The sequence below is a fragment of the Peromyscus eremicus genome, chromosome 12, assembly GCF_949786415.1.
Source record: "Peromyscus eremicus chromosome 12, PerEre_H2_v1, whole genome shotgun sequence".
NCBI lineage: Eukaryota > Metazoa > Chordata > Mammalia > Rodentia > Cricetidae > Peromyscus > Peromyscus eremicus.
The window spans coordinates 10,686,415-10,758,503 of record NC_081428.1 but is presented as its reverse complement, the minus strand read 5'-3'; the positions used below and the strand labels follow the sequence as shown (position 1 = coordinate 10,758,503).

Below are 72,089 nucleotides of genomic sequence, written 5' to 3'. Positions count from 1 at the left end.
GCGAATCCTGAAAACCTCTGTCTTAGAGACTCCCCAATTTTTACATTAGGAAGCTAATCTGCTTATTATATTTTTAAAAGAGGAGACCTGACCATTTAAATCGCATGAAAAACAATCTTCCCAATTCTACAAGGTCAGGGACCCAGATCAATTAGAAAGGCCTCATTAGTTTGCAGCAGACTGGGTGTTGATGGGCAGGAGCCACTGACAGATAACTAAGCAGTTGCTGCAGGGGGTTGTGAGGTCAGCCTGAAGAAGCTGCTGTGCTGGAAAAGCAGCCTCCATAAATACTGTCCTTTCCTCTTCTGCCTCTTGGTAAAGGCAAGCAGAGGAACCAAGGCAGCTACCCAGATAATTAAAAACAAACAAACAAACAAACAAACAAACAAAATCGATGTGTAGCAGGTAACGTGGAGAACTTCCTCTAAATTTTCCAGGCAACCATTTTTATTCTTGGCCTGCCGGTGTCAGCGGGAATCTGATCTGGCTCACAGTAGTGACTTCAACAAGTCAAATGCTCTCAGCTGGTGTGGAAGGCTTCATAGGAATTCCCCAACTTCATCAATCTAGATTTTGAAACCGCTCTGTCAGATCTCACAGCCACGTTGTTCCCACTGGTTCATGGCAAAACCCCAAAACTACTACTGCTGTGAAATTGTTAAGCTGTTTGTGAAACTTCAGAAATCACGGGGTCTAGCAGCTCGTATTTACGATGCTGGTGTGAGATGAGGACTGTACCCTTACAGAGTGGGCAGAGGAGGCCAGTTGTGGCTGAGGACAAGGAAGAACATTGCTCTGCGTCCGTTTCTGTAGAGGATACTCACTCCATTCTATATAATGCATTCCTTCAAGGCAGGTCTGACCCCCTCCTCCACCACTTTGCAAATGAGAACAGGGAGTCCCTGAAAAGCACACCACTGAAAATGTGGCTGTGAAAACTTAGTGTAAGCTGATGGGCTAGAGGAAGAGATTCAGTAATCCAGGAAGACATTGCAAGGATGCTTCCATGTGGAGGGTCTGACGTGACACAGGGATGGGCTGAACCAGCAGATGATGGACTAGAGAGACTCAATAATCGAGGAAGGCAGCAGAAGGATGCTTCCATGTGGAGGGGATGGCACAGCACAGGGGTGGGCTGAGACAGCATCAGCTGTGCAGTGCCCGGGCAGGAAGGACAAACCAGAAGCCACTAGGTGATACATGAACTGTCTTGCCCTCAGGACAGTCCCACAGGCCTCAAATCTAGTTGCCGATCTGATAGATAGATCAGCACTGGAGACAAATCCCTTTGTCATTCTATAAGCCTTGGAGGTCACTGGCTGTTCTGGTTGCCATCTTGAGAGATAACTTGTGAAAAGCTGACCTAGCAGGGGTGATGGGAAGGGAGGCTGAGAAGAAAGAGCAACCAGAGGGCAGCAGATCTCATCTTAGCAGGCTGCAGCCTGAGTGTGAACAGAAAGCCCACGGATAAGCTGAAGTTTGCAGGTGGCAGGAGGCTTGGCTCGGGCAAGGAAGTACACGGTTGGGCACAGGCTTCATCAACTGGGAAGGACCCGGGAGTGTGACATCTCTGAGCCTGAGTTCATTGGGAGGATCAGTCTCTGAAACTACCAACCTGCCTTTCACCTCTATAGAACCTGAGAACTCAAGTTCCGGTGGTGGTGGACTCGGCATCTATAGCTTCATCCCTCCTGCAGGGTGACCGACACTCAGCAAGTCTTGGGAATAAACAGACAGGTTCTCCCTGTACCAATCTCAGTTACTTGGCTCCTTCTCACGCTATCAATCCATGTGGAGGAGGCCTCTTCTCCCTGCCAGCTGAAACATGAGTTATCCCAAAGGAGTGTGACCAGGGAAGTCCGCCTAGCCCGCAGACTGCAAAGCCAAGTGTGGATAGCAAGAGGGAGCTGATATGCAAAGAAGGAAAATACCAAAGTGAAGACAGTTGTGGTGGACGTCAGCTATTTCTCAATACAGACTCAACAATAGCAAAATGACCTCTGAAACAAGACTTGGAAATGTGCCTGGGGGCATTTATAGAGAGGTAGCTACAGCTATCCATACCTCCAGTTTCAGGAGATCCATTTCCTGCTTCTGATCTCCTGACCTCCGTCAGTACCAGGCAGACGTGTGGTGCACAGACATACGTGAAGGTTAACGCACTCATCAGCACAAACTTACAAAAATCTCAAAGTAATTTAAAAATAACTAGACTATATAAAGAACTGCAAAAAATTAAACAACAAAACCATCAATAAATGGGCCGATGAATTTAATAAACAGTTCTCAAAAGAGGTACACATGGCCAATAAATACATGAGATATGGTCAACATTTTCAGTCTATGAGAAGATGAAGATTAACACTGCTTTGTGGTGTCATCTCACCTCAGACAGAAAGGCTGTCCTTGAGCAAACAAAGGACCATAAATGCCGGTGAATGTGGGTGAGAGGGACAGCGAGAGGAAATGTAAACCGGTGAAGCCACTGTGGAAATCAGTGTGGAGGTTTCTAAAAGAATTAACAATAGAACTACCCTGTGACTCAGCTAGATGTCTCTTGGGAATATACCTGAAAGTTCCTAAGTCAACATAGTATAGAAATATTTACATACCTGTCCTTATTGCTTCATTATTCACAGTAGGTAGGCGATGGGCCCCACATAGATGTCTGTAAACAGATGAATGGGTGAAGAAAATGTGGTGCTTGTACTAATGGTATTTTATTATGCGATAAAAAAATGAAATCATGACATTGACAGGAAAGTTGTTGCAACTGGAAATCATGTTAAGTGAAAGAAGCATGACTCAGACACATGCATCACACTATTGGTCTTTCCTGTGCGTCTCAGATTTGAAGTATGTATGTGTGTCCCTGAGTCTGGGTTATGAAGCTAGACAGAGGGTTATGAGGAGGAAGTAGGAGATCGAAAGGAGTTGGGGGAAGAGAAGGTAGGGGAATAGATGTGACATGAAAACAAGAATGGGAAATATTTGGGGGGAGGGAGGTAACGACTGGAGAAGAGGGGAGGCAAGTTCACCAGGGAGGGCAGTGAGGGAAGACGAACGGGAAGAACCATGATGACACAAGCGAGTGAAATGCCACAATGAAGGCCATTCCTTCGCATGCTAACCTAAAGATTAATGAGAAACGCATAAAGACAACACAGCTCGTTTCATTCATTTAGAAGGAAGACCTGATGTGTTGGTTTCCAGCGTGACCTTGAACTCCCCAGACACTCAGAACTCACAAACATTAATTCAAGTAATTCTTTTTCTCTGGTGTCTGATATTGAGGTGTGCTAGATGGTTTGATGCATGACCATTTTTCAGAGCCACCAACTTTGGCTAAACTGTACGGTGTCATTGGTATTGAATGCCTTGTGCATGGTGCCCCCTGGTGGGATATAAAAGAATACCATTACTGTCCTACAGTTGTTACATTTACAAGATTTATGTCTTCCTCAAGACTACTTCATTCATATTAAACTAGCAGACCTGGCTACCAGGCTTGCATACCAATGAGAACATACTTTCTGAGAGGTCTTCCTTCAGCAATACTTCAGTTGACCCAAGATCTTAACTTCACGAGTCAAGCGAAAGTGGTGGGAGATAGTTAACAAATGCCCATGCCATCATGGGGTGTCTCTTCTAAGTTTTGTTAGATGATATTATTATTTTGGGAGGCTGTGGAACCTCTAGGATGTGATGGCCTGGCTGACAGAGGTGGGTTTCTGGTGGTTGGCCACTGAAGGGTGGATCCTACCACATTTCTTGATTATTAGTCTACTGTGGTGAGACTAGCCCCTGCCACACACCCCATCTGTGTGGTCTAAGCTTTTCCAGTGTGCTTTCTTTGCCATGATGGACTGGAACTTCTAATCCATGAACCCAAAGAAACCGTTTCCTCTTGGCCTTGTTTTCGGGAAATGTTTTGGTCACAGTGGCATATGGGTAATTATAAAGACACCACTCCTCATGTAACCGTACAATGAGTAGAGTTAGGAAGGTGTGCATGGGAGGTAGAGAAGATAAGCCATGCAGTATGAACTTTGGAGGTAATAACTCTTCTGTCATGTAGGTTGTCAGGGATATATGATTCCCAGCTATGGAAAAGAAGGAACTGTGGACACGGGGGTCATATTTCATAGAGAGAAGCCATGTTGTTAGTTCATATGAGACCCACGCTCCCCTCCCTCTTATGGGTCATCTCCTTTTCATAAGAATTGTTTATCTGGCTGTTTGTAGACAGCTAGGGTCCAGAAATCAATTTATATGGGTCATGGACCAGCACTGAGAAAACAGAATATGAACTATCCATGTGGATTACACACCATAAGTAAATATTGCTTTTTGAAACCTTAATAGATTGTACTTGTCCATGCCCACAGAGTCATGGCATGCCATATTTCTTACTATGGGTCTTGGTAGCAAGCATTTCGAAACCTAGATCCCGTGTCTTCATTATGATGGGGTTTTTCATGCTTGCTCTTGCTTGGCCTCTTGCTAGATGATTTTGCAAGCTGCCTCTCCTTCCTTTAGTTGGTTTGGGCTGCTATTATAAAGTAACCTAAACCAAGTATCTTATAAGCCACAGAAACTATTTCTCATAGCTCTAGAGGCTGGGAAGCCAAGGTCAGGGGACAGTATGGTAGCAGAGTCAGCTTCTGGACCAAACCAAAGGTGAACCAAAAAGCCCTCTTTTGGGTTGCAGACAGACATTTCTTTATTGTGTCTTCCTTCACATGGAAAAATGGGACAGAGTTCTCTCCTACCATAAGCCATCTACTCCAAGGACCCAATTATATCTCTAAGGATTCATCTCCAACCACAATTGCTGTGGGCATTAAGACTTCAAAATATGAGTTTTGGAGAGACATGGTTACTCTGTAACACTTAGCTGCCTGTCCAGTGGGTGCTGTAGAGTCACAGAGGTGAGGATGGGGGTGAGGTGGCAGGTTGGACGTGGGAAAGCTTCTCTCTCTCTTATTTTGTAATTTATCCATTTTCAAGTTGATACAAATTATATTGGCATATCTGAAAGCTACAAAAGAATGGATTTAGACAGATCTCCCTTGTCCGACTTCTTCTGAGCCTGAAGGGAAAACTGTCCTGGAATGTCACTCTTTACAAGACCTCCCTCCTAGGTGCTTTGGCTTTATGATTGTGCTTCCAGACCTGGGGACCACATCCTTTGTTGAAGAAAGTCTCTCCCAAATTTAGCGTGACAAATGTTTATTCATGGGGGAGGTTTTGTAGAAATTTTACTTTCTATCCATAGAATTCAATAATTGAAATAATTCAAAAATGTACCACTGCATACTGAAAAAAATAAGCAAGCGCTAGTTAAGTTTGAGCTGGTGGCTCTGAGTCTGAGGCAGGAGGATTACAAGACCTGCCTGGATTACAGAGTATCTGGGCAACTTAGACCATGCCTCAAAATAAAATGTGAAAAGAGTGCTGAGGATGTAGCTCAGAGGCACACCACTTGCCTAGGATGTGTGATGACCTAGATTGAATTCCCAGCAATGGAAAAGAAATCCGGTGGCTCCTCCTTGGAGTTCATTGTGAGCTCTTCATATGCCATTTGGGGTCAGAGTGTGGCTTATTCCCATTTCTATCCAGTTCCCTAACATGGGAGATCTACTCTGTCAACTCTTTGAAAAACAGTTACCATCAGTAACATACCTAGAGGTGACCTTCTTCTTTCAGGTACAAGATAGCTCAAGCTTGCTGCGGTGTGTACTGTGCACCTGAGCCCAAGCTGTATTCCCAACTGCACGAACACCAGGAGGGTTGGCTTCCCCTCAGCTGTCCTTCCTGCCATCTAAGGTTTTATTCCCCCTGCTTGGAGCCATAAGGAGTGGGAAGATGAACACATGCCTGGTTCACAAGCAGATGGTTTTGTTACTGCACATAGGCTCAGTGGTCTCCCCACATGATGTGATCCCATTGTTCAAAAGGCAAGGCAGTGGTGGAGAGAACTTTAGTACAGCAGACTAGTTGGTGGGGACATAGTGGGGACTCCATTCTCAATGAACCTTCTTGCTATAACAGTGATGTAGGGAACAAGGGATAGCAGACTGGTAAGTGCCTTCTCATGGGGCGGGGGAGGCTTATGGCAAGACGATGTAAATGGATATTAATCAACTATCCTTATGGTGTTTTCCAATTCTGCAGACCTCAGGACCAAGATTTCATTGGCTACTTTTCTCACGGAGGAGTTTTCTCACATGCAGCTGCTGACATATCACACAATGGACAGGCTGACAGTGACTGTCCGAGTCACTGAATGTAATGCCATCACTTTAATAGTGTTAGGGAGCAGGACACAAGAGCGGGGCTCCACCCAGATGCCTCCTCCTCTTTCCTTACACCCTGAGGTCTGTGAAGTCCCTGTTCTCACTTGCTTTCCACCCCACTGATGATGCAGGCACACAGGCGGTCTCTCCTAATCTCCAAGATAGCTTAGTAGACTGAACCCCGGCAGCTCTGTTTCCTCCAACAACTCTCATACAGTATTACTGCGTATCGACAGGAGAGTTATATTCTCTATCTTCATCTATACCTGGAAGATTTAGGTCAGAAGGCTCAGAAATGTCTGTAGACACACTGAGCACACTCTCAGGATGGACAGCCCCAGTGGATGAGAGAGAGTGGCTCTATCTGGCCTAAAGCCCAGCTATAAGACTGCTGCTCCCCAGCAGACACGTCTTCAAGTTTAACAGGGGAAACTAAAGATGCACGGGATAGAGAGGAGCTGTCCTGCAGTGAAGGCAGCAAAAGGAGACATTTCGTTTGTAATGCTTCTCCATGAAGCGTCAAGGACAGTATCCCTGCTCTGAAATGGTCCCAAGGCCTCCCTCTTCATGGCCTTTTAGCTGGGCTGTGGGGGAGCTCAGACACTGAATGAATAGCCCGTTTTCCTGAATTTACTAGAAATTAAGTTGATTCTCTTCTTTATCCCCCTGACCATCCTTTGAGCACCAAACATCACGGGCTGTCTCTGTCTTTCCTAATCCCTCTGGAGAGTCTCCAACTCCCATGCTGAGGCAGTTCCTTCTGCTGTGGTTTGAATGTCCATGTCCCTTCCAGAATTCACCTTGAAGCTTAACCCCCAATGTAAGGGTGTTGGAAACTGAGGTTTCTGGGGGGTTATTAGGATGTGTGGGTGTGGCCCTTATGAAAGACAAAAGGGGGGATGTTCAGCTTTTCATCCTGTTCTCTCCTCCCTTCCAGTGTGTGAGGACTAGGCGGGAGGCTCTGTTTTAGAAACAGGATGGTGGCCCTCACCAGGTAGCTTATCTGCCTGTAGCATGAATCTTAAAGAGTCTTATTAATAAAAACAAACCCAAGGCCAGTTATTGGGGTGAACGCTGGAAGATCAGAGAAGCAGAACAAGCCACAGCCACCTCACCTCACCAATTCCTCAGCTGATCCTGTTCGTCAGCCTGGATGCCTCTCAGCTGAACTGTGTTGCTCAAAAGCCTAAAGGCTTAACCAGGCTCTAGTTCCTCATCCTCATGCCTTATATACATTCCTGCTTTCTGCCATCACTTCCTGGGATTAAAGGCTCACTTTGTGGGATTAAAGGCATGAGTCACCATGCCTGGCTGTTTCCAGTGTGACTTTAAACTCATAGAGATCCGCATAGGATTAAAGGTGTGTGCACCACCATTTTCTGGCCTCTATATCTAGTAGCTGTTCTGTTCTCTGACCCCAGATAAGTTTATTAGGGTAACACAATATTTTGGGGGATGCAATATCACTACATCTGCCAGCACTTTGGACTTGGACTTCTCAGCCTTCAGAATGGTGACAAATAGATGTCTGTGGTTTGTACAATTCAGGTGGCATTTTGTTAGAGCAGAAGGCATGCATTGAGAGACTTTCCTTCCTGAGGTCTGCCTGGGTGCCTGACGTGGACTAAGACTTGGAACCACAGCTCCCTGATGATCTGTTTGTCAGGGAAAGCAGATCCTTGTCCCACCAGGAGCACTTTCACCTCTCTAAGGTTCTCATGCGCTCAGATATAAAGCTTGACCCAACTTAGCCAGTGACCATGCTGGAAGTAAATATCAGCATGTCTACAAAACTACATTTCAATCCCTCATTTTTGGCAGCCACGAATTGTGGGCTTCCCAACTCTCCCGATCTAGAGTGAGGTGACGTCAAGAGAGCATGTTTAACAAGTCTGTGCCTTGGGCATCGTGATAAAATTGGTGACTCTCTGGCCAATGTGGCTGGACTGTTGCTTACTGACTGAATGGCTGAGTGGCCGGGGCCATGAATATACCGGCTCCTGGATCAGATTCCTTGGAAAACGTTTTCATTTGGTGCTCACAGTGGTTTTGCATCTGTGCCAGGATACCTTCACAGTAAGAACACTCTCTTGTCCCCAGCCCCGTTATCTTCTTTTCCTAGAGCTGGTGGACCTTGTTTGCTTGTTCCCCTTGCTAGTGAAGACCATCTGTATGCTTAGTGGTTTACAGCCCCCTACTTCCCCTCACCTTTTTTTTTTTTTTTTTTTTTAAATCAAGTTTGTGTCTGTCCAGGGACTATCAGTCTTAGTTTGTTTCAGCTTGTCTCCACTTCTACAGGTCCTCACACAAGGGGGATGATGTGAAATGTCCTCTGGGTTTGGGACCTATCCCCACAGAGGTAAGTATCTTCCTCTGAGTTTAAAAATTCGGGAATTTATTCCTTCTTCCAACTCTGGGCCACCAGAGAAAGTGGGGTGCCCAGTTGGTACCCAGTGGGGTGCCTCCAGCTTCCCCTGGACATGGCCTCCAATGAGAGTGTGCACAGGACTCATGTGCCCACCACAGCCCACCCCATGCCTGTGCTTGCCCTTGCGTCAGGCGGAACTCAAGTGAGGATGACTGGCTCCTTTACAGCTGCGAGGCTACACGTGCCACAAAAATATTTTAGTTCTATGAAGATCATCCAAATAATAAAGGCCTTCAACAAAATGGTGGAAATAGAGGGGAAGAAGAAGAGTCCCTTGTGTGCAGTAAGGGATAAGAGGGTGTGGGCAAGATGGCTCAGCAGGAAAAGCACCTGCCTGATGACCTGAGTTCTCTCCCCAGGATCCACATGACTAGAAGGAGAAAACAGACTCCAGTAAGTTGTTCTCTGGCTGCCACATGTGTGCAGTGACACACAGATAAACGGACAGACAGACAGACAGTCACACACACACACACACACACACACACACACACACACACGGACAAAAATGGTCAAGAGGGGTTGTTCTTGATTCTCTTCTGTTAATAATTTTTCCAGTTTTCTTTATGTTACCACAGACAGTAATAAAACAACCTACTTTCAAATGTTAAACTTTGCTACTTTTAAACTGAAAACTCTTTTTTGAAGCTTAAGGCAGTTATTTCTGCAAAAAGATGGCTCGTGGGTTTATTAATTAAATAGAATGTAGGGAGTGTTTGAAATATTATCATCTGGGTGATTTTCCTCTACATTTATAAATACTCTGCAGTCTCACCATAATTAAGATAATATGAAAAGAGTTTGAAATATGGTGATCGCTTAAAACCTGAAAATAACTCTTTTTAGTGAGAATCATTATCTCACTAGTTTTATAACCTAATAAAAATAAAAGTAAGAGAAAAACCCTAGGGACTTTAATTTTGTGAAATTATATGTATTCTGGGGAAATGACAGCACTTTCAAATTCCTACTTAAGAAGCCTCTTTCTGGACATCTTTTCCCCTGAGATGTTATAAAGACATGAACCCTTCCATGCCCTTCTCAGCAGGTTTGAGAAGATGCAAAGCGCTATACAAGGAGCACATGGTTTGGATTCAAAACAAGTGATGACCTACTTCACATTGGAACTGAGATGCGTGGTAGAAACCCATAGTCTTTGAATGCATTTTTTCATTTTATCTCTCTAAAGACTCTTCCTCTTCTCTCCAGATGGAAAGAAAGAACGTTGTAGAAGCTGTCAGCCTTCCTAACTCTTCAGGAGTCATTTTAGAGTCTTCTACAGTGTCAATTCTGTTCATGCATATTACCTTGCAGTGTGATGCCAGTGTTATACATCCTTGGGAGAACTCCCCAAATACTCTCTTTCTGAGTGTCATATATATATATATATATATATATATATATATATATATATATATAGTTTGAAGAAACAGATACTGGACTTGTTTAATGAACACGTTCATTTGTCAGTGAGTATTGGCAAATTGGGGATTTCAGAATTAAACTCACTCTGAAGGATTAGTGTGGTTCGCAATCACTGGACACATATTTCTGACCCCTTCACTTTTACCTTGTCAATGATTAATTCATATCGATGATGTCTTTTGATTTTTTAATGGCTCTGTTTTCACCCTGGGCTAAATGAGAATATCCTATTGTGTTCCGTCCCAGGTTCTCAGGAGTTAAACAGAATCACAGTATTTCCTCAAGTCTCATTTAGTTCCCCTGAATGTATGAATTTTCTCTTTTGTTTTTCATCAGAATTGTTTGGCTGAACCACAGGGTGCTAATCCCTGGCCTGAGGTTCTGGCTTTGTAGGTATGAAGTGGAGCGTACAAAATATTCTCAGGGGATGTGAATGCTACTGGACTCGAGAACACTTCCTTAGACCTGCTGGTGTTGGAGCATATGCAAGTTTGTAAGAATCTCTCTCTCTCTCTCTCTCTCTCTCTCTCTCTCTCTCTCTCTCTCTCTCTCTCTCTCTCTCTGTGTGTGTGTGTGTATGTGTGTGTATGTGTGTTGGATTTGGCCAAGATAGTATTTCCAGTGCAGACCGTTGTGAGAAAGCCATGGAAGTTCTGTTAAGGTCCCAGGTCCTAACAGTGTAAAGGAGAGAGAAAGAAAGAATCAGAAGAACTGGTGTATTTTGACAGCCATATGCCTCTCCTATTTGGATGTATCTGAAATGAAATTTCTGGAAGGCTTCAGCCTCCTATAGAGGCTTCTCAGCTGCCTCATGGTGTCCTGGTATCTACATGGCATGCTTTCAGATTGGGCACTAAATCTTACAGCCTGGTGGGATACAGTAAGTCAATATTTGTGCATTCAACAGCACACAGCCAATTGCTCCTTAGGTTTCATGGGTCTTCTGTCGTAAGGAACTCAAGTGAATCCACTGGAATTGCTTGCTATGAAGTAACTGGCTGTGAATTTTAATCCTATCACAGTCACTCACCTGCTGAAAGGTTGAATTTTGGTAGATATTTGAATGGATTCTAGAAGTGTGTTCTTTTCTCTGCCAAATGATAGAAACAAGAAGCCCTCACAGGTGGCTGGGTGGCTCCATTTATTATAAATCTTGGAACAGAGAATGTCAGTGCAGACGAGTAACAACACAGTGACATTTGGAGCATTGTGTGTAATGTAATATGAAGTTGAAGGTTGACTTAAGCTTCTGAAAGGGCTGTGTGTGCCCCGGGTCTCAAGTCTTAGGTTTTAATGCCACACTGTCTTTTTCACTTGGTTTAATTTTTTCCACATTAATCATGTTTTCAAATATATCTGAAATAACAGAGAATAGGATGACACTTGATGATGCTATGAACCTCCTTCTAAAATCATCAATACTCCCAATTGTGTTCAATCGGTCCACATGTACCACTACGCTAATGTCTCATCTGTGAATACTTCATATGAAACTACAGATAACAGGTTTCAAAAGAACATAATCACAATATTATTATCATATCTGATAACCTTCTTATTTTAAATATGTCAGTCTCCTATGTTTAAATTCCTTGATCTTATTCAAAATAGCATATTTATTCAAGTTAGGACAGCCAAAAGTTCCTAATTAAATTTGACTTACATATCTTTTAGTTTTAAAAGTAATTATTTTTATAATTTTAAAGATTATAAAATTTTTAAATCTTGAGGTTGAATCTTGATGGTGACCCATATTTGAGTCTTACTACTTAACAATATCTCTCCCTCTTTCTTCCCAAGCCATTTGTCTTGGTTACTTTTTCATTGCTGTGACAGAGAACATGGCCAAACCAAGGCAACTTATAAAATAAAGCATTTCATTTGGGGGCTCACAGTTCCAGAGGGTTATAGTCAATGACCATTATGGTGGGGAGCATGGCAGCAGGCAGGTAGACATGGTGGCTAAGAGCTTACATCTGATCTGCAACCCTGTGACACACCTCCTCCAACAAGGCCATGCCCTGTAATCCTTCCCCAAACAGTTCCATCAATTATTGACCAAACATTCAAACATATGAATGTATGGAAGACATTCTCATCCAAACCATCATACCATTTATTTGTTTAACAGGTTGTTTTTTGTTTTTCCTTTTTGATTTCTCACATCTTGAGCTTCATTTTATCCTGTTGTGTTATTTGACTTGTTTGTATTTATAGTTTTATTTGTACTTGTGTTTGTGTATATGTGCACATGCATGTGTGTGACAGGGTCTTGCTATACATTCCAGCTTGGTCTTGAACTCACCATCCTCTTGCCTCAGCCTCTTCAGTTCTGGGATTATGGGAGTACACTATGCTCCCCACCATAATGGTCATTGATTATAACCCTCTGGAACTGTGAGCCCCCAAATGAAATGCTTTATTTTATAAGTTGCTTTGGTTTGGCCATGTTCTCTGTCACAGAAATGAAAAAGTAACCAAGACAAATGGCTTGGGAAGAAAGAGGGAGAGATATTGTTAAGTAGTAAGACTCAAATAACCATGTCCACTCAGCCTATGCTTTCTTCTTATAAACTGGTAATAAGTCTAGAAGCTTTATTAAATTTTGGTTTATTTTTTGTAAGGGTCAAAAATATTTCATGACCATTATTGGGTATTCACTATTGTATCACATCATCAGCCATGATTCCTGTGTGTTCCACTCCAACTTTGGTTGTTGGGTCTAATATGATTAGCATTTTCTATCCATTTTAAGATTTGCATCTACAATCACCACTGACTATTGCCTAGGTTCATTCTTTCGTAGGGAGTTGCAAGATGGTTGAGCGGACCGAGAAGATGCCATAACACACTGCTCAGTCTTCTCTCAGAGATCAGGCCTCAATTTCAGTTTCCTGAAACTGAACATCCAGTTTCTGAGAGAGTCACAAATGAAGGACAATCAATCTTCAACACCCCTGTCAGCTGGGCGGGGAGAACTGCACGTACTCAGGCCTAAGCCAGCCTGAGATAATAACTAAATAAGGAAAAAGCCTCGGACTTGTCCAGGCCTGCCCCTGAGTGGAAAACTGTAGCCCTGACCAGCCCCTGACTAGCCCTGTCCAATTAGAACTTACTAATATGATTGCCATTTACTTAAGCCAATCGTATTCTAAAGTGACCTAACTGCCTTAGGACCTCCCCTTGCCTCTGCTTAAAAGGAGGCTGCAGGCTCCTCTCAGGGTCATTGCTATTTTGCCTTTGTGTGGTGTGGTTGGCCCCAGTATACTAGAATCTTTCTTGAGATAATAAACGCTCTTGTTGATTGCATACATGGATGGTGGTCTTTTGTGGGACTTCTCCAGGACCCTAACAATGATATTTTTTTTAAATTCATCTCTCCTTCTGAATTGATTGGAATTCTTGCGTAGGGAAATACTTTCTTCACATCTATTTGTTTAACCTGAAGCATGGCTCATAAAGGAGAGAAGATAAATGCAGGATTCTAAACTATACTTCCCAAATTTCAGAATGAGTCCAGAAATATCTAATTATGACCAGCATGATTTTAAGCTGTCAAAATATGATTTGAATATAAAGCTTTCATATTTATTATCTATTTTGCTTGTTAATTTTAAGTATTTTTATATTTTAATACCTTTAAATATTTAATATATTTTAATCAGTGGGTTTCAACAAAGCAGCCCATTAAATTGAGTGTTCACTTCTTCCAACTGAATCTTAACATGATTATCTTAAGTATATGGCTACTGTAACTTTATGCTAGAAACTGTTCAAAGATAATCATACTTAGAAACTAAATATACCTATCACAGGAAATGTATGATGTAAATGTAACACATAATGATGAAAATGGAAATCCTTTGTGCTTTTTGCCCTCAACTAATCTTGTTACATTTTCTTTCATTTCTTACTTGCAGGTACATTATTAAATGCTTCCTACCATGTTATTTTTGCTGTCCCTCATACATGCTTTCTGGTGCCCTTCTCCCTCATCTTCCCCATACATGTCTGGTGGAACTTGAATCTGTTTCTTCTGTACCTACATGTAGATTTTTTACCTACATGGATGCCTATTACCAGAGACTCATGGGATTATTTCCTTCATTTGGTGCCCTAAAGCACTAGGTGGATACCCACTGTGACAAAGAAACTCTTCAAAGAATGCATTTAATGGAAGCATGAAGCCACGCAAGTTGTGCACAGTGAGGAGGTGCCATGTGGGGCTTCATCATGACCATTGACTCTTTCTCTTGGCCAGCTTTCCACTGGACCATTTGGGTAGCCACTTCCATTATCTCCACCCATCTCAACACACTGGCGAACATAGTCCCTTTCTCAGTTCTCTGTCTCCCTTAAGGTCCTGAATGCAGCTTGATTACCTTGCATTCCAGCTTTCTCAAAGGTTGCTAGTGGTATCATTTCTACATCTTTAAGAAGACTTTTTTTCCTAACCCATTTCTGCCTGGGTTCTCCCCAATCTCTCTCAGGATCGGCGGCAGTTCACAGAGCCACAGAAGTGTCTGTACCTGTGTCTTCATCTCCCTGCTTCCACAGCATTTGGTAGGTCTGGACTGTATGTCTTCAAGCTCTTGTCTACCACCAGGCTATTGCTTCTTAGCTCCCTGCATTGTTTCCTTTTCTGCCGAGTTCCCACTCTTCCCCACGAGTGTTAGCATCTCTTCATGCCCAGCATCTTCTTCTCTTTCCCTTTACTCTCTTTTTTCTCAGATGATTCCATTAATTCACAGCTTTTACAGTATCATTGTGACTCAAGACTCCAACACTGACCTCCAACCCAGGCAAGTTTGTTGAACACCCATTGCCAATAGACAGTTCAACCCCAACAAATCAGTCACCATCTCATGTGGCTTTTCCTAATAAATAGCACAATTTCTTCCAGTTGTTCAACCCAGAAACCTAAGTCACTCTTGATTTTTTCCTTTTCTCATAAAACCTTTCTCTCTGGCATCCAACAACTGCGTTATACTCTATTCCCTGAAGTATCTCGACCCCATCACCTTTCTGTGGCTCTGCTGCTAGCTAATCTTGATCATGGCCCTTCTCTCACCTGGGCTATGACAGCACCCCATGGATGTCTCCCAGTTCTCTGCTTGTTGGTCTAGGACCCATTTTCTACGCAGCACTTATAAGCGATCATCTTCTCTACATCATTAAGGGTATCCATCACACTTGCAAACCTTCAGTGGCTTTTCATTATACTTAAAACAAATCTGAATTCACAAAGGCTGGCTGTGCCTCTGCATCTTTCTCTGACCTGAGGCTACAATAATCTCTCATTATACTGGAGCCATTTTTGAAGACGCATTCAAGCCTTGTTCACCTCAAGATGTTTGTGTAAGCTGTTCCCTGGACTCAGGATGCTTCTTTCTGGCACTGTTGTGTATGAATTCCCATTTGAAATCAGCTTCAGTATTGCTCTGGCACTGTGTTTTCTGACCAATGTAACTAAAGCAGGCCTCTGCCAGTTATTTTTTGTTTCATCTTCCTGAGACTATGCTCACAGCCATTCCAGACTTTGTAGTTATTTTATGTGTTTGTTCATTTCTGTTTTCCCCTGTGAATGCATTCTTCATGACAGCAGAGAATATCTTTTTGACCGTTGAGCCCAGTGCCCAGTTCTGCTACTCAGTAGTTATTGTATGAGTGAAAGAATTCTACATTATTGTTTTTGGTGGGTTATATATACATTTTGTGAGAAGCCGTTCTTAAATTTTTACTGTTTACAGAGTCAAGCAAGACTCTGGAGAGTTCACTATGGAACAAAACAACATGGTCTTGTTTTCAAGGCTCTTACATCTATCAGAAGGTACCAACGTGCATGCAGAAAAATATAATTTGAGCTATGCTTTTGTGCAATATGATTCGAAATAACAAACTAGGCTTAATCTTACTGAAGAAGTGTAAAGCACGTTTGGATAAAGAAAGGGGCAGTTTTGGAAGTTGGTAGTTATTTCTATAAGCCTCCTTTTGTCTAGCAGGCTGGCTCCAGTTTCTTATCATTTTTGTACATCCTTGTACGTGTTTTATGGATATGATGTACATGTGCCCTGGAGAGGGTTCTTGGAAGGGGCCTGGCTGGGTCAATGGGAAAGCGAAAATTTGAATTTTATTGCTAGTTGCTCTTCTTCCATTATGGAGTGCTTCAAAGTATCTTTGCAATTTCTTAGTACCATGATATCTGAAGATTTTATAATTTAATGTTAGAAAAAGTATCCCATTGTTTTAATTTTACTTTCATTCATTATTACTTAAATAAAATTTTTCTTGAATCTGTGCTTGCCAGCTAGTAGTTCTTTAAGATGAACCCTTTAAGTGCTCAACTCATCTTTATATGGAAGTATCATATCTTTCTTTTTGACTTATAACCTTTCTTTATATATTATGGAAATTAGATTACTCTTATATATATGATCAAAGTATAATTTCCAAGATTATCTTTGTATTTAATCTTTGTTATCCTCATGGTTTTGATATTGAAATTGTAAATTTAATCCCTTAAGCATCAAATAAATTAAAATTTTCTTTCGTATACTCATTATACCAAAATTATAAAAAAGTCCATACTTACTTGTGGAATTTGTTTTCATTTTTCTCATGGTTAAAATTGACTTCAGTGTAAAAAAAAATGAAGTGGAATGAAGTTAATAGATTTTTATAGTTTGCTTAGTCACAGGTTGCCAAATTAAAAGCCCAGTGCCAGGTGTGGGATTCCTCTTCCTGACTTGTTGGTCAGGGATTCCCATAGATGCCCCCTAAACAATTCAGGCTATGGCCCTTGCTCCTGGTTAGACACCAGCACTTGATGGTAAAAGCCTCTTGTTGAAGACATCACGCACATTGGTCACTGGACATGAAGGAATCAAGCTGGTACTGTCCTGGAAGCTTCCTCCCTGCTGGCTAGCTCTCAGTACCAGAAGGTGCTACACAGCCTGCTGGGGGAGAAAAGTCATTTGTAGTCTTACCCAGCTGTGAATCTTGTGAGCTGCAGTAAAGACTGGTTTGGCAAAGCTGTGCCCATGGGCAAAATCTTGGCATGGGTGTTATGGGCGTCACCAGCTGGTTTCTGATTGGGTTTAAGACACTATTGAGGCATCTTGGTCGTGCTCAAATACTGTGCTTTAAACCCCTTTCTCCTTGATTTGATCCACCAAGATGATCCAAACCTAAAAAGGGCATCCTGGTGTTTGCAGGGGCAAAGGCCAAAGGGCTTCCCTGATGATCATCATCCATTTTGCATCCTCTCTAGTGTAGGGCGTGTTTGGCCAGTGATGAAATTACAAATAAGGGGTGAAGGTGGAAGACACAGGCGTAACTTCTGGAAAACGCTTTCAGAAGAACAGGGTTCATATTCCTTTCCCCTTGCTTTGAGGTAGAGTAAAAACACGATGCTTTGAGTGGTAACACCCATGGTAGACAGGGTCACCACTCCAGGAGAGCAAAGCGGAAGTACCTCATGATCTGGCCCCGGTGACTTGATGGAATGACCAAGCTCACCCGGAATGTCTGCTCTTGAACTTTTAGAGAAACGAACAAAGCCGAGAGTATTAAAGCCACTGCTAGTCTCGTTGACCTCTGACCCAGCAGGAGGTTGTACTTGGTGTTGTCCCCCCTGCCCCCTTTTCACTGTCGTACTTGTGGTTCTGAGCTGTTCTGTGTGCTTGCGTTTCCTCAGCCACTGGGCCTTCCGCACCCTCCTGCTGTCCCTAAAGTCACTGCACTGAATATGTGAAGGTGCCTTCATTAACACATGCTCTTTAGCTATCAAGGACACCTGATCATTTGTTTTCATTCCCTGAAACACATTATGTTCAGAGCACCTTCACATTTGCTTCCTATTATACTGGACTCTGCTTTATTGTTGTGAAACTACTAAAACGTCTACTTTTTTTTCTTTTCTACGCTTTTTATTACCTGGGTCTCACAGAGATCTGCCTGCCTCTGCCTCTGGAGTGCTGGGATTAAAGGTGTGGACCACCAACACCCTGGCTGTGTCTGGATTTTTAATGATACTTGACCATTCAGACTAAATTCACCTGTGGTATGGTTGAGGTTAATCACCTTTGTTTGATTTATTTTCTAAAACAACTTTCTTGGGGTTGTGATCTAGCTTCTTCTGTTGTAATGACAGTTATCTTTAGGGTAGCTGTTTTCCAGAAGGTATTAATGAGATGTATGACTTTTAGTACTACTTTGTTTTCCTGTTGTTTGCGTAACAATTCTTAGGTTTCAATATTTTCTTTTTAAAAGTCTATGCTATTGACGTGGGGGTATTTGACCTCCTTGACGATGTCTCTTCGTAGGCACCAGACTTTATCTCAAATGAGTATCTCTAAGATGCCCCTTTGTCCTAAGTTGTAAAGATACAAAATGTTCTGTTCACCTTACTATTTATATGTTTATACTTATTTTATGGATCATGGGGGAGTGAGTCCTTTCGCTTACATACTTATGGGTTTATAAACTCTCAAACATTTGAAATAGTTTATTTTGATTATTGTTTTGCTTCTCACACTGTGGACTAGGCTAGCCTTCTCCTCCCTCAGTCACACAAATGCTGGTATTTACAGGCACCAGCTGTCACTCCAGCCTAACATTTTTGGGCAGTTTTCCCAACCCTGCCTCAAGATTGTACTGCTCATCTCCTCATTTTGCCTTTCGCCCACTTTAAGAGCTGCTATGACTTCCCCTTCATAAGATGTATTGGGTTTGTCATGGTGACATCTGCTTCCTACAGCTTTTCTTTCCTGCTATTAATCTTTAGGTCTCTCCTGCAGCCTTCCCTGTGCCCATCATCTGTCTTTATACAGCAGCCGTTTTACTTTAAACTTTGAGTTTGAAATTCAATTCAATTTCTAATTTCAATCTTTTCTTTAGTTCAGTTCAACCCATCTACCTTGTAGTTTTGTAGGAGTCTAGTATTCCTGTGATAATTTGAAAGCTACCCATTTCCTGGTAACTTTCTTTTAACAGGTAGTTTTTAAAGGTGAGCTCTATCTCTGAGGCTACAGTTGGTATCCTCTTTTCCCTTTTTCTGATGTGTTGCAAAATTCCAAGTTCTTGTTCTTTTTCTTTAGTCATCAAGGAGAAAACCACTTAGATTTGATGTCTGCTGTAGACAAGAGGAGTGGGTACCTTATGTCTTTTGTGATATGTTGCTGAAGGCAGGTCTTTGTAGGTGCTACCTATTCAGTGTGCCTGCAACACTCACTGCTGTTATGCTGGTGTGCTGAGGACACATCATTCTCCCAGTCCTTCTGCTTGACTTGGTGGTCTTCTGAGAGTGGGATGCTAAAAACTGTCACCTATAGAATATTCAGCCGCTAAAGTTGTTTTTTTTTCTTTTTTTGTCTCTGTGTTTGTTTAAAAATAAGTTTGTTTATTTATTTATTTTATATACCGACCACAGTTTCCCCTCCCTCTTCTCCTTCCAGTCCCTCCAATTATCCCCCTCCATTCCAACTCCCCAATCCACTCCTCTCTGTCTCTCTTTAAGAAAGGGCAGGTCTCCCACAAATATCAACAAAACACCAATGACAGCTCATGCTGGAGAGGGTGTGGAGCAAGGGGAACACTCCTCCATTGCTGGTGGGAGTGCAGACTTGTACAGCCACTTTGGAAGTCAGTGTGGCGGTTTCTCAGAAAACTGGAAATCAACCTACCATAAGACCCAGCTATATCATTCTTGGGCATGTACCCAAAGGATGTTCAATTATATCACAAGGACATTTGGTCCACTATGTTCATAGCAGCTTTATTTGTAATAGCCAGAACCTGGAAATAACCTAAATGTCCCTCAACTGAGAAATGGATAATGAAAATGTGGTACATTTTCACAATGGAGTATTACTCAACTATTAAAAACAAGGACACCAGGAAGTTTGAGGCAAATGGATGGAACTAGAAAAAATTATCCTGAGTGAGGTAACCCAGACCGAGAAAGACAACATGCTATGTACTCACTCATAAATGGATATTAGCTGTAAAATAAAGGATGACTATGCTAGAGTCCACAGACCCAGAGAGACAAGGTAACAAGGAAGGTTCATGGAGTGGGGGGGACTCCCAGATATCCCTGGGAAGGAGATACAGAAGAGATTTCATGAGTGGACTGAGGATGGGTGGGGATGGGAACATGAGTGATCAGGTTGTTGGGGGCAGAGTGGGGGAGAGTACTGAAAGAGACTACTGGAAAGGGGGTAGGGAGACTTTAGGGTCAGGGAAAAACCTGGCACAAGGGAATCTTCCAGGAATCTACAAGGAAGATCCCAGCTTAGACTCCTAATAATAGCAGATACATAGCCTGAATTGGCCATCTCCTATGACCACATAGGTGCCTAGCTCAATTGTCATCAGAGAGGTGTTATTTAGTACCTGATGGAAACAGATGCAGACCCACAGCCAAACAAGAGGCAATGTTCGGGGAATCCTGCAGAAGAGGAGGAGAAAGGAGTGTAGGAGCCAGAGGGGTCAAGGACACCACAGAATCAACTAACCTGGGCTCATAGGGGCTCACAGAGAGTGAACTGACAACCAGGGAGCCTGAATGGGACTGACCTAGGCACTCTGCATATATGTTACAGCTGTGTAGCTTGGTTCTGTTATGGGACTCCTAACAGTGGGAGCAGGGGCTGTCTCTGACTCTTTTACAGGCTTTTGGGAACCTACTCCTCATACTGGGTCACTTTGCCCAGCTTTAAAACATAGGTAGGTGCTTAATCTTACTGCAACAAGTTCTAGATTTTATGCTTTCTCTATTTGAGGGAGTAATAGATTTTGGAAACATCTAGGAAAATGGCAGCAGAGGAGAAGCGTTCTGATAACATCAAAATGTGGTACTTGCTCTGTAGAGGAGTAGTAGTTTCAGGGTCTATAGCTGAACATCCATTGTATTAGTTACTTTTCTGTTGCTGTGATAAAATACCATGACCAAGACGACTTAGAGGAGGAAGAGTTTATTTGGATTTACAGTTTTGGGGGAGAAGAGCACATCATGGTAAGAAGCATTGCGGTAAGCAGCTGATATGGCAATAGGAACAGCAATTGGAGAGTTCACATCTTGAACTATAAGCACATAGCAGAGAGAATACTCTGTAAGAGGCAAGGCTTTGAATCTCAAAGCTTATCCCTATTGACATCCTTCTTCCAGAAAGGCTTTACCACCTAAACCTTCCCAAACAGTGCCACCAACTGGGATCAAAAGTTCAAATGTCCAAGACTGTGGGGGACATTTCTTATTCAAAACACCACACCCTTTAAATAGGAAGTTCTCCATGATGTCATTCCTGGGATAACACATATACATATATAGTTAAAATTGGTTTTCTTTTTGAATTTTCAAGGTTTTCCTGGTACTGTGCTCACTGTTTGGTAGATATTGTATTATTTGATCTTAGTAATAGCCCTATGAAGTCAGTGTTTCCTGATCTTCATTTATGAATGACGTAGTCATATTGGAGACTTGGATAACCTGCCTAAGGTCACTGAAGAAGGATGCCACAGGTCAGGATTCTTAAGAAAGCCTTCTGGGAAGCCAGGAAGGAATTTCTAATGACTCTCTGTTGCCATTAATTTTGGGTGAATGAGTCTTCACCTTACTGTAATTTAAAAATATGCATTATTGGGCAGATGTCCCATTTATACTATGTCTTTTTAAGGAAAGAATAAAACTTGCTTTTATCATGGTATTATAGGATAGTTATTTTTTCCTGGACTCTATGGTAGCCTCTGACCCAAGAGAAACCATCTAAGCACAAACACTCATCTTTCCCTACTTTATTTAAATTCCATCACCTGTAAGTGAAGTGGTCCAACTCTCTCTCAAAGGTGAATTGTTTCTTTTTAATCTTATCTCCCAGGAAAACAATTTCTTCCCCTATTATAAATTCTGGTGATGTACTCTTAGAAAACTCAAACAAATATACTGAATCTGATAACAGCACCTTAAGAGTGGATTAGGATTCACATTTAAGTCTTGACCCAGTAATTTAGAGTCAGCCTTTTCCTTCTGTATTTATTTATTAGCAGGCAGACAGTAAATCAGAATAAATGTTTAAAAGAGGAAGTGTAGGACAACTCAACATCTCTTGCATTTGGAGAAGTGGAACCATGAAGGAGAGGAAAAAACATTCCTTACCTACCTGCTGTTTGCCAAGTACAGGTTGAATGCTTGCAACTGGAATTTGTTCGGGTTTCAAAGATTTTAAATTTGCATAGACTAAACTAATTGCACATTCCTCATTGGAAAAATCTGAAATCTGAAATGTTTCAAAATCCAACACCTTTTGAGCATTAGAAAGTTTTTATTTTGTATGATATGTTAATGTGTCTCTGCATAATTTCTATCCACTGTCCATACATCTCTCCTTTACAGCCACAGAGACTATGATGAGTCTCTACCATAAGCATGGGAAGTTGACCATCAGGTGGAATTTGTAAATCATGAAGCAACATTAATTCAACTTCTTGAGTATTTATCAAGCATACTCTAGCCCTCCATGAACGTCTTCTTCTAAGACCTGTTCATAAGCAGCTGCCTGGGTGCTAAGGGCTGAGATTGGCAGCTCCACTAATCACCCCTTCCTTAGGATGGGCATATAACACTGCTGTCAAGATTAGGGTTTCTCAGTATGCGCCCTTTAACTTCCACATTAGTGCTGACCTATGGAGTCAGTCTCTGGAGGTAGTCCTAAAACCTTCATTCTTCACACTCCCATAGGGGACTGGTTAGCATTTGAGGATTGCAGTAACTTGCTGTACAGGATGTCCATGCTGGAACAACTGGGTGCAGGGATGTTGAATCCCTTCATGAAAGCAGTGTGCTAGCATTCAGTGAGTGAGATGTTTGAGTGGAGACTAGAAGTTTCAATTAAAGCCCAGGGTCTTGAGAAGGTTGTATTTTCTACTTAAAATGGAAGAAGTCCTAACCCACAGAAACTCAGACTGTGACCTGATTTGGAAACAGGGACAGTATGTATGTAATTGGCTAAGATGAGGTCATCCTGGAATGCAGTGGTGTCTATAAAGAGATCTATGTAGGGGATACAGAGAAGACACCCTGGGAAGATGGGGAGTTGGAGTGATGCAACCACAAGCCAAGGGACAAAGATTGCCAGCAGATCACCAGTAGCCAGGAGGATACAAGGTAGGAATTTTCTTCAGGTTTCAGAGGAAGCATCGCTCAGCTGACACCTTGCTTTTTGATTTCTGGTTTCCAGAACTATTAGAGTAAGTCCCTGTTGTTTGAAGCCACCTAATTCATTGGAGCTTGTTGCTTCAACGATAAGAAACTACTACCACCCTTCCCTTTAGACTTCTCTAATAGACAGTGTGATAGTGCTGAAGGGGAATGTGGATGAAAGAAGAGACAAGACCCGCAGCTTCAGGGAGTGCTAGATGTTGGCTTGAAGTTCCCTGGAGAATAAATAGGTCAATGGAGGGACAGGAAACAGAACAGTGCTTACATCCACAAAACTGATGTAGGACAGAATGACATTGTTAGGCCAGTGAGGAAGAGGCAGGGTGGGAGAGGTGACAGAGGAGTGGGGAAACTGACTACTCACAGGCAGAATTCATGTAACATGATGATGGTGATGAACACAACAATAGCATTAACAATTGCATCTGTGAACTTGGTTGGTGTTCTGGGTACCTTTATGTGTTCTAAGTAGGGTTTGCTTCTTGCCTGTGTACGTGTTAGTGTTATTTTACCCATTTTAGCAATGTTCAAACAGGTTAAATGACAGATTGAAAAACTGTGAGGCTAAGCCCGGCTTCAGACTCCATGCTCTTAGTCATTGTTCTGTACTCTTTTGTACCACGTATGGAAGTGAAACTAAGGTCTGACCCTGAAATATACTGAGAAAAGATAAACTTGAAATATAAGCTTAACAAAATTTTAATGTGCCTGAATAAATATTAAGTAAAATAGGAAAATACAAGTTATTGTGTACATAGTATAAACTGTAGTAACATTTTGTTAATTCATTTCGTATAAAAGTATATCATAAGAGCAAAACCAGACAAATCGTATGTGTGTAATCAATAGAAGATTACTATCCATCCTTTGTAAAAGCTCTACATGGCAATGGGGAGAAAAAGTAAAGAAAGTGCACCCCAAAATAAAGACAATGGAATATCACAGAAAACAGAATATAAAAGACTATTAGTAATTCACTGGAAGTTAGGAAGAAACTGAAATCAGGATAAATCATGTCTCACTTATATTGGCAGAAATTGTGAAATCTGACAGCATTAGGTGTTGACAAGGATGCAAAGCTATGGCTGCCACTGTGTGGAACACAAAAGTGTCTATTGGTAGCCACTCTGAGACCAGTTTGCAATACTTAGTACAGTTGAAGCTTCACTGAGTGTACCAAGGCTCAGTACGTCCAGTCCTCTAAATACCCCCCAGGAAATCTTTCCCATATACAGAAAAGCTACATGACTTGTGAGCAAACGTATAGAAGGAACTCTGTGCCCATCAGTAGCAAAGTGAAGTAACTTAATGTAGTGTTTCACGCAGTGATGTACTATGCAGCTAGTAACGACCTTGAGTCAACTGTGCTCATGAAAGAACTATATAAATATAACACTGCTTGAGAAAGCAGCTTACAGGAGAATACATAATAATTGAAAAACACACAAAATCAACCATGTAAAGATGAAAAGGAATTGTACATGGGGGCTAAAAACATAAAAGACAACATATAATTATTTAGGGGTACTTTTTGTGGAGTAAAAATATAAGAAATACTTAGGAAGTTGGCTTTGGAACTGAGGCTAAGGCTGAATTTGAGATGGGAAAATGGATTTGACTATGATTGGCTGGTAGTATCTTCTTAAACAAGATGATGGGGACATAAAAACACATGTGGATGACTTCTTATTTCCTCTTTTGTGTCTCAAATATTTCAAAGTGTTATTTTTCTTTTAGAAAGGAAAGGGACTGTGTGGGAGCAGCTGCGTTTTATGTAGGGAGACACACACCTGAAAGTAGAGTGTTGGGCTCCAGGTTAGCAGAGGTGGGAAGTGGCCATGGTCTTTGCACCTGGTCTCCCCTTCTATTTGCTATTCTAGAATGAAAGGGAAAATGAAGCACCCTGAGGATTTTCATTGCTTTCTATTCAGATCAAGGGCCTCCATGCCTGTGTCTGTAGTCAGAAGTTTTCCTGTATCCTGGCCGGCTGGGAGTCGGGACAAATCTCTCCCACTCATGTCCCCCAAGTAAACACACAGAGGCTTATATTAATTATAACTGCTTGGCCATTAGCTCAGGCTTATTACTGACTAGCTCTTACATTTAAATTAACCCATAATTCTTATTTATGTTTGGCCAGGTGGCTTGGTACCTTTTCTCAGTTCTGCCTTGTCATCTTGCTTCCTCTGTGTCTGGCTGGTGACTCTTGACTCAGCCTTCCTGTTCCCAGAATTCTCCTCTCTGCTTGCCCTGCCTATACTTTCTGCCTGGCTACTGGCCAGTCAGTGTTTTATTTATCAACCAATCAGAGCAACACATATTCACAGCATATGGAATGACATCCCACAGCATAGTCCTGTGGTTCATCCCTCCTCATTGCTGGATTGGCTACAGTGTGGTCAGTCAGGTTCTTTTTCTGAGTGAGTCCCTCCTGATAGTCACAGTAGAGGGCCTGCACACCAGAGTCTTTGTGTTTGTTGACTTTTTTTTTTTTTGAGGCAGGGTCTCATGTAGCTCAGGCTGGCCCTAAACTCTCTATGTAGCTGAAGGTCACCTTGACCTTATGAGTCTCGTGTTTCCACCTCCTGAATTCTGGGATTACAGATGTTCCACCTGGTCTATGTTAGGTCTTAAAGGTGAGACCAGCTGCTAATTGAGGTGCCCATTTAACATATCAAAGAGGACCTGGCTGCTCTCTCAGCATCCCTCTGTTCCTCTGGCCTGGCTGGCCTACCCACCCTTTACCCTGAACTCTCCAGCCCAAGGGCTAGGCTGTCCTTTTCCCAGCAGTTCTTCCTCATATAATTCAGACATTTTTGCTTTGCTGGTCCTTTTTTACCCTTTACCCTCCTGGCCTCTTGGTCTCCTGGCTCTCCTTTCTCCCTCTCCCATCTCCTCACATGACCCAGTTCAGAGTCATGTTCCCTCTGGACTCTCCTAGCTATCCCTGTCTCTGGCTATGCTCTCTCCCTCACATCTACAATAAACCCCTCCATCATACCTAGAAACAATCCTATCCTTTTTTATTTCTATATTTTTCTTTTCAATTTCATTGTATGCAGTGCTGGGGATTGAACCCAGGGCTTTGTGCATGCTAGGTAAGCACTCTATCAACTGAGCTATATACCAGCCCTGCCAAGTCAGTCTCTATTCAGTGTTTCTATTACCCACTCAAAATAAAAAAAAAAATACTTGTATGTATGGGCACGTGCATACCACAGCCCACCTATGGAGGTCAGAGGACAACTTGTGGAAGTCAGTTCTCTCCTTCCTCCATGCAGGTCCCAGGGATCCAACTCAGGGTGTTAGGCTTGGCCGCAGGCACCTTTACCAGGTGAGCCACCTTGCTTGCTCTAGTATTCGTTATGTTTACATGTTCTTTGCACACAAAATCTTTTCACAAATAAGGTGCAATTGACAGATAACTAATAGTCCCCTTCTCTGAACCATAGGGTCTTTGAGATAAATAGTAAATATAAATGAAGGAGTGTGGTGTCTGGGGCCTCCCACTGGCTTTCAGCATACCTCTGGTGATCTATTTGGTCTTAACCAAAAAGAACAGCTAAGAGAGGGAAGTGTTTTTCACTCTGGTTAATAAACCGTCTGGGAATTGCTTACACTCTTGCATACACCAATGTCAACAGAAAATATTATTTCCATTGTGGAACTTGTCACTTAATTTTTTGCCACAGTGAGCTTTGCCCAATATCTTAGGATGATGGATACAATAAATCTGAGAGCAGAATATTACTTTTTTCTTTTAAATTTCAATATACTGTCCTCTTACCAGCATCCCGTGAATCAGATTCATTCATTCTCAAAGAAGGAACAATGGAGGAATAAATAGAGGCCCGCCATGCCTCTCTTTGCACATTTAGAAAGATCTGACATAGAAAACACTTTCAAAAACAAAAGCATGTTTCTTGCTTCAGAAGATCTGTATTTTATAGTAACAATTATTTTGACCACAGTTGAGATAAATGCTTTCTAGTTAATTGATTAACTCTATTGTGGTCTTTTGGGTTGTGTGGTCAATTGTTGATCATTTAAATCTAGATCCTCTACCTGAATTGATTTTGGAGACTGAAAAATGAAAAAAAAAATGTTAGTCACATTTCTAAAACAGATTGCTTTAAATGGTAGTAGGAGGGAGGTGTTACCTGGACTCAGCAGGATGTGGTATGGTCAAGGGAAATAATGTCACAGGATGACACCACACTGTTTTTTCCAGGGATTCTCCTGCTTGCTTCTGGACTTGTTTGTTATTCAGGAGAGCTGCTTGAGGCACTGCTGGGACCTTTCTCTAGCTGGCCACATCATCCAGCTAGGTGATGAATTGTGCCTGCGGGCTCCCAGTCTTTTAAAAGGATGCGGACTCTTTTACCAGCTATGAAAGAGTCACACAGTGAAGTGTTCATACCTCACCATCTCTGAGACAGGAGAAAGTTCTGTGGTGTTCTTCACCCCTATAAAAACATATTCATTTTCCAGAATCCCCTGCATTAACAAAGAAAGGGCAATAAAGTCCTTATTAGAATCTAAACTGCGCTCTGTAGAAATAGATGTGTCCATCTTGTTCATGCTTCACATTAACATGTAAAATGGTGACTGACTGATGAGAAGTAGGTGCTCATTAACCATGGAAACAAGAACTAATAGATGAATAGATGGAAGACTGACATGAATTATTAACTATCGTGTTCTTCATATTCATGCTCCTCAACTTTCAGAATATGGTTTTTCTGTAACGGAGGCTTCTGGGGGATAAGAGCAGTGGCAAGTGTCCAGAAAACAGGGAAGGGAAAGCAGCTGGGAAGCAGGCAGGCCAGTGCCCTAATCGTCTTCTGTTTTATCTGTACAAGATTAAAGGTTCCCTCCGAGTTTTGATTAAGGATGCATGGTTACAAGATTAAATGCTGGTGAGTCAGATTAGAGAAGGTTTAACTCCAATCTCAGGATTCATCAGAGCGCGGCCTGCCAGTCCCTCTCTCCATTAAGCTGCCTTTACAACATAGGATTAGAGAGAAGCCAACAGAGACTTCCTGTCCCAGGAGCACACAGCTCCCTCTTCTATTCAGCCGTCCTCATTCAGATCACAAACGGTTCTCTTGTCAAGAATCAAAGCTCGTTTCCCCTTGAAGTTCCTGTTTATACCCACTTCTGAATTCATGCCAGCCTCTCTGCACTTATTTATTTATTTTGGCGACCCGAGGGGTCCTCTATCAGGTGCAGCACACACTGCTGTCTTATGCATCATCACGAAACAGATTATAACTTAGTACACTCCTCTGTTTCAGAGAAACACCGCCTTAATCATTCCAGTAATTATGCAAACTCTCCCACCGGGCTGACGATAAACATGCACTTCCCTTCTCTAGAAGCTTCCCCTTGTCTTGTGCCTTGGAAGCCACACCGAAGGGATGTGGGCAGAATGTGCAATTCATAACTCCGCTGAGGAGAGGTTAATATGGTCATCCTGCTTCTGAGACATAAAACTGTCATTGCTTTATTAAGGCTGTAATTCAGGCACACGCTTGCATTACAACAATATGGCAATTTAAAAAACATTTAAAAAAAAAAGGGCCAGGGGAAGAAAAATATTTAATTTTGATTCTAGACTGGATCCTAGATTCTGAAAATGTATTTTATTTCCTTTTTTTGTATGTATGGTTTGAGGGACTGAAACTAGAGCTTCTTCTATGCTAGGCTGGCCATTAAACTAGAGCTTCACCCCTTTTAGGAATTTATTTTGAGAGAGGGTCTCATAGTGTAGTCTAGGCTGGGTTCAAACTTTGTGGCCCAGGATAGCCTCTAACTTGTGATATCCCTTTCTCTGCCTCTGAGCAGCTGGGATGACAGGTAGGTGCCACTCACCAGGTCTGTCTTGCAATTGTATTTTCTTGACTGTTAATGCGAAGGACCAGGCATGGTGGCAATGGCCTTAACCTTTACGCTCCTGCACTCAGGTGGCAGAGGCTGGTAGATCTCTGAGTTCTAGGCCAGCCAGGGCTACACAGAGAGAACCATCTCAGAACAAACAAACAAACAAACAAACAAACAAACAAAAAATAGCAACAACAAAACATATGACTAATATTGGTTACCAAATAAATATTGAAAATGAAAACAAACAAACAACAACAACAACAACAACAACAACAAAAAAAACAAAGAAGGAGAACTTGGCTGAAGGAGGAAGTTCAGAATTGGAAATGTCTGAATAAAATCTCCTTCCTCATGTTCAGCTCTGAGCTTCTGCTCTTCGATGTGGAGACCTCTGGTCTAGGAAAGAGCTGTGGTCTTTTTTATTGCTGTTCTTTCCTTTTCTTTCTTCCTTGTCTCCAGCTCCTGGCTCTTCTGGGGTTGGGACATGGGAAGCAGAGGCTAGGATGAAAGAGAAGAGGAACTTTTACTTAGCTCGGGTTGTTTGTTCCTCTTGGTTGTTAATACTTCAAGCTCCCAGATGCTGGCTCACGGTGTCTGTGCGTGGGTTCTTGTGAGGAATGATGTGGCAGAAGATGTAATATCATCGACCTCTCCCATCTCTCCCCATACTCTGTCGTTGTGACTGAGTAGCTCCTCACATTCCATGAAGATGTCTCATGCCTGGGCTCCCAGAGCTCCCAGAACCCATGGGAAATGTATGCATCCTTGACATTCCAAACACAGGCTATTTCTACAGCCCTGTTCTTCCCCACATTGAACACCATCTTTTGTATTCTCCAGTGGCAGGCAAGCACAGGCTCTGTATTTACATACATTCCTCAACTCCAGTTCCTTTACATCAGGCTCAGATCCTCATGCTTGCATAGCAAGTATTCTTAGCCACTAAGCCAGCTGTCCAGCCCTGGAATGTTAGCCCTGGAATTTGATATTCTCCAGAGAACTAAGAGTTTTTCAGTTTAGCCCTCCATTTAAGGAGGGAAATACTGTTATGGGCTGAACTAACTCCACTCCTCACCTCATATCCTGCCACCCTTTGGGTTTGTGATCTTCAGTTGTTTTTCAGAATCTCTGGCTGTGGCTGGCTTTATTTTATAAATGGGACTGCGTTTTCATATCTACTGGTGGAAGCTGTTAGGACCAGATAAGGCAGTAATACAGAGTTCTTAGCAGAGTTTCTGGGACATGGATTAAAACTTAAGAGTATTAGTAATTATTAGTAATGGATAATAATGATGCAAAGGCATTTGGACTTTCTGTGTGGTTCCAGAAGATGAAGTAGCTGGTATTGGGGTGAATGGGGAGATAACTGAGAACAAAATACTTTTTTTTAAACCTCTATTTACTCTTTGAAAATGTCATACACATACACAGTGTGTCATTGTCCCTCTTTCATCCCACCCAGGACCTTTCATCACATCTCCTTGATAGGATAAAAGGGTAGATTATTGAATCTACTTTTAAAAAACAGCTCATTTGAAATATTTTAAATTGCTATGAATTTTAGTTTATTGATACAAATTTAATTTTGTTATACTGTATATGTATTTCTGCTCTTATTTGAGATATTATGTTTATGCAGCTCATTTAAAATTGTAATATATAATTAAGAAATACAGATTAATAATTAGTCATCTATGATAATCAAGCTTATACTCATGTTAGTTAAGTTTTCTAGGTATATGTAGATATGCTTCAATTAGGTAAGTAATCTTCAAACACTTCAAAGACATAGAGAATATGGCATTTAAAATGTTTTAAAGACAGACTTTTCTGGGCAATGAGACACATCTGCTCTTGGTAGCACTGAATTATTTCAAAGAGGATGATGGGCATTGAAGAAACTCCATATGGATTTTGCTTTCTTTACGGCAAAAGTTAATCATTTGGGCAAGAAACTGTTCTTGGCTGGACTGCTTGGCAAAATGTCATATCTACTGGACATACAGTACCCATGGAAACATGACCAGGAAATTTGCCAAAACAAGGCAAGATGGTCCTTCAGGTTCCTGCTTCACAGAGGAGACTGCCAGATATTCTACAGGACACTGAGAGAAGCCACTAAAAAACTCTAGGCCTATCGGCTGAAGATGGATGCCCCAACATGGCAGAGGAACTTTGGGTGACTGACCAGGCAGCCAACTGTCTCTTGCTGTGGATATTGCTTTGTGTAAATAAAATGCTGATTGGCCAGTAGCCAGGCAGGAAGTATAGGTGGGACAAGCAGAGAAGAGAATTCTGGGAACAGGAAGGCTGAATCAGAGAGACACTGCCAGCTGCCACCATGAAAAGATGTTAAGATACTGGTAAGCCATGAGCCACATGGCAACTTATAGATTAATAGAAATGGGTTGATTTAAGATAGAAGAACTAAATAGCAAGAAGCCTGCCATGGCCATACAGTTTGTAAGTAATATAAGTCTCGGTGTGTTTACTTGGTTCGGTCTGAGCAGCTTCAGGACTGGCGGGTGAGAGAGATTTATCCTGACTGTGGGCCAGGCAAGACCAGGAAAACACTAGCTACAGTCTCTGTCATTCTAGAATTTTGAAAGTTGCTTACAATGCACTTCTTGTTTACTTAGGCAATGGTATATCCTTCTGGGGTCTTTGATGTAGCTGAAGACTAGATAGTTATAATTATAGTTTTCCTTGGTTATGATAAAATATGTTATATATGAAACTTAAGACTCACAAATATAGGATAGATGATAGAACATTTTCTTTAATTTTGCCAAATACAAATAGACTAGATATTGTAACTGTAATTCCTGATTGATAACTGTTCTATTATATGTAATTTTACTATGTTAAAGTTAAAGTTAAAATCTTTTTGATTAGACAGAAAAGGGGAATTGCTGTGGGATGTCTTTCTGTGTGATGTGAATATGTGTTGCTCCCATTGGCTAATAAATGAAGCCGTTTTGACCTATGGCAAGGCAGCTTAGAGGCAGGCAGGAAATCCAAGAGAGAGACAGGAAGAAGAAAGGAGAGTGGGAAGAGACACCAGCTGCTGCCAAAGGAGCAGCAAGATGCCTGCAGACCGGTAACTCTACAGCCACGCGGCAGCTTACACATTAATAGAAATGGGCTAAGTTATAAGAGCTAGCTACCAAGAAGCCCACCATAGGCCATTCAATTGATAATTAATATTAAGCCTCTGAATGATTATTTTATAAGCAGCTGAGGGACTGCCCGGCAGGCAGGACCAGAGGAACATGGGACCATGGGGCTTGGTGGGACCTGAGAAAACTTATGGCTACATCTCCTCCCCAAATCCATCACCTTCTGAACTTCATGTCCTCCTTATTAATTAATTGAGTAAACCCATTGAGTCCAATTAGTGCTACCCATATGGCAAAGGAGTTCTTACTAGCAGATTCCAGAAAAATTTGCTGATCACTCATCTAACTGTGACTGAGCTGGGGCATTGGAAGAAATTGAGAAAACGCCCAAGGACAGAGGACCCTTAAGTCTTTAAGGTGGTGCCTAGGGTCTACCACCTTATTATGGGGAAGGTAGGAAATATCAAGTAAAGCAGACATTCACTGAGGCCTAAAGGGAAGGATGCAATATTGGTCCTCTTGGCATTTCTGTCCTTGAACTCAATAGCAACAACCTGTGGACATCAGGCCTTCTCAGGGCTATGACCTGAAGTCCAGAAGTTTGGAGGTTTGGACTCAGACTTGCTTCTCAATTGACCACAGTTCTCTGGGAACAGGGTTCAGGTTTATGCTTGTCTGTATTTTTCATTCTATTCCACCCTGTATATCATGTGTATATTTGTTTTATCCTTCCAACTAAGACCTCCGTGTTTGTGTTTCTTTCTGTTTCAGAAACAGCAGTGGACAGGATTTTGCTATGACTATCAGGTGATAAGGAGAATTTTCTCTTGTTGCATTTATGAATTTTCTCTTTCTCATTTCTGTAATTCTAGCTTAAAAAGATGTGGAGAAGGGAAACATTGATTTGAATTTCAACTCACTATAGTCTTCCTTTTGATTGTGAGCCTATCTTGAAATTACAATTTGGATGGTATTTGTTTCATGACTTAAAATAATTTAGGATTATTTCAGCTGAAAATGTGAAATCAATGCCTTTTTGATGAATAGAAGCATTACATCTGAATAATAAATAAGCTGTTCTTTGTTTTCCTAAATAGCTGGAGAAAAATCATAGACCGTTGTTATCTCTTGTCATTAAACTCATCCTGGAGATGTGCGGGGCCTCTTTTAGAAATACTTACAAAAAATAAGTTCATAAATGCAGATTATCCAAAGGGAAAAATGAAGTATAAATATAGAGCGTATGAATAATTTATCTGTTATATAGAACAGCAATGAAGCTCATGGGATGTGAAGAAGGGAAGAGAGCTTAGAGTAATTACCAAGTAGAAGATACTTCAGTAAAGCCCTTAACCCTTATGCTTATCTCAGGATAATTTTCTAGTTATCACATGGGTGGTTCATCTTCTCCTAGTGTCATATGGGTAGTTTATATTAAGTATGAGTGACACATGCTGCCCGATGGTTACCGAAGGTAAGCAAGGACAGCCCAAGGAAATCAATAATATAGCTTCAGTCAGTATCAAAATAGTGTATCTGACTTAAATGTTACAGCCACAGTATTAAGTAGAGTCATTAATAAAAGGTATATTTCACTGAAGTAGAGCTCTTCGCCCCAAAGCTGGATTCTACCTGATTGTAATTTTCCCTTCTTTCTTGGAGAGAGGGGGCACATTGATTGTCTCGGGGGATTACTTTCATTTCAGCAGCTCCTTTCTGGATCATTAATTCCAGCAGAGCATGCTTCACTTGCTGTCTTCAAGTAGAGTCCTTCTGGTGAGATACAAGGGAACAGAATGCCAGTTATAGAATTAGTGTGTTGACATTGTAGGAGCTATGAAAAGCCACATGAAAGAAACAGTACTCAACTTTTGCTTCATGTATGGACAGGGCCACACCAATAGGGTGTTGTTCTTTTTAGTAACTTTTGGTATGTAAGTATTCATTTTTTTTTGTACTTACATTCAATATGTGGCTTATACCATGAATATATTATTAGATACTATTTTAATCTTTTTCTTTTTAAATAATTACTGATTTACAGATAGTAGATAGAAGTCCCATGTATCCTTCATCCTATTTATCCCCAAGGCAACATCGTGTATAACTATAGTATAAAGCCAAAGCCAGGAAATTTACACCGGTACAGTGAATGTACACACAGGAACTTAGGCACAGATTTGTGAATCTCCATCATTACTCAGATGCGCAACTCTTCCATTGCCTTAGGGGCTTCACTCATTGCCTTAGGGACTTCACCCTTCACTTGATTCATTGTCCTTTCTTCCCTCACCCTGGAAAGCAGGGTGGATGACATTTTGAGAATGTTCTATAACTGCAATCAATCATACTGTATGTCCAGGATTGGCATTTTCACTCATGCTCCTGGGAGTCATCCAAATTGCTGCACGAATCCATAACTCAGCCCTTTTCATGGCTGTGTAGCATTTCACTGAATGTACAGTTTACTGTCCACTCACTGGAGGACATATGAGTGAGTCTCAGTTCCTTGCTATCACAAATAAAGATGAACATTATATATAATTTCAGAGGGTTGGTCCATAATCATTGTGGTGTGGAGTATGGCAGCAGCGGGCATGGTGTGGCAGAGACAGAGAGACAAAGAGGGAGCTACCTGGCATGGCATGGGGTTTTGAAACCTCGAAGCCCACCCCCAGTGTCACACTGCCTCCAACAAGGCCGCACTTCCTGATCCTTCCTAAATAGTTCCACTAACTGAAGATCAGCCAGTGAAACGTATGAACCTGTGGGGGCCATTGCTATTCAGTCTACCACACTGGGTCATATGGTGAGTAAATTCCCTTTAACTGGTAAGCTGAAATGCTCAGTATTATGCCAGGATTGCTGAATTGTTTTGCATCCTATCAGGAAGTGTGAGAGTTCTTCTCTGCACCAGTCTAAGCATTTGTTGTTGTCGTCACTTTTTAAAATTTATTTTTTGGTGTGTATGAATGTGGGGGGGGGCACGGCATGTGAGCCCATGTGCATGCAGAGGCCAGAGAATGATAATGGATGTCCTTCTCTGTCACGTCGTACCTTACTCTGCTGCGACATGGTCACTCAGTGAACTGGGGTGACTAGCAAGCCCCAGTGATCTCCACAATGGTGGGTTATAGGCACACTTGTAACCACACCTTGAATTTTTTTTTGAGGATTCTGGGGATTTGAACTCGGGTCTTAATGCTTGCACAGCAAACACTCTTACTTGCTGCCATCTCCCAGTCCACCACTCTTTCACTCTAACTGCTCTGATAGAGATTACATTAACATCTACTGTATTAACGTCTCACCGTGGTCTCATAAATATTTCTTTAAAATATGACTTTTATATTGGCTGTATCCCACCAGCCTTTACTGGAGACCTACACAGATGAATTTCCTTCTACATTACCATAAGCAATAATTAACTGAAGGATTCTGTATTCACTGTTCTCACTTATTGAGCTATTAACTGGCTGTGGAGAACAGCCTACAGTCTCCTTTAGTTAAAGCAAATCGTCTGTATTTTGCTTCTGAGGAGAGAGAAAGGGAGGGAGGAAGGGAAGGAGAGAGAGGGAGGAGGGAGGGAGGGAGAGAGGGAGGGAGGGAGGGAGGGAGGGAGGGAGGGAGGGAGAGAGAGAGAGAGAGAGAGAGAGAGAGAGAGAGAGAGAGAGAGAGGCTGATTTCTTAAGCCCAGGCATTTTATCCTCACACACGGTCTTCACTGCTGCACACAATGTATTCTTGTCATCATTCCTCAGAGGTGAGGCTGTGAGTGAGGCATCTGCCTTTGCCCTTCAGGATGCTACCGCAGCTCATCATCCACACTGCCTTTCTCTGGGGAGGGCCTCAGAGAGGAGTGTTCAGTAATGCTGAAGCAGGTGACTTTCTATCAGTGATTAATGTAGCTATGTGTAAAGGGTTTCTGCATGAGAACAAAGTGCTGCTTCACGTATAGAAGACAATTGAAGAAGAACACTCAGTGTATTTATTAAGCAAGAGAAGATCGATAGATACCTTTGCAAAGCTCCCTTCCTAAGAAGAAACAAGTTGAACAAACCTAATGGTATGGCAGTCAATTTGAAAAAGGATACCAGAGCTGAAGAAAATGCTATGGCCACTAAACTGTAGGGGTTACAAAAGAAAGTCGAATAATTAGAGCATAAATCTGGCTGTGACAGCACATGGTCTTGGGGAGATGGGCTCACTGGCCTGGGGCTGAACCCAACAGCTGGGCAAACAGAACAGGGCACCTCCCCTGCTACTCCAGATTCTCCTCCTGATATATGGGACCTGAGTGTGACTGCACAAAGCTACACTGGAGACCTAATGATGTCATAAATCCCTGGGAGCCAGTCTTTCTAATTGACCAGTTACTTAGTAAGTGCATTTATTGAAGATGAGCTGTGTTTTTAGAAGTCAATTGCTAATTAGTGAAACAGACAAGAAAATGATTCGACAGTACTGCCCAACTGTAGGAAAAGGTATGGAAAAATAAGTAGATGTTACTGGATAAAGAAACCAACTGAAGGGTGGGTAAGAGCTGAATAACAAGCAAGCCAGCTATAGAAATCCCGTTTAGATCAGATGTAGGGGTGTGAAAGGTTGTTCCACCGTCAATGGGGGACTGTGAGCCAGTCTGAATGGCTCCATCTTCTCCATGTTCTCTCTCCTTCCCCTGACCTTCTCCGTGTTCTCTTGTTCCCCCTGCCTTCTTTATATCTAACATCTCTTCCCTCACCTTCTCCGTGTCCACTCTCTCTTACCTCACTTTCTCTGTGTCCAGTCTAGAAGCCCCACCTTCTTCATGTCCAATCTAGATGCCCCCAACGTCTCCATGTCCACTCTCTTCCCCCTCACATTTTCCATGCTCAGTTCAGATGCCCCCATCTTGTCAATGTCCAGTCTAGCCACCTTCAGCTTTACGCTAAAACTCCCTTAAACAGAACCAAGTGACATGAGGGAGTGTGATGGATGGTGGGCTGAGGTCATTCACCATTTTTAAAATTGGCATACTTTTTAGAGCAGTTTTAGGCTTACAGAAAATGAACATATATAGTTTTCATAGACCCCACCCTTTCTGCCTCAGTTTCCCTTATTAAATCTTGCACTGTTGTAGTGTACCGGTTACAACTGATGACCTAATCTTGATACATGACATCCTGGTTAGATTTTTGTCAACTTGACATAAGCTAGAGTCATTTGAGAAGAAGGAACCTCAATTGAGTAAATATTCCCATCAGGTTGGTCTATGGACGTGTCCTTGTTGGCATTTTCTTGATTAATAAATGATGTGGGAGGGCCCAGCTCACTCTGGGGGGGGGGGTGCCACTCCAGATAGGTGCTCCTGAGTTCTATAAGAAAGCAGGTTGAGCAGCTGTGGGGATCAAGCCAATAAGTGGCACTCCTCCATGGGCCCTGCTTCAGTTCCCGCCTCCAGACTCTTTTTTGTTTTTTGAGACAGGGTTTCTCTGTGTAGCTTTGAAACCTGTCCTGGACCTTGTTCACTCTGTAGACCAGGTTGGCCTTGAACTCACAGAGGTCTGCCTGCCTATGCCTCCCAAGTGCTAAGATTAAAGGTGTGTGCCACCACTGCCCAGCACTTCCAGACTCTAGCTTTGAGAGCTGTGATCTTCAAGGTGAAACAAATCCTTTCCTCCCCAGGTTGCTCTTGGTTGTGGTATTTTATCACAGCAATAGAAATCCTAACTAAGACACAAGGCTATTAATTTAAATCTAAGGTTTTCTGCTGTGGGATGGTCTGTATGTCAAATGTGTTGCTGATTGGTCAATAAATAAATCATTGGCCAGTGGCCGGGCAGGAAGTATAGGCGGGACTAACAGAGAGGAGAATGGAGAGAACAGGAAGCTGGGTGAGAGAGACACTGCCAGCCGCCACGATGAGAAACAGCATGTGAAGATGCTGGTAAGCCACGAGCCACGTGGCAAGGAATAGATTTATAGAAATGGATTAATTTAAGCTGTAAGAACAGTTAGCAAGGAGCCTGCCACGGCCATACAGTTTGTAAGCAATATAAGTGTCTGTGTTTACTTGGTCGGGTCTGAGCGGCTGTGGGACTGGCAGGTGAGAGAGGTTTGTCCTGACTGTGGGCCAGGCAGGAAAACTCTAGCTACAGTTTTCCTTAGAGGGTCACTTTTTGTGACTGCTTTGAGTGCCTTGTCCAGCGCCATAGGTTTGGCAAATGTGTGACATTCTGCATCCGCCAGAACGTATCACATAGAACATGTGCTTTGTTTCCATAAGGCCCCATCTAACTAACTGCTCCTCTCTCTTTCCTTTCCCAAGGTTTCTGCCATCCACTGACTTTTTTTCTCTTTCTCTCTCTCCTTTTAAAAAAATTGTTTATTTATTTAAGAATCATATAACCCAAGTTGGCTTTGAACTCAGTATGTATCTGAGGATGACCTTGAATCTTCTGCCTCTACCTGCCAGATAGTTTTGCATTTTCCAGAATGCCATATAATTTGGATCATACAATCTGTGGCCTTTCTGAATTGGCTTCTTATGCTCAGCAAAACACATATAAGTTTCCTTTTTGTAGTGTCTTTTTGTAGTGTGGTAGTACAATTTTTATGACTAAGAATTTTATCTTTAGTTATTAGAAATGCATGGGCTACTTTTCTCATTGTGCTTGAGTACCCTATTGAAGGATTTACTTGTTTTGTTATATAGTCTCAGAGGCATTTTGTCCGTCATAGCAGAGGAGGCCTGGACTATGCAGCCTCCACCATGGTAAACAGGAAACAGAGAACAAGACAGGGACAGATAATCCCATAGTCCCACCCTCAGGGCCCACCTCCTCTAGATAGGCCCCATCTTCGAAAGTTTCCAGAGCTTCCCCAAGTGGAGACCTAGGCTTTTAATACAATAGCATCTGGGGACATTTCATAAGTAAGCCATAGTGGGATGCATGCTTATGGTAGGTTCTGGGAAGGCCCAGAAACAAGAGCTACTTTGTTGCATGGGATTCACAAGAAAAAGGTGGAAGAGGATGACAGAATAGTGGCAGTGCTGTGCAGAGTTTCCCACAGTTCCTGGAGAAAAACTTGTATCACTGCAAAAGTTAGCATATCAAGGGAGAGTGTGAAAAAGGATGGAAGACAAAAGGAGGATCTATTTTGGCTACAGTGCTTCCGACTGACTACCTGGTATGACTGTTGTTTGCAAATTTTCTCTTGAAATATAGAAGTTTATTACTGTACTTGAAACAAAGTTAATTTCTGTGGCTTAATAATCCCAGTTTAGCTGCACAATGAGAATAGTGGCATTTTACAGTGGGAAGAAACCATCATGGCAACAGCTTGACTCATTTATTGTACAGATGACAAAAAGCTTTTCCAGAACAGAAGTAAAGACTGAAAGTAACTCTCTGAAGTTTGCTTCCAAAGGTCTTGTTCTCACAGTCTTTCTAAAGACACAGGAAACACAGGCAATAAAATTGCTAAACAGCTGGTTGTGAGTGATTCTAAGGAAGAGAGGATGATAGATGAGTTTGTTTGACCAGATCAGAGCTGGTCTGTATGATTATGAGCATCTTATCCACAGTGGTCTGAAGAAACCCTGAATAAAATAAGAAGACCAGTTAATGTAGGGGAGGAAGAAAGGAACAGAATCAAGAAAGGAGAAGAGGAGGTGGGCAGAGGGAAAGGTCTTTAGAGCATAAGTGGGGTCCTGATCCCGTTAGAAGAGGTTGCCTGTCTTTGGGGGTAAAAGAAAATGAGTGTGGACAATTTGGATGTTCCATACAGCCTGAGGGACACCTAGAAATGACATCAATTCAAGGAGGGATGTTGAATTCCTGCTGTCACCATCTAAGAAAAATCATAATTTGAGGTTAACACTCACAGATGGTTCCAGTTTGGTCCTTATTTCTCCAGTATTCCATGTTGACCTCCCATACTCTTCTAAGGCATTTGACATCTTACTGTGAGTGTTGTAGGGAAGTGCACCTGCTTGTGCTCGGCCTGGTCAGTGGCCCGCAGGACAGATCTCCCTGGAGGCTATGTGTGACTCTATGAAAATGACTGCAGGGAACTCATGTCTTTCGTTTTTGTTCCATTACTTTTCTTCTCTTTTGATTTGCACTCAACACTGGTTTTTAAAGTTTTCTCTGTGAAGCTCATCCTTTGAGTGATGGTTTAAATTGCTCTACCAAACGATTGTGTTTCTATAACAAAATAATTGAGGCTGAGTATTTTATAAGTAAAGACATTTATTTGCCTCCTCAACTTAAGAATATTTATTTTTATTTTATGTATATGAATATTTTTGCCTGTGTGTATGTCTGTGTACAATATGTGTGCAATGCCTGTGGAGGCCAGAAGAGGGTGTCAGATCCCCTGGAACTGGAGTTACAGATGGTTGTTAGCTATCATGTAAATGCTGAGGACAAAACTTGATGCTCTTTATCACTGAGCCACCGCTTCTGCCCTGGGTTCCTCTTTTCTTTTCTTTTTCTTTTCCTTTTTTTTTTTTTTTTTTGCATGCAGTGGGTGGGTGGGTGGGGGTCTGACGTGCATATCCAGACAACATGGCATTAGCATCCTTCATCCATGGCATTTACATTCCAGTTAAAACACCATTAATTACATCACAACATGGAGAGAAGTAGAAAGGGAAAAGACCCATGCCTGTGGAGTCTCACCCCATGCTTGCAAAGATGAACTCATACCTTTGAAGCCCAACCCACTTTGAGAGATAAGCATCGAACATAAATCTGTGCCTGGTTCTTGGAATGTGGCCCCATGCCCCTCATTACCCCATCATCACTGCTACACCATGGAGCAAGCTTCTAGCACATGGACTTTGGAAGAGCCAACCACATTCGACTCATGGCAGTTACTTTGCATCCTTTACCCATCTCTTGTAGGCAGGGGATTCTGTCACCACTGGGGATGAGGGCTGGTGGTATGGGGGATGGTAACAGAGAAAAGAAAGTCTTTTACAAGTAAAAGCTTACAGGTATCTCCATATTTTTTTCTGTGTTTTAATGACAAACACGGAATACGGTTTCTGCTCAGTAGCTCAGTGAACACAAACCTGAGGATGGACAGATGAAGAATAACCAAAAGCTAATACTTCACAATATCATCCTTATGTGCATATGTGGTAATGTTAATTTTGATTGACAACTTGATGGGATTTAGAATCACCATGGATACAAACCTCTGGACATGTCTGTAAGGGAGGGTCTAGTTTGGGTTAATTGTGATGAGAAGACCCATCAGTGGGTGGCACTGTCCCATAGGCTGGTGATCTGGTTGACTTTTGTTAGGTTGGCACAAAGTCATGTTATCTGGGAATAGGGACCCTCAGTGGAGGGACTGCCTCCATTAGATTGGCCTGTAGGCAAGTGTGTGTGGGCATGAATCACATAGGAGGTCCCAGCTCACTGTGGGCAGTGCTATTCCTGGGTAGGTGGTTCTGGGTTGTATGAGAAAGCAAACTGAGCAAGCTATGGAGAGCAAGCCATAGCATTAAGCGGTGTTCCTCCATGGTCTCTAATTCAGCTCTTGTCTTCAGGTTCCTGCTTGAATTCCTGCCCTGACTTCCCTCAAGATCAACTGAACGAACCATTCTCTTCCTCAAGTTGCTTTTGGTCATGGTTGGTGTTTATCACAGCAACAGAAGCGTAACTAGAGCATCGGGGGTCCCAGACTGAATAAAAAGAGACAATAAAGAAGGCACTGCATCCATCTCTCTGTGCTTCCTGACTGTGGAAGCATTGGGACCAGCCATCTCAGGCTCTAGCTGCCGTGACATCCCCCATCATGATGGATGGCACCCTTGAACTGTGAACCAGAATCATCCTGTTCTTCCTTAAGGTGATGCTGTTACATGTTCTGTTGCAGTAATGTGCAAAGTAGCTTGTGCACACGTTCGTCTTAATTTCTGAGAAAATCTGGCACCACTGAGAAACTTCACAATATTTCCAAATATATAGCTGATTCCAGTGTTGTCCAGAGGGGAAGTTTATGGCTTCTTTGTGGATTGCAGTTGCTTTCATACTGAAGCCTTTTAGTTTAAACCCAGTAAAATGGTATCTTTTCTTGACTTTCAACTTCATCGTATAAATATATCTGTCTACACGTTACCAGTGCTAGATTCTCAGTCTTTAGTTAAGAAAGTGACACTAGAGGATATCAGTCTCCCCCACAGGGAGTAATTGAAATATGGATTGCTGGGTACCCCTTCTTGGCAGGGATCTTAATTTAGCAAATTAGGGTGTGCATGAAAAATATATATATTTATCGAGTTCCCAGCTGATGCTTATGCTTCTGGGGTCAAATCACTGGTTTTATGAAGTAGCATCTATGGAAAAATTCTATAAATGTATACCATAAGATTATTGTACTTAAGTCTCTATGTCCATATGGCATAAACACCTCGTGTTGACCCATCCAAAGCCTGAACATATGTGAGACAGTATACAGGAGAAGTGGGAAGACACTTCATTTGGAAATTGATACCATGATCATCTATATGGCTTAAGTTAGCCTCAGCATCCCAATTTCAAATTATTTAATTCTTTTCAGTAAAAACTGGACAGTACAATTTTTTTATTTTGGTTGGTTTTTCGAGACAGGGTTTCTCTGTGTAGCTTTGGTGCCTGTCCCGGCTCTCGCTCTGTAGACCAGGCTGGCCTCGAACTCATGGAGATCCGCCTAGCTCTGCCTCCTGAGTGCTGGGATCGAAGGCATGCGCCACCCAGGACAAAACTGAACAGAGCATACATAATTAAGCAGAATTTAACATTTGTACTCCTAGCAGAGATTTCATATAAGCACACTCACAGAACAATAAAAAAATAAATCTGTACTTACACATAGGTTTAATCTTCTGGGGAAGAAACACCGTCTCTGCAATAGACCCGTGAGAGGGGAACAGGGCAGTCCTGATCAAGGGCCCTTAAGAAGGACATTCCCGTGGGTACGTGTGTGGTGGGCCCGGGGTGAGGATCAGTATTTACAGTGAATTTGTGACTCGTGGACTAGGAGCGGGATCAGTTGGTGCTTCCTTTGCAGAAATGGGGATGGCAGGAGAGGTAGACAGGTCATCGAGGAGCTCTTCACATGGCTCACACATGCCTTTTTGCATTCATAAACCAACTAATTAATTGATTTTTAAAAAAATTTTTGAGACAGGGTACAGAATTCACACTGTAGTTTAGGCGGCGATCTTTCTGACCCAGAGTTCCCAGCGCTGACTGAAGACCGGGACCACTATGCTCATCCCGGCTTTCTCCTCTCAGAGGAGGAGCTTTCTCTAAGCTCCGGAGGGCCTTCCTGCTGGGTTAGCCAGGCCCACCCAAGCTGCAGGATGATCTTCCTTAATTAAAGTCAACTGAGCGAGGACTTACACTGAATCTGCCGAATCCTTCCACAGCCACACTCAGATTAGTGTCTGATTGAAAAAAACCGGGAACTCCAGCTCAGCCAGGTTGACACAGCCAAGCACCACCGCAGAGAGCGGGGCTCTGCCGATGGGAAGGTACAACAGTGGTTTTGAGGGTCAGGAGCATGAATCTGCCCGTTTTACATTTAAGTCTACTGTGTACTCAAGGATTGTCTTTTAATAGGCGTGGGGAGAAAAAGAAAGGATAGACGTCTTTAGTGGTGGTTTTTAAAAGCGTGGGAAGCTGGATGTGAGCAGAGTTGTTTTGAGGAACCAAGGGCTAGCTCACCTTTGGAAAGAAAGTTGCCTCTGGAAGAGTGAACCTGGAGCCCTCGGTTGGCTGATCATTTGCACTAGTAAATGTATCACTGAGCTGGCAGCGGAGACACTGAAGACTAAAGACGCCTTGGTTGGCAGGTTGGAGGTGTAGTCTTCCATGGAAACTGACTGCCTTTTGGCAGTCGGGGCATGTGATGGGAGGTGGTTAGGTAGGCGGCTGTTTGTTTATTTAGTGAATCTTGAAAATGATGATGGGTCTGAAAGAAGTTCTTGTGGGTTAGTGATTAAAGATCCAGCCTTCATTTAAAATTCCAGCATCACCCGGGATTCCATCATGCAGCAACGTCAGATATACTAATAAGGATGTTAGGCAAAGCTTCATCTCCTTTGCAGAGTGAGAAGTGGGTGTGGTATTCATGGGCACCAGACTGGAGTCTTCCACTTCCACAGCCTGCTGTGAGCAGAGTGGTCTATAGACAGGAGAAAACTCCATTTAGGTAATTTTCACTTTTCAGAATGGAATTGCCTGAGAAAGGAATCTACATGACACCCGCCAGTTTCAGCGTATATAAGAGTAACCCAGCAGGGATGGAATAAGGGAAACACAAGGCTTTATCTTCTCTTTCATCTGGTCCCTTACCACAGCGCCTCCTCAAATCACTTAGATGGATCTGGGTTCCTGAAGGTCCTCAAGTTTTACTTCTCAAGTTTTTGGTCATTGATCGTTTCCTTCCCAGATTTCTTTCTTTGAAAGTGCCGGGCCCTGTGATGAATACTCCCATGGCCTGTTTTCAGTTCTCAGCTTCCGAGGTGTGATCTCACAGTGGTGCTCCTGTCAGGCTAGTACCCAGTTCTGGCGTGCTATGAAGACTTAGCTCTATCTGCACCACTTCGTTTCTTTCCTTGAGAACAAGGATGGGCTAGAGATACTTTCACATCTAGGGCTGGGAGATGGCTCAGTGGGTGCCCGGTGAGTGTGAGGACTTGAGTTCAGGTCCTCAGTGAGCAGATAAAAAGCTGAGTGTGGCCCTGTGTGTAGCTCCAGTGTTGGTGGGAGTGGGGAGCAAAATCAGATGGATCCCTGGGGTTTGTTGGCCGGCCAGTCTAGCTGAATCCATAAGCTTCAGGGTTAAATAAGAGACCTTATCTCAAAATGTAATGGTGGAGAACAGTAGAGGCAAGACACCCGACATTCACCTCTGACTCCTACTTGTGCATGTGTGCGTACCCACACCGACAAGTACATACACACACACATACACACACATATATACACACACACACGTAAACACGCCATATATAGGCACACACACTACACACTATCACACACACACACACATACACACACACACACACACACACACACACACACACACACACACGAGAGAGAGAGAGAAAGAGAGAGAGAGAGACAGAGAGAGAGAGAGAGACAGACAGACAGATAGAACAAACTAACCGAATAAATTAGCAAAAGGATACTTCACTCCCAGAGGAAGAAAAAGCCATTCTTGGCTGTTTGTGTTGGAGTTTCATGGCTGTTCTAGTAGAACAGTCACTGTTGATGTGTGTGTGTGTGTGTGTGTGTGTGTGTTTTCCTTTCCATTACATTTATAACTAGGAGCTAGCTTAAAGGTCTGTTTCTGACATTTGAAGAATGATGCTAATGCCAAGGCTCATGACATTTATGTGAGTTTCCCAGGATCGCATAGTCCTGAGAGACGTGATCTATATTACTTAGAAGCATGAGGAGTATGAGGAAATGAATGGTTCCCAGCAGTGGGGTGCGTGGCTGTAGCACCTGAGGGACCTTTCTGAAATACTGAGAGCCGTATAAATACACAGCACCCATCCTTCTCACGGCAGACTTGCTCTGTGGTCACCACACAAAAGGAAAATAGGGCGCAGCTACTCTCAATATGAGATTCTCTTTCTCCAGTCCTTGAATTAGCCAAGCGCTGCATGCTCACTGGAGGTATAGGCCAGCGGAATTCTGCTCATCCATCTCCTCTTCAATGAGTCGCTTAGCTTCTGTTGAGTCACAGGTAAAGGAGGTGAAACGAAAACATCTTTCAACCCTCAGGGTCTGTGATGATTGTCTAGCTCCTCATGGTTCAAGATCTAACACCAGGGGGCTGGAGAAATGGCTCTGTCAGTAAAGAGCTTGTTGCATAAGCGTGGAGGCCTGAGTTCTATCCCTCCCACTCACAGAAAAGCTGAGTGTGCTGTTACATGTCTGTTATAGATCTAGCGCTGGAGAGGTAGAGACGGGGACCCCTGGGGCTCACTGGCCAGCTTGTTAGTTTTTTAGCTGCGTTGTGTTCTTACCCAGCAAGGAAATGCCACGAAACACGACAGAATCCGCTAACAAAGAGTTTTATTAAAGGTAAAGGGACAGAGAGTGAACAGGCCTGCGGGAAACACGTGTGTGGAGAGAGGGAAGCCAGGAGCATGGCGCCTGATTTTAAATGCTGGGCGTGGACAGATCAGCGTCACTACTACACGCAAGCGCGTAGGTCACATGGCCACGTTGCGCGCTTACGTGGCCAGTGAAACGTCACGCATCTCAGTCGCGCGAGATGCCCTGACCCGGAAATGGCTATCCTGACCTGGGCCTGGCTAGACAGAAGTGTCCGCCAGGCATATGCGAACACGCCTGACCGTGGGGGCGTGTTGTAAATCTTTCACAGCTAGCCTAGCCAAATCAGTGAACTCTAGTTTTATTGAGAGACCATATTTTTTTTTTTAAAAGGTGTGGGGCTGAAGGGATGGCTCAGTGGTTAAGAGCACTTAACTGCTCTAGCAGGTGATCTGGGTTCAATTCTCAGCACTCACATGGTGGCTCAGAACTGTAACTCCAGTTTTAGGGATCTGACTCCTTGTTCTGGCTTTTTTTTTGTTTTTTTTTTGTTTTTTTTTTTGTTTGTTTGTTTGTTTTTCAAGACAGGGTTTCTCTGTGTAGCTTTGCGCCTTTCCTGGAACTCACTTGGTAGCCCAGGCCGGCCTCGAACTCACAGAGATCCGCCTGGCTCTGCCTCCCGAGTGCTGGGATTAAAGGCGTGCGCCACCACCGCCCGGCTGTTCTGGCTTCTTTTGAACTGCTAGTTCATGTGTAACTCATCAGGCTTCTACATGGTACCCACATAAACATGCAGGCAAAACACTCAAACACATTAAAAAAAAAAAAAAGAAAGTTGACCATGGTTGAGGAAAGCATCTGCTTCCACACATGTATATTACACACGTGCGCATATATGTGTGTATGCAAAATATATAATATCTGTGGGAAAGAAGACTTAAGTTAGATGGTTTGCCTTTGCTGGGAAGTGTTGAGTCAACTATTATTATTTGTATCCCAGAAAGATTTATGTATGTGTAAACAAAGGGCCTTTCAGCTCCTCTTAACAGTGATGGTTACTATCTTGAATTGTGTTAATATCACCCCAGACAGAACTATAGCTTTTTGTCTTTCTGGGATATATTTGAATCATTTCAACAGAGCTTGTAATTCCACATCAAATCCTGACTAACAATAAAAAGGAGTTCAGTGGATGAGGATTATCATAAGAGCAGAGAAAGGAATCTGTAGTAAATCCTCAAGTTAATGAGGTACCCCATGCAGGAGTGTGTATCTCAGGAGTGTGTATGAAAACTGTCTCTGTGAACCGGTCTGATCCTGCGCTTGAGAAATGATGAGAGTCTCTAAAGCTGAGCCCACCAGCTGATTAGGCCCAGCCTCACCCCTCTCTCAGATATGTGGTCCTACTGCTGTTCCAGTTCCAGTTGTTTGTGTTCCCAGGCCCCGCCATCTCCCCAGGATCCCCGTTAGGCATCCATCTGCCTTGACTTGTTGCCTCCATCCTGCTGTGTTTGAGGCAAGACTAACAGCTTTCCTTTATTGCTGTTTGTCCATATTGCTAAAGACTGTGGGAAAATATGTGGATTGACAAAAGTAATAAGTCTCAGAGAGTGAATCTCGAATTACACGAATGTGAGCATGCTTGGAATCCTCCAAACTGTAAGCGGGGCTTAGCGTACACCCGCGGAAGGCTTCTTTGCTGACTCGGTGAATACTCCCTGCTTCTTGTGTGGTGGTTTTGCTTTTCCCCACTGGGCTGTTCATGTGGAGAACTTGCTGGGAGAAAACAACACAGAAAAACACAAAACAAAGCAAAAAGCAAACCACCCAGATTCATACAGAGAAGAGACAATGGCAAGACCAGCTCCAATAATATGTAAAGACCTTGGTGGCTACTGGGTCATCAGTCAGCAGATTCGGGCAAGTGGCCTCCATAGTCTCTTTCTGTGTGGTGGAAGGGTATTGAAAGTTGTTTTTTTAATGTGTGTGTGTGTGTGTGTGTGTGTGTGTGTGTGTGTGTGTGGTGTGTGCACCCCTGTGACTAAACATAGATACCGTTTCAGATGAAAAAAGAGTGGGAAAGTAGAATTTGAGCTTGAAACAGAGAAGTGGAACCCCTTCTTCCAACACACACACACACACACACACACACACACACACACACACACACACACGCACCATGGCTATAAGCCGGGCACAGACTATGTCTTCATCTCTTGGTGGAGACATGTCTTAGGCCCAAGGTTCATTCTCACAGGCTGAGCACTGAGGTTGCCTTCAGCACTATATCTCCTTTTGATTGTTCTGTTTAGAAGCCCCCCACCCCCCACCCCAGTTCCCTGCAACAGGATCAAAGCAATCCATTCTCAGTAGGAACTATACTGTGAGAGTCTTTCACAAAGCTAGCGATAAGCTTTTGAATTCTCTCTCTCTCATGATGCTGGGCGGTGCAGCTAGCTGAAGCTCTCTATCAGCTTCCCAGTAATGGGAAAGAAGCAGTCAGGATTCTACTATGTTGTGTTGCTGACCCACAGCCTTCAGTAGGAGAGGTGTTTTCCTGTCTTTTGTGTGTACAGGGAGTTAATGGAACAGGGCTTCCCAGAAAGTCAAGGAACATGTGTTTCTTTACTGTGCTTTTCACCCCTCTATCCCTACCCAGGATGCCTTTGTTTCCGTCAGCCTGAAAAGTCAGTGGTGGAGGATAATGGGAAGTGGAAGCGAGGGTACCATCCTCTCGCCTTGAACAGAGATGGTAGACACTTCCAGCTGCCTCTTTGTCCTGGAAGAGAGACTCATGGCTGCAAATGCGTATTTGTACCTGAAGACCATAGTTCCATTTTTTTCTAGGAAGTTCCATTTCCTCTACCAACTGGATGTTGGTACCTCTCACCTCCCCGTTTAGATACTAGACACAATGCCTCACATCTGACTTCTTCATTAGCTTTTGTCCTACTTAACTCTAGATATCACTGCCAGTCAAATCCTGCCGTCGTGATGCTGCCCTCCCAGCAGGGCTACTGTGACCAGACTGTTCCCTTTGGATGTTCTGTGAGTGAAAAGGGCCAAGTGTTCAATGACTGGCTCCCCTCAAAGCCACCCTCCCCTCACTGCAGGCCGACCAGCAAAGTACCAGAGTATAGAAAGTCGGGAGCATTTTTATTATCCAATTTCCTCAGCCTCCTCATGTGGATCACTTGTCCCATCTGTCTTGGTGGTGGTTCGAATGAAAATGGACCCCACAGGCTCATAGGGAGTGGCATTATTTAGAAGGATTAGGATATGTGGCCTTTTTGGAGGAAGTGTGTCACGGAGGGTGGGCTTTGAGGTTTCAGAAGCTGAAACCAGGCCCAGTGACTTACTCTCTTCCTGCTGCCTGCTGATCCAGATGTAGAACTCTCAGCTACCTCTCCAGCACCATGTCTGCCTGTGAGCTGCCATGATTCCCACCCTGATGTGAATGGACTAAACCTCTGAAACTGTAAGCCAGCCCCAGTTAAATGTCTTCCTTTATAAGAGTTTCTGTGGTCATGGTGTCTCTTCACAGCAACAGAACAGTGAGATAGTTTTCCCTTTAAATTAATAATTTTGTTACAGGGAAATCAATCCTATATAACTAGGTCCAAACATTGACAAAACTTTATGCTCAAAAATACTCTTCTATCCTCCTTTGAATATCCGATAGCATGAGAGAGAGAGAGAGAGGGAGAGAGAGAGAGAGAGAGAGAGAGAGAGAGAGAGAGAGAGAGAGAGAGAGAGAGACTGGCAGAGGCTTAGGGACTGGCTGTAGGTACATCTTGGCAAATCTTACACAGATGTCATTCAGAAATCATGAGAGTGCTTGATCTGGATCTTACCATGATCTCTTTATTACATCTCCATCCTCTGCGTTCTTATCATACTGACTCTTTTTTGTGAGTTTTTGTGTTCCCACAGTTGTCTCACGGCAGCCTTCTGTTTTCTGTACCACATTGTCTATTAATCCTTTGTTCTGAGTTCCTGGTTGAGGTAAAAATGCTCCCTTCTTTCCATTTTGGCCCATATTTGGGGTTTGCCCAAATATTTTATTTTATTGTTTCATAAGTTAGCATTCATGCCAAATTTATTAAAATTAATCTTGGCATAATTAGCTATTATTCTATATAGTTTATGTTTTCTATAATTGATAACAAAGTAATTTTTTTTTTAACCCTCCTTCCACAGCATTGTGACTCTGGGAAAATGTTGCAAAGCCCTTCTGAACATCTGCAGACTCCTTTTGCGACTCTGCTCAACACATGGCTTTGGGGGCTGGCTGCCCACCCCTCAGATCCAGGAGAGCCAATGGGCATTCAATAGGCCCATGGGCATCAGGAGGAGCTGCGTTTACCTGCCCCAGCTCTGGAAAGTTGTTGATCCCATGCTGCCACAGGCGTTTCTATTTAGTCCGCAGTCAAGTAGCACGCTATCTGCTCTACACTTGGATATGTGTGTCCCATGTTGGGCCCCAAATATTATCAGACTTTCTTTGTCCCACCAGCTCCTAAGTAACGACACCGAGACTTATTAGTAAGTATGAAAGTTTGGCTTTAGTTTAGGCTTATTTACAACTAATTCTTAAAACAAATTATCCCCGCTGGGCGGTGGTGGCACACGCCTTTAATCCCAGCACTTGGGAAGCAGAGGCAAGTGGATCTCTGTGAGTTCGAGGCCAGTCTGAAGTGAGCTCCAAGAAAGGCGCAAAGCTACACAGAGAAACCCTGTCTCGAAAAAAACCAAAAAAACCAAACCAAACCAAAAAACTCTTTTTTTTTTTTTTTTTTTTTTTTTTTTTTTTTTGTGGTTTTTCGAGACAGGGTTTCTCTGTGTAGCTTTGCGCCTTTCCTGGAACTACGCTTTGGAGACCAGGCTGGCCTTGAACTCACAGAGATCCGCCTGGCTCTGCCTCCCGAGTGCTGGGATTAAAGGCGTGTGCCACCACCGCCCGGCCAACAAAAAACTCTTAAACTATCCCATTTATATTAATCTATGTTATGCCACTTGGCTTGTAACCTCTGCTCAGTATCATGAGTCCTACTTCCTCTCTGTCTGGAGAATTCCACCTCTTCTCAGAGTTTCTATCTCTTCCCAGAAGTCCCGCCTATCCTTTCCTGCTTAGCTATTGGCCATTCAGCTCTTTATTAAATCAACTAGAAGGTACCTTTTACACCATGTGATCAAATATCGTGCAAAAAATTACCAGACTTCAAAAACAGTGATGAGAGAGGTTTGGCACTGTTCCCATTGTCTGCACGTAGATGGTCAGTTTTCCCAGCACCATTTATGAAGAGGCCCTTTCCCCAACATCTATTTCTGGCATTTTTTGGTTTTTGTTTGTTTTTTTTTTGGAGACAGGGTTTCTCTGTGTAGTTTTGGTGCCTGTCTTGGATCTCGCTCCATAGACCAGGCTGGCCTCGAACTCACAGAGATCTGCCTGGCTCTGCCTCCCAAGTGCTGGGATTAAAGGCGTGCCCCCCCGTGGCATTTTTGTTCTTTAGGCTGAAGATGATTTGGTTTATTTTTAGGACCCTTATTCTGTTCCACAGGCCTCTGTACCTGTTTTATGCCAGTATCCTACTTTTCTTTGTTAATGTGGCTCTGTAATTGTGAGGAGTGTTCCACGGTCTTTTTCCAAGGAGGCTTTGGCTGTTCAGGCTTTTTTGTGTTTTTGCGTGTATTTTAGGACTTTTGTCTCATTTTAAGAAAGAATGACACTGGCATTCTGATGGGGAATTTGACTGAGACTTATCACTCAGAGAAATGTAAACATTAGCAGTATCATTTCCAGGCCCCACATGGACACTGCCCTCCTTCGGGTGTTTTCAGTTGCTTTCATCAGTATTTTGGTATTTTCAGTGCAGAGGTCTTTCATTTCCTTCGCTAAAATTCTGGTTTTGTTTCATGATTCACCCCCACTCATCAATGGTCTTAGATGTACAGAAAGGCTTCTGAATTTTTATGTTGATTTTGTATTCTGAAACTTTACTGAATACATTGTTATTATTATTTTTATTTTTATTTTGCAATACAATTCAGTTCTACATATCAGCCACGGATTCCCTTGTTCTCCCTCCTCACGCCCCCCTCACCTTCCCCCCAGCCCACCCCCCATTCCCACCTCCTCCAGGGCAAAGCCTTCCCCGCGGACTGAGATCAACCTGGTAGACTCAGTCCAGGTAGGTCCAGTCCCCTCCTCCCAGGCCGAGCCAAGCGATCCTGCATAGGCCCCAGGTTTTAAACAGCTGACTCATGCAATGATTTTTTTTGTAGAACTTTGAGGTTTTTTTCTACATGGAGAATGTATGATTTGTAAACTGAGTTATTTATTTCCTCTCTTCCTGTTTGTATGTCTCTTCTTTCTCTTTGCCTAACTACTCTAGCTAAACCTTCTAGTGAAATAAATATATAACACATACATAAATGCATAATATACATATATATACACATATACATATGTAGTAAGTCTATACATATACTTACTTCTTACATATATATGTCTATGTAAGAAGTAAAATATGTAATAAGTAAGTAATACACATATACATACACAAGCACGCACACACACACACACACACACACATATATATATATGTATGTATAAAGAACAATGTGGGTAAAAGACATAAATGACTTAATTCTCTCAAACTACTTGAAGAAAACCTACTAGGAATCTTGAAGATATTAGTACAGAAATAATTTTCTGGTATGGGTTCTCAAAAGTAAAACCTGACTACTGGGATTGCACCAACAAGCTTCTGTATAGCAAAAGAACAAGTCAACAGTTTAAGCTGTTTGGCATACAAAATCAGAGAAAATATTTGTCAGTTATTCATCAAACAGGGAACCAGTGATTTGTAGCAGGATGCATGGAACTGGAAGCTGTGGTTAGGCCAGATAATCCACACAGATAAACCAGCATTATGCATTCCCTCCTGTATCTGGAAGCTGAAATGATTGACCTGAAAATAGAGGCGTGATTAGTAGATATTGGGAACAGTAAGGGGAGGTGTGTGGAGAGAGGGAGGCTGATGTTAATCAATGCATGGTATATGCATGCATCGAAATGTTACACTGTACCTTATTGATATGTACAGTTACTACATGCTAATTTTTAAAATGCAATGATAAGGGCAAAGACAGATTTCAGTAATATAAGAATAAAAATTTAGAGGCCCGGAGAGGCATCGGATACCCTGGAGCTGTAGTTATGGTGCTTGTGAGCTACATGATGTGGGTGCCAGGAACCAAACTCAGGTTCTCTGGAAGAGCAGCAAGTGCTTATAGCTGTTCTGCTTTGTCCCCAACAAAGAAAATTCCTGCTTAAAGATAGTAGTTTCAGTTTTTAGTTTTAACATATCATATGGTAAAGTAGTTTAAAAGGCAAGTTTTGCCACTTGATGAGATATAATTGTTTCAAAATGGTTTTCTGGGAATATGTAATAAAGATAGTACTTACGTTATAATATTTACATTTTATTGTATCTGTGTCTTTAAGGAGGGGGCACTGCGTGTGTCGTTTGGCATGTGTGTGTAGAGGTCAGAGGACAGCCCGAGAGAGTGGGTTCTCCTTCTACCACATGGTTCCTGGGGATCAAACTCAGGTCATTAAGCTTAGGGAGATGAGGGCTTTTATCTGTTGAGCCTGTTCACCAGCTCTCATACAGATATATGAATCTTCATATACATTCTATATACATATATATGCATATATATGCCATATACAGAAAATCAGAATTATGTAAAAAAAAAAAAAAAGTAAAAAAGAAGAAAATAAAACCCCAGATTCCATTTAGACAAGTGAAAAAGAAAATCAATTTTGCAGATGTTAACAATAATATTGTTTGGGTTAGTGGGAGTATGTTTGATTTATTCCTAATTTTTTATTTTTGTTATTTTCCATACTTAACATACATTACTTCTAAAATGGACAATGCTAAAAAAAAAGATTTTAAAATAGGACACCCACACATAATGGTTCCCCTGCTCTGATTTACATAAATGTGTGATTTTAAGCAGAAGCCCATTTGTGAAAACCCCACTTTCCATTACAGTTTGTCACTCTGGGCAGTTATTAAGGAGCCTTCCCACCTTCAGGAATATAAACCTATTTCTTTAGTTCTGCAGCCCGAGTTAAAAGGTAGAGTGAGTCCTAACATTTCTTTTCTAAGAAAGAACATCAATTTCTGCACAGACTCTCTACCCAGCACTGAAAATGTCACAAGGAAATTGTAGTCCTTAACCTAAAAGCTTAAAATCTAAATTATATGGATGAATCAGTCAGACTCATGAATAATATGAAAAGGTCTTTTAATCGTAAAAACGCTGGACAATGAAATGAATCATTTTGAGGTTGGCTCTTTCAGTGGAAAAATGAGATTCCCCCACCCTCCTCAGAAATATTTGAAACAGTAAATGTTGCGGTTGGAAATCTTTCAGACGGTGTGGAGGGAAATAGAGCTACACACAGGATAGAGACACAGTGAGCACTTAGGAGGTGGAGGGTCAGCCCCAGGCGACAGGAGCGGCTGGTGAAGTGTAAGCGGAGTTCTGATCACCGACCTGTGAATTCTCTCTACAGACTCTGTAACACAAGGACCAAACTTCAGAGGTTTATAAGTTAGGGCCTTTGGAAGGCAGCTGTGCTCACTACTCTACCACCAATGCGGATAGTTAAGGCATTTGGAAAGAAAGAATCCACCCTATTCAGGGACAACATACTCATGAACAGGAGGGGTCAATTATCTTTACTCCTGTTGTAATCATTCATCTCAAAACAGAGGGTGCTTGCCACTGGTGCTGAGTGCTCTGCAGTGCTGGACAGTAATTAATGCAAAGGAGGGGTGCATTTAAGGAGTCCATCTAAAAGTATTAGGTCAAACAAACAAACAAATAAACAAACCCTCATCTCCAAATCACAAACCAACTAATCATGTCTTTTTGATTCAGGAAAAAAGACCTTTCACAAACAGCATCCAGACCTTGGAATTGATGCTGCAATTTAGACATGTAGAGGAAACTATTTTTCCCCTAACAGATTATTTCCTTCCCTTAGAGACCTGATTTACTGGCTAGTGAGGAACGTGGTCTAAGTGTGCAGTCCAATTTCAGCCACTGCATGATAATTTCAAAGGTCTTATGAAGTCCTTTTGTCCTAGACTCTGCCCTGAGATGCAGTCCAGCCATCTGTGGTCTTTGTAAGAGTGATCATCGTGCTGTGGTCCAGCCCAGTCCTGGATTCTGCCCTGGATGCTCTCTGTATTATGCCCTGGGTGCTCCCTGGATTCTGTCCTGGGTGCTCCCTGGATTCTGCCTTGAGTGCTCCCTGGATTCTGCCCTGGGTGCTCCTTGGATTCTGCCCTAGATAGTCTCTGGTTTCTGCCCTGTGTGTTTTATCTCTGCTGGCCTTGGAGCAGATTTTCCTCTTCTCTTGAGTCTCTTTGGATCTTGTGTCTTTTTCACATGGTTACGTTTGACCTGAGGAAGAACTGGTACTCTCCAGGGCTTAAGTAGTGTTATGGGATTGGCCCCATTTCCCTTTAACGCCCAACAGCACCAGGGAGATTTGTTACATTGTTTACTTGAACTGAATTTCCATGTGCCCATTTATGTGTGTTGTGTATGTGAATATGTGCATGTATTTATGTGTTTCTATGTCTCTCTCTCGTGTGTGTGTGTGTGTGTGTGTGTGTGTGTGTGTGTGTGTGTGTGTATGTGTGTGTGTGTGTGTGTTTTGTGGTGGTAAAAAAGGTGAGGAGAGAAAACAAGTTAATAAAAGCAGTATCTGCTCAGTGCTAGGCTTACATAGCCTTCATAATCATATTCAATCTCCAGAAAATTCAGTGCTAATTGTTATGATCACTTCCGATTGTTCTTTAAATGATTTATTTTTATTATTTATGTTTATGTGTATGTGTGTGTGTGTGTGTGTCTGTGTGTGTCTGTGTGTCTGTGTGAGTAAATGCCATGTATGTGTAGCTGCTTGTGGAGGCCAGAAGAGGGTGTCAGATCCCCTGGGCTAGGGTTACAGGTAGTGGTGGTTGCTAGGAATCAAACTCACGACCTCTGGAAGAACAGCAATCATGCTTAACCACTGAGCCATCTCTCTAGCCCCCTTCATAAAAAATCTGGCCTGTGTATGTGTGTGTGCATGTATGCATGTTTGCATGTGTGTATGCACATGTGTGTGGAATCCTGAGGTTGACATCCAGTGTCTTTTTTTACTTGTTCTCTACTTTATTAGGGCAGACTCTCTTGATAAACTTGAAGCTCAGTGTTTTGGCTAGCCTGGCTACCCAGGTTGCTCCAGAGGTTTCCCATCTCTGGCTCTTACAGTCGAGGAATGCATCAGGGTGAGGGGCACTGTGCACAACCAGCTTTTACAAGGGTCTGGTGATCTGAACTCCAGTCCTCAGGCTTGCTGGCTTGCCTGCTGAGCCATCTCCAGAGCCCTATCCTGTGATCAGTGAAGAAAGATACAATGTCAGGACCAGAGCCCATGTCAGTTTACACTCATCCTATCATCTCTTGGAAGTGGTAAAAACTAGAAAATATTATAACCCCGGGGTTCATTTTCTAGTATGGATGCAGCATCTATCACAAGTTATTCTCATTTTTTTTTTTCAGAAGAGGTCTAGAATGATATTGGGTAATATCTTCATGCTGTTTCTAAAATGTTTTCAAGTTTGCAAGAGCGCACTGGTGTTTAACTTTGTTCTAATATGCTTCTCTTTGGTGTTTAGTAAGAATAAACATGTTTCCACTTTTACTTAAATATAGCTGTATTTTTTTTCCTCACACAGATTTCCATCTAATTTCCATTTCAATAGTGGGGTATTGTTGCTGCTTTTATACATTTTAATGAGAGATAATATGTTGTAAGAAAAGTCATATTTAATGTAAAATATTGGTTGTGGTCAGCTGATTTTTTTTCCAATTGAATTTTTTGAAAATAAATTCATTACTCATATTGATGAGTTTCTCAAAGACGTTTTCCTTAAAGTATATCATGCTTTTTGCCCATATTGACCCCCTATAGCCTCTACTTACTTCCCCACTTCTCTCCAGATAGTTTTGTTTCTACTTGCATGAATTTTTGTATCAAATGTTTTGTAATCTTTCTACTCCTCCACATTGGGACTTTGAATAGAACTGTAACACTTTCAGAAAGTAACTTTGGGGTTGATGAGATCACTCAGTGGCTAAAGGCGCTTGCTGCCAAGTCTGAGTTCAGTCCTCAGGAACCACCTTGTGGAAGACAAGAACTGACTCACATGAGTTGTCCCTTGACATCCATATTCATCCTGTGGCAGTGTAGACAGATAGACAGATAGACAGACAGACAGACAGACAGACAGATACACACACACACACACACACACTAATGTAATAAGTAAAATATTAACAAGATAAAAAGCTAACTTGAAGGAAATATTTATCAAGTCTAAATTATACTTTATTTTTTAAAGCTTTTCTTTATATTCCCCATTTAAAATTATTATTATTATTATTATTATTATTATTTTGAGATGAGATTTCTCTGTGTAGCCCTGGCTATCCTGGAGCTCTCTCTGTAGACCAGGCTGGCCTCAAACTCACAGAGCTCCACCTACCTCTGCCTCCCTCCCACTTAAAATTTTTATAAAATTTCTGTGCTGCTTTTCCAAGAGTGTTTTCTAATTTTATCTTATTGAGAATGGATCTCTCTTATCATGCTCTAGCTAGCTACCTTTTACAGAATATATGACTTCTATGAATTCTTAAAGTTATTTTATTACCTCTAGTACATTTTCTTTAATGGATTCATTTGGCCCTTTTGATTATGCAATTATTCTAGTTACTTATAATGGATTTTTCAGTCCCTGATATTGTTTTTGCATCTTATGTGAATCTTAATATTTACTCCTACAGCTGTATTAGAAAAACAATTGTAGAAGAGGCATCAATTAATTTGCCTGTTCTGTGCAGCTTCCTTTCCTAACAGTTCCTTCCTAATGGCAGAGTGTATAGACACTGCTGAGGGATGAAAAACACAAGCACTTGCTCAAGGGAAGCCAGAATGCTGAGAATAGACAGTTCTCAAAAGATGTAGCCCAGAGGTTTCCTTAGTTTTTGTAGGACCATACCGTAAATTTATTAAGAATGGCATATGATATATGTGCATGCAAATGTATACACACTTCTATTACTGATAGTGTAATGACCACTTGGATGTTCCCTTCTCATAGACCCGATTTTGTCATATATTCTCAATTTTCTATTTTATCACAACTGGCCTTTCTATAATTTCAGAATCTATATTAAATATCTGCTTGCATAATGGTGAGATGGGGTGTTACTGACAGACACTTCTTCTGGTACTCCTACATTCAGTATCACAGCTGAAGCAGTAGGATTGGATACTTTCCCAGTGACACAGACACCACCATCCAATAAGTCAGCTCAACCATCTCTACAAAGCACATCATTACATGTGTTAGCTTACTTAATTGTTTCCCTCTAGATTTTAATATAAATGCTTTCAACATACAAGAAGGTTTGAAAAATTGTGCCATATATTTGATAATTAACACCAACTCATATTCTAACAGCAGTAGCACAGACACTGAGAGCAACAATTAATAAATGGGACCTCTTGAAACTGAGAAGCTTTTGTAGGGCAAAAGACATAGTCAATAAGACAAAAAGACAGCCTACGGAATGGGAAAAGATCTTTACTAACCCCACATCTGACAGAAGACTGATCTCCAAACTATATAAAAAACTCAAGAAACTAGACATCAAAATACTGAACAGTCCAATTAAAAAATGGGCTACAGAGCTAAACAGAATTCTCAAAAGAAGAATCTCAAATGGCTGAAAGACATTTAAGGAAATGCTCAACATCATTAGTCATCAGAGAAATGCAAATCAAAATGATTCTGAGATACCACCTTACATCTGTCAGAATGGCTATGATCAAAACCACTAATGACAGTCTATGTTAGAGAGGATGTGGAGCAAGGGGAACACTTCTCCATTGTTGGTGGGAGTGCAAACTTGTACAATCACTGTGGAAATATAGCTTTAAATTTTAATTTGCCTGTGATGTGGCTAGATTTTCTCTCAATAAAACATCCATGGATGCACTTAGGCCTCCATGTAGTTTCTTTTGGGGAACATCTGCCCAATTTAAGCATCAGCACTTTTTTGATGGAACAAGTTCTTTTGGAAGATCATTCTTTTCATTGGACCCAAATCATCCCAGCATTCCTTAGTATGGTGGGTACAGCTAAAACCTGTATCATTTTTCCTTCTTGTGAGTAATTTGTTTTGTTCATTGGATGCCTGGATTCTTTATTCTTCATGTTGTATAGTCTACGATGGGTCTATCAAGACTGATGTGTTCAGCCATGGAAAGCCCTATTACTATCACACGCCTGTTTAGCTTTCAATATGGATCAATATTTTTCTTGTGTTTTAACTTGTACTATATTTTCAGCTCTACTTGTTGGATTCCGTGTCTCAAGACACCAAATTCCTTTTAAAGTGTGTTGCCTTTTGCTCCCTGTAATTAATGCCCTTGAAAAAATCTACATTCACAGTCTTTCTTCTTATCTTTTCATATTGTTGACTTTTACTTGTGAAATGATGTTGATTTAAGCATGAGTTGATTACCTCAGCTGTACAATTTTTTCCTTTCACCCCACCCTATCTGTTTTATCATGGTGCTGTGCCTGTTCTTTGTTGTTGTCTGTTTGCTTGCTCTATTTTCTGCTTTGTTTTGTTAAGAAAAGTGTGTTGTAGAATAGCACAGTTGAAGAAGAACTTCTGTCTCTCAGAGCTGTTTTTCTTTCAGGCATAACTGTTCTTTTGATAGTCTGCTTCTTAGACCACTCTCCTTGCCCTTTCTCTGACACACATTGACACAGTTGTTGCCATCCTCTATCTTCCCATCCTGCCCATGATTGGACATGTCTGTCCTGACATTCTCTTTGGTCTGATGTGGAGCTGGTGAGTTCTAAACCCTTGCTCTGTCACATATATGAAGAGTGTGTTTCCTGTGTATTCTCTTGCTTGAAACCACATTTTTTCTTGTTTGTTTCTGTCTACACAAATTTTAAGGAGTGAAAATGCCAGCTGAGCAGCTTTTGTTTTGGATACTCACTACATATTCCACCTTCAAGATTTTATTAAAGTATATATTCAACAATCTAGCTAGGGGAGCTGTAATATTTCCCCAGGAAGTCCAGATGGGCCTTAAACTTTTTTATTTTTCAATAAAATTTATTTGGGGCTCTGGGGAGATGAATCAGTCAGTAAAATGCTTTCTGTGCAAGTATAAGAATCTGAGTTCAATCCCTGGCATTCACATAAGAAGCTGAGTGTAATAGCACCTTTAAACCCAGTGCCACCAAGGCAGGTATATCCTGGGGCTTGCTTATCCTAATGGGGAGCCCAGGTCCCAGTGAGAAGCCTTGTCTCACTAGGAAGGTTTGTGGGGAACAACTGAAGTTGACATCCAACAGGTCATTCTCTCTCTCTCTCTCTGAAATGTGCACTTCATTAGAGAGAATTTTGTTTTCTCCATTTAAATTGGAGGAATCTCATGAGGTGAGTAAGGCCAAAGGACTGGGCCATGCTGTAATCAAACAATGAGCATGTTCAGTGAGCACTCTGGCCAGAGGAAACCTGATCCATAAACTTCAAACCAAAAAGTGATGATGTGCAGCCCAGAGCCAACCAAGAAATGCCACAACAGCTAGGAGCAAAGCCTGCCAAAAAGCCACATATATAAACCTCAGCCCTTTGTTTACTAAGTGAGAGGTTGCTTGCAAACCCCCCAGAGTCTGTGTCATTGACTCTGCATCTACCCACCCCCTGCCACTGGGATCAGAGACAGCTAGAACACAGCTGTATAGCCAGCAACACTCTCAGGAATATATTGCTTTTCAGTTAATTGAGGGGAAGGGTGATACAACTATACATTCAGTCTCCTTCTGTTCAGGTTTGGAGGACTTGGGGAAGATCTTCCAGACTTTGTGAGCCCATGGATGCTCCTGGGATAGAGTGGTGCTCAGTAGGAGGGGATCCATTAGAAAAAACTATGCTGCAGCCTTCCTCTCTACTCTGGAATATTCTGTCCCCTATACCTTTCTTTCCCCTTGCTGCCTTGAAAATGCACAACCTTACTTGTTCCGTTTCATTATTGTGGGTTGCTGTAGTTTTCTTTCTTTTTGGTTTTTGGTTTATCAAGTCAGGATTTCTCTGTGTAGCTTTGGCTGTCCTGTGCCAGTGGCCATGTCAGAGGAGCTACAGATGGCAATTGACTTCAGGGGATTGGCCCACTAGGAAACAAAACCCTGATGAGTGACTCTTGGATAGGGAAGGCCCTGAGAGCCTCAGTCCCAGACAGTTTCTTGCTACTGCTGTATCTTTGCATGTTTGTAGCTGCCATTTTTCTCTGGTATCTGGCTTGGTGTGAATGGGTGTGGGGGGATCCCCACAGCCTTTCTTGTAGTGTGATCATCTCATGGAAATTTCCAGTTCTATTGGGCATTTATGCCTGTGGATTGTTATGAAGATGATTTCCTCATAAACTGTACTGTTTAACTGAAACAATGATTTTATATAACAATAGTGTTAGTTTAAATAGGATTTTGATGATTAAGGGTCTTTAATAAATATAGTAAGTAATTATTAGTGGAGAAATTAACATAGGTAAAGGTAGGATAAAATGTTGCCCATGCCTCTGATAAGGCAGAGGCCACAGAGGATAAAAAATAAAACAAAGAAGTGTCACACAGCTAGAACACATGAGACATGAATTTCTGTTGAGGAGCCATATAGACTGTGGCTTAGGTTAATGAGTTAAGAAAAACAGTTGAGTCCCAGTAGCCCAGCTAGCCTTAATTCTTTCATGTTAGCATTGGAAGATGTTTTCACAGGTTTCAGGGTGCATCACAGGTGAAATAAAGCTTTGAAAATAACTTAAAGTTAGAATAAGATGTTTTTGTCAAATAGCTTTGAGGTAAAAAACCCAGGAAGACAATCTAAAGTTCATAAGGACACATAGCTGAGTGATAGATTTATTAAGGTCAGGGATAAAAAACAAAGCAGTCCAATTATTATTAGCTGATGTGCCTTTATTGCTAGGATTGGTTGGTGATCAAAGATGATGATTAATTCCTTGTACCCATTTCTGCCCTCAACTTTCTGATATAAAAAAAAAACTGTTGCTGAGTGGGTATGTACCCTAAAGATTTAAAGTAGAGCTGACTAGTTCTTTTTCATATATAAAAGTTTAGATTTGTGATTCTTCTAAGATTTCTTATAAGATTACCTTTTGAGATAAGTAAAATGATTGGTCCTTTCTTTGTAACTGTAAAATGCAGCCTGCCAGCAAAAGAACTGGCTGATAAAAATGCCTCGCTTGCTTAGACTCTGTTAATCTATAACAAGTTGCTTGGGTATGAATTATGTGGGTTCTTGGGACAACTTGTTTTTCACCTATAATACATAAAATGTTTAACCATGTAAGGAATATGGAAAAATATGCTGTTTTTGCTTATATTCATTGTAATCATTCATTTGAAAAATAGAATATAACCACATTGCAATTCTTATATTGCTTGAAAGATTTTGCTAGGGTATATAAGCTGTAAGGGAAAAAATAGAGAGAAGGAAAGTATCAAGAGAGTTAGAAGGAAAACATCTAGAATGAAAGAAGGAATACACCAGGAAAGATGTAGAGGAAAAAGAATAATAAAAAGAATAAAGAAAAAGTCAGAAGGAAACCATCAAGAGAGTGTGTATGACTTTTCCCTTACTCTCTCAGATATGAAAGCCTTAGTTTGCCAACTCTGTGGATCCCCATCAAGCCCTGTGCTGCTGGAGGCTGGTCCTCAAGGCAGAGGTAGTCCTGGAACTTGCTCTGTAGACCAGTCTAGCCTTGAACTTTCAACTCATAGAGATCTGCCTGCCCCTGCCTCCCTAGTTCTGGGATTAAAGGCATGCACTACTGCCACCCAGTTGCTATAGTTCTTGGTTTGCTCGCTTGCTTTGATATCAGGGAAAGGAATTTTGTTCCATTAAATCAGAAACCTTCTTATACATGCCAGAAAAGATTCTGGAGATATGAGAAAAGCTTACATGGCAGGGAGTCATGGATGGGGCAATGGTCAGCCTTCTCATTTTGGTATTCCCTCCTTATTTTACAGACATTGAGACAAACTACAAGTCCTTCTCAAGTCAGAAAGGAAGCTGGTTAGGCCTTCCAAGATCTGTTGTCTGGTTCTTTAGAATCATCACCAGCACAAAGTTCCTGAGCATGTGCTTTGCACTGTGTCCAGATGATTGATCTATGAGCTTCTACAGACAAGACTCCACAACTAAGGAAAAGACTGGCCCCATTGCACATGCCTACAGCTTCAAGTCTTACTTGGGAGTAATACAAGCTCCCAAGCCATGGTTAAATTATTTATTATATAGCTTAATTATTGTGACGAGTTAAATAATCCCCAGTACCACCCACCACCATCTCTGAATTCATAAAATGTCATGCCCCCACTCTCTCCACATCCTCACTCCGAAGGCCATGTTGATATCCAGTGCATATTCTTTTGCTTCCTCCTCTAAATATGAATCTTACTTGGTGGCCTTGTGTGTGTGTCTGTAAAATTTTTGGTTGATAGGCCAGGCAGTGGTGTCGCACGCCTTTAATCCCAGCACTCGGGAGGCAGAGCCAGGCGGATCTCTGTGAGTTCGAGGCCAGCCTGGTCTACCAAGTGAGTTCCAGGAAAGGTGCAAAGCTACACAGAGAAACCCTGTCTCGGAAAAAAAAAAAAAAAAAAAAAAAACCAAAAAAAAAAAACAAAAAAAAATTTTTTTGGTTGTTAAGAACAAGAGCCTGGACCAAGGCTTGGCCTTCTGGGTCACTCTTTCCTACAATAGAGAAACCAAAAAATCAAGCCATTCTCTTTCTATTCTAGACCATTGCTTTTTTTTTTAATTTTAATTCTTTAAGGAACTTTTTATTCATTTTACATACCAACCACAGATCCTCCTCTCTTCCCTCCTCCTGCCCCTCTAGCCTCCCTCCCAACCCACACCCCATTCCTTCCTCCAACAAGGTAAGGCCTCCCATGGAGAGTCAGCAGAGCCTGGTCCATTCAGTAGAGGTAGGTCCAAGCCTTTCCCCTTGCATGAAGGCTGTGAAAGGTATCCCACCATAGGTAATGGGCTCCGAAAAAGCCAGTTCATGCACCAGGGATGGATCCTGATCCTACTGCCAGGGGCCCCTTAAGCAGATGAAGCTACACAACTGTCATGCTTATGCAGAGGGCCTAGTCCACAGACCATTGCTTTTTATATGAGCTCCCTAAACTCAGTGTTAATTAGCTCATGAAATATTTATTTATTTGAGACAAGGTCTCTCTATCCATTCTTGGCTCTCCTGCAGCTCACTATATAGACCAAGCTGATCTTGAACTCAAGGAAATCTGCTTGCCTCTGCCTCCCAAGTACTGGGAATTAGCTCATTAGATAAACAAACACCCCACAGACATGAACACACAGGCACACACATACATTTTTTACTGTGTTTAATATATTTTAAAAGCTATAAGATGAAAGATACTTTGGAAAAGACCTATAAACATACTTCTTTTTGTTTAACAGATACTTTCTTGGATAGCTGTGTATAAAATCACATCTTATAGATGGAATAGTATTTAAAATGCATACTTATGTTCACTATGCATAAAGCATGCCAAGTATTGATATGTAAATATTATATTAATATATGATTTTCCCCAGGTAGAATAAAATTTTAGTTATTTAGTTTTTAAAGTGTGCTTTTTTGTGTTTGATTTTCAAGTGAAGCACACCTGTGCTCAAGGTTACTGAGAGGCTGTATAAAAACTTTGTAGAAAGTTAAGCTAGAATGAAATGTCATCTTGTTGTGATGGTTTATTGGGACTCTGTGGACCAGGAAAATGGGCTTGACAATACTGGTGCCTTCTAGATCTACAAGTTCATTTGAAAGCCCATTTCTCAAGCTTTTGGAATTTTACTTTTCAGAGTAGCACTGCTCATTCCTTCTTATATTTATTCACTTAACTCATGTAGCTTCCAGTTGAGAAAAATGGTCTTCCAAATACAGAGCACTTGATGGAGTGCCCTGAACCCCCCACAGGGGAGTACCATGGATAGTGCAATTCTCTTACCATTGACAGCCCATAGTGATCATTTTGCATTACGGATCTGCTCCCTCTTCCCTAAAGTCATCTTCTATAGACACCTCGTGTGCTTTTTCCCACTTCTGCTGGGTATTGGGCATTTATTTGTGTGACTACAACAAGTCTTAGTGTCTTTGTTTTTGTATTTCTTTTTTTTGTCATATCTAGTGAGCTTTATTTTTGTTTCTCTTCTTGATGTGTGTTCTTCAGTTCCTGGTATGATACACAGTGCAGTAGTGTTAGCTCCTGAGTCTCACTTATATATTCATTGTTTTCATTTTCTAGTTCCATAATTCTTGGAGTATATTGTACACAAATATTGATCAGTGACCCAACACAATAACTTATGATTCAGATTCCTTATGTGGGACTTATAAATCTGCATTTTTAAACCTCTCAACTAATTCTAAGGAAGGTAGTTCACTGACCACACCTTTAGCATCACAACTTGAGATCATTGATGAATTGGGATTTGATCAGTAAGAGGCACTTCCCCAGTCTGGTTATCAGGATGTAACTATTCTTTGCACAGACATGAATTCTGACACAAAATGGTACTATGTGCCATGTGAGAAAAGGATGCAGAATTTACAGTTTGTGATGTTAGATGTTTGAATGACATTGTGGTTTAGTTGTGGAATGTCACTATTGGCTCTTGACTGTGACTACCTGGCCCCCAAGTGATGGCACTATTTAGGAAGGTTATTGAGCCTTCAGGAGGCAGAACTGCACCAGAAGAAGGAGGCAGGACTTCAGATTTTTTTAGTTCGACCCCGCTTCCTGCTCACTCGTAGCAGCTTCCTGGCTGTGGATGCCATGCCTTTCCTGCCATTATAGACTGTGTTCCCTTGAACTGTGAGCTTAAAGTAAACTCTTCCTTCCCTGAGTTGTTTTATCAAGTACTTTAGTATAGCAACAAGAAAGGTAAGCAATAAGAGTGAGTGCACACTTTATCTCATTAGCTTTTAATTTGGCTAACATGCTAAAAAGTATGCAAATGTGGATGTTAGAAGCTGTTTCTGGTTGAAAAGACCAAATTTGTTGATGTTTCCTGTTCTGTGTGGACCCATAGAAGAAGGATACATTTGAAGAAGTCACCCACCACTGATATTTCCCACCATGATGCAGGCAACATGAAATAGCCGGGCACTCTTGGAGTCACTCCAGTCACTGGTAGTGCGGGGCTCCCTGTGTCAATTTTGCATGTAATCTTTATTTCGTGCCTGTGTCTCTTTTCCTTCTATTACATTCAGTAAATCAGAAGCCACTTTGAGGTTTGCCACCTTGACTCAGGTATTGGCAGGGTCTGAAGAATTATTTTCTTTCTCTGTCCTCCACAGGGAATGTTCTTGGTCATCATTCTCTGAAGCCCACATTTATTCACATATTATTTTCCTATGTGGACTTTATAAGATGGAGCCAGATCTTTTTTTCTGTAGTTACAGCTAAAGGCAGTTTGGCAATTTTCTTCAGCAATTCATCACTAGAAATGCATTCTGGAAGGAGCCCATTTTTGCTCACTTCATTGGTTGCTGTGACCTCTGTTTTCTGCCCAGAATTTGACTTATTAATACCATTTAGAAGCACTAGGAAGCCACACTCTGCATATTCATCAGGAGATACAGGGCGTACATACTCATAACCCAGCACAGAGCATCTCTAGTTTGGATTGAGCTATTAGTCCTAGTAGCTTAGCTTCTGATTAATAGGTAGATCATTATGGCTGCACTGCAGGGAATTGGCCTTCTTTCTACTTCTGCTTTCCTTAAGTGGAAACAAACAGTAAAATGATCCTAGGTGTGTAAGCATACTACTTCTAATCCTACACCAAAGCCCCTTTAGATTGAGATTTAGATTGCCAAGCATTTGACTAACTTGCATTTATTTATCTCTGGAGATATGTAGGAAACCAGGAAAGAATGAACATACAATCAATATAAGGCAATTTGGGGACCTGGTAGATTGGATGAAATTATATTTGTCAGGAGGAAGCTGCTATTTAATTCACAGGCACAGATGCCCACATTCATCTGTGACACTGAATCCATCCCTAATAAGTGTTGTCTTCCCTGAGGCTTTTCTTGTTAGTCTAGTCTCCTTGCTCAAATTTCAAAGTTGTCATCTTCAATTCTGGAAAAGCTGATGCTTCATGTGCCTCATTCAATAAAGGTGGAGTGTGAGGGGCATGAGTTATGGACCCAGCATCTAATGCTTTATCAAGTATGCCTGGAAGAAAGTGTAAGAGTTTTATTTAACTTCATAGCCATCAGATACATTAAATCCCATGAGTCTTGGTAAATTATTAAACAGTTATTGATTTTGTTGTGGTGAACATAGAGATGTATTGACTTTCACCTTAGTCAATAGTTTCCAACAGCATAATAAATCTTGATGTTTACTGAAACATGCATTTTAATCTCAGTGTGTTGTATACATACATTTCAATGCACAGACATTTATTTTATGCTTCCTTTGAACATTTCTGCAAAGGCTATTTCCCCCTGAAGATCTTATTCATTTTGGTTTTGTTTGTTCATTCCCTATCCCTTTGTTGTTGTTGTTTAACTACTTGATTTTATTTTTTCCTTCCTTGCTTGATAATGGGGGGGGGAGATAACAAGGCCTTGGAAGAAATCTATTTGCCTTTAATGAGCAAATTGGGAATCTGTCTTCCTGATGAACTTGTGATCAGTTGTGAAGTGTGACTGCCTGTCTGCATCTATATTAAGCTTCAGTGGAGGAAGAAACTTGAAGACTTTCTCCAACTCTTTGCAATAATGCTTCATTCTGATATACACTAGACTAATACATGATGAGGACCCATGTCTGAGAATCTACCACTCTTCGTTGTAATCATTTTTCAGTTATGTGGTACTATAACTAAACAGAAATATTTGAACAACATTAAATAATAAACTCCAGAATATAATGTAATGGGTATAAAAAAGAAACCCTAATACTTTCCCCTTTGCTAGTTAAGTTTCTACTAATAATATAAGTAGTAAAGAAGAAATGCAGTAACCTAGAACATTTTTCAAAGATGGTGACTGTGGTTATCACACAGAAGAGCATCTCAATGAAGCATCATCCAGATCTGATGGGCTTGAGGGCATATCTGTATGAGATTATCCTGATTATAGTAATTGATGTGGGAGGAGTAGGCCTACAGGTATCATCCATGTTAGGTCACTCTGTATAAGTGTGGAGAAGCCAAGCTGAGCAGTGGGCATGCTACTTTTTCTTGATTGTGGGTGTGGCCAGCTGCCTCAAGTTCCTGCCTGGCCTTCCCCATTTTGATGGACTGTCACATTGGATTGTAAAGCAGAATAGACCCTTTCTCCCTTCAGACACTTTTGTCAGGGTAGTTTATTATGGCAAATAGAGGTAAGACTAGGCCAGTGACCTTCAAATGCTCACACAGCATCTATGACCAACATGGATAAGTAACAGCCCCCACCCCGTTGATGGATATTTAAAGCTAAGAACTTAAAAATGAGAATTTATGTTCAAGCTGTTTTTGTTTGTGTGCTTTGGATCAATGTGAGTCTTTAAAATATACATCAATAAGACTTTTTAAACCAAACATGGGAATGAAAGAAAAGTCATTCTGAACTTAAATGTATAGATCTTTGTATATCTCATATGGTCAAGGTGGCCTTGATATAAAATTTTGACTTCTAATACAAAGAGGAATTATGCCATGTGGGTAAAGAAACTGCTCTTGCCTCAATTGCTGACAGTTAGTGTCCAAACTAGCAGGATGCAAGAAAGATGACTGCTGAACTTTGCCAAGACAAGGTAGTACAGTCCTTCAAAATTTCCTGCTTCACAGGAAAGTCTATCAGATATGCTAGGCCTGTAGGCCAGAGTTGGATGCTCCAATGTTGCAGAGGAACTTTGGATGACTGTCCAGACAGACTGATGTTCCTGTTATTAGTTAACATTTCATCCTTCTGGGGTCTTTGATGGAGTTGAAGACTAAATAGTTATAATTATAGCTTTCTTTAGTTATAATAGAAAGTAAATTAGATACAAAACTTTAGACTACCAAGATAAAGTATATTCTCTAATGTTGCTAAGTACAAATGGATTGGATATTGTTACTGTAATTTTTACTTAATAACTGCTTTTATTGTGCATAATTTTACTATGATAAAGTTAAAACCTTCCTTTTTTTTTGTTTTTTTGAGACAGGGTTTCTCTGTGTAGCTTTTCGCCTTTCATGGATCTTGCTTTGGAGACCAGGCTGGCCTCGAACTCACAGAGATCCGCCTGGCTCTGCCTCCCGAGTGCTGGGATTAAAGGCGTGCACCACCACCGCCTGGCAAAACCTTCCTTTTTTATTTAGATACAAAGGAGGATATACTGTGGAACAATCTTTTCCTACACTATGAATATGTATTACTCTTATTGGCTAATAAAAAGCTAATTTGCTGATAGCTGGGCAGGAAGAGATTGAGTGCAAGAGCCAGACTAGGAGAATTCTGGGAAGAGGAAGGGTGGAATAGAAGAGTTGCTGCCAAAACTCAGAGAAATAAAATGAGAATGCTGTACTGAGAAAGGGTACCAAGCCACGTGCCTAAATATAGATAAGAATTGTGGGTTGATTTAAATGTAAGAGATAGTTAGTAATAAGCCTGAGCTATTGGCTGAGCATTTATAAGTAATATTAAGCTTATGATTGGTTATTTGGGAACTGGCAGGTGGGAGAGAAAGGTCCAATTACATGTGTTCTAATATGTTTTGAGGCCATCCAGTAAACATGATTATAATTCATACATAGGTCTTGTACCAAAAATTTCTATCCACCCATCCATTCACTTATTTTGAATATTCACTTAGGAATAAATCTACCTTGGCTAGTCTCCAACTTTAGATTCTTAAATGATGGCTGCTTACAGAAATGGCAATTATAACCTATTGGAAGGTGAGAGATATTCTACCCCATCATTTCCAATTGCTATTGTCATAATCTAAACTTTTATTTGAGGAGAGAGAGGAAAATAAGAATGAAAAGAATGGCAAGATGTATTAGTTTCTTTTCTTGTTGCTTGACAAACTTGCTTGCACGCACACACACACACACACACACACACACACACACTCACACACATACTCACATACACTAAAACAAAATGAAACCCAAAAAACTTAGGGAAATAAGGTCTACTTCCATGATGGCAGGGAAATCATAGTGGCAGGAGTTGAAGTGCCTGAACACATTTCATCCACAGTCAGAAAGTCAAGGGAGAAGAATGCTTAGTTAACTTTCTATATTTTATTCAGTCCAGGGCTGCAGCCCATAGACTGGTACCACCCACATTTTGTGTGGCTCTTCTCACCTTGGTTAATCTAATCTAGAAAAATACCTCACAGATGCACCCAGAGAATTGTTTCCATGGTGATCACAAGTCCCATCAGGTTGAGAGTAAAGGTTATCCATCACACAGGATAATTAACTAAAGTCCTGATGATGTGTAATACTTTGAATATTACATTGAATATTTGAATATTCAATACATTTTTATTTGAACAATACATGCCACATTTAAATCATCTTCTCTGAGAAACAATAGGGGCTGTATCAATCTGATCTTGTTTATGTTTTACTTATTCCTGGCATGTTACTTACAGGTTTAATTTCATTCATTCTTCCATTGTCTCTATTGTGCGGCCTACCATCATGTAACCTGGTAACCACTTCTGTGTGAACTCTCCACACACAAGCCTTGTTGTATGCTGTGCCACCCTCTCTGTTCCTGTAGCATCTCATGAGTCAGACATTCCCTTTTAAAGGGCCCATGTGTCGTTGAAATGTTTCCTTCTGGGGAATGGAGGATTCAGGTCCATGCAGGGAGGGTTGCTGTAACAGCCAGCTCTGCTTACTAAGAATCTTGGCTTTCTTTTCATGCTGCAGCTATGGACATGCTGAAGTCACTTACTGATGCAATGGTTCCCTGCCAGTGTTCCTGGAGCCGTCTGTGGAAAGTCCTTGAAAGGGAGAGGTCCAAACATTGATGGCTTATATTCTACCTTCAGTGAACTGTGAATGCCTCTGCATCTGAGAGTTGCAGTTAATCATTTGAAAACATGCTAAGAAACTTGGAATTTTGAATGTGCAATGATTGTTTGCATAAATGTACATATTTTAATAACAGGAGGAATTAAGTGAAACATCTTGAGAAAGCTGTTGATTTATCTATGAGGAGAGACCAGGACAAAAGTTCAAGTTGGCAGTGCCTTGAAGTTGTAAACATTTATGAAAATGGCTGGGCAGCCCATCCAGATCTTGCTTCATAGCATTTGGAAACAATATCAGAGTGAAATTCTTCCAAATTATTCCATTTAAGTATAATTTATGGCAATAAACCCAATGGTTTATCTTCCTACAGGACACAGGGAGTAAGCATGAAAGCCTAGGGAGGAATTCACA

General features: G+C 41.7%; 1 long non-coding RNA gene across 1 annotated transcript; it reads left to right on the top strand.

Annotated features, from left to right (window-relative positions):
- The first annotated feature begins 36,752 nt into the window (after window positions 1-36,752).
- LOC131922574 (uncharacterized) lies at window positions 36,753-71,778 on the top strand. The gene is made up of 3 exons (XR_009382329.1): window positions 36,753-36,860; window positions 41,921-42,222; window positions 71,574-71,778. It is a non-coding gene; the product is annotated as an uncharacterized LOC131922574 (long non-coding RNA).
- The last annotated feature ends 311 nt before the right edge of the window (window positions 71,779-72,089 follow it).